Consider the following 72,089-nt stretch of genomic DNA (forward strand, 5'->3'; position numbering starts at 1 on the left):
GCGGCTCAGCGCCATAATTCTAATGAGCCCCCACACTTAATTTCATGGGGGGGTTCTGCGATGGCCGCTAAATGCAGGCACCCTGCTGAGTTGAAAGAGCGCTGCCGCGTAGTGCGGCGCTTGAATAAAATTCAGCCCACTATCTTGACTGGAAATGTATCATCATGCCTTTATCATTTCTGGGTCAAAATCCCTACCTAATTGCACTGTGGGTGTACCTTCACCACATAGACTGCAGCGGTTCAAAAAGGTACCTTACCACCACCTTCTTGGGTAAGTAAGGATGGGCCAAAAATAGCGGTCTTGCCAGTAATGCCCACATTCCATGAGAGAATAAATAAAAAAGTTTATGATAGGAATGAGTTTACTTGGTCTGTGTATGACCTATAACCCTTTCAGTGTTCTGTGTTCTTCTAATTCTGGCCTCTTGCGTATTGCTGATTTTCATCGGTCCACCATTGGCAGTTTCTGTCTTCAGCTACCTGGAGCCTAGAATTCCCTCCCCAAACTCTTTTTGTATTTCTACCTCGCTCTTCTTCTCTAAGATACTCCTTAAAACCTACCACTTCAACTAACCTTTTGGTCACATGTCCTAATATCTGCATATGTGGCTCGATGTCAAACATTGCTTGGTGACTATCAAGTGAAGTGATTTGGGGCATTTTACTCCCGATAGTATAAATGCAAGTTCTTATTGTGGTGCATATAGTGGTGGCTTGTCTCTTGTTCCATGCTTCATGATTTATTTAATGTAAAATAATGAAGGTATGTAAAGCATCTGGCCATAATTTCTGTTTTGAGAACATTCAACTCAGCTTGGAAACTGAGCAGAAATAAATTTTCCTAACATTTATCTCTATTATCCTGAGCTCTTTTCAACCAAATTTAAAAGGATGATCATTCATCAATCGAATCTGTAATTGTGTTTGTGAATCAGTAAATCAGGACTAACAAATGAGTGAAATGGGTGATCGAATTTCAGACAGGTTTGTTAAATTGTTCTTTACAGTGACAACCTTAAGAATGAAGGAAGCACCAAAAAAAAAAAGTTAGTGCAAAAGCTGCAGTCAAGGGTATTGATTCTCAAGCTTTTGTGGAAAAATTGAGAAATTCAACTCCCAAAATACTGGGCAAAATTCCAGAATCCCACGTATTCAATTAACAAAATCCAGTGGCACTGGTGATAAGGGATCACAGTTGTTCTGTATATTATTGGAACCATCGGTTTCCATTTCCATAGGGAAAAATGGATTGAAACATGAAATGCAACAACTTGCATTTTTATAGCACCAGCCAGTATCCCATAACAATGGAATTTTATTTGTTCAGTCACTGGTAAAATAATTTATTTATTTATTTATTGTATTTATATTGGGCCTTTCATGATCTCTGGACATCCCACAGCACTTTACAGCCAATGAAGAAATTTTGGTAGTCAGTGTTGTAGGAAATGCAGCAACCAATTTACAAAAAGCAAGATCCCTCAAACAGCACTGACCAGGTTTTAGTGACGTTGGTTGACAAATTAATATTGACAAGGACACCAAGAAAATCTTCCTTGCTTGCCTTCTAAATAATGTCATGGGATATTTTATGTCCTCCTGAGAGGGCAGAAGGGTGTCAGTTTTAAGGTCTCATCTGAAAGACAGCACCTCCGACAGTGCAGTATTCCCTTGGTACTGCATTGTGGTGTCAGCCTACATTTTGTGTTCAAGTCTCTGGTGTATTCCTGACTACTGTGCATAAATATTTCTGTATATTTCAGATGATTTACAAAAATTATTTAACAAAAGCACAAGAAAGTACATTAATAAATGCCAAATCAAAACATTTTTGGATATGCATTTGGCAACATTGCTAACTGACTTTTTATTCAGGGCCACAATCCCAAACAGTATTTTGATTAAATATCATGATTGCTGCAATGCATTGTCAAAACCAAGTGATGAGTGAGCTTTGCTGAATTCAGCATCAACAGGACAGTAATGGCCTGAAAATGGGGATGGTAGACTTACCAACCTGTTATCACTAATAATTAACTGGCTGCCACTTTTACCGGAGCTTACTGCTGGGCAACTGAAGCCCTTGTCTGTTTCAGGTGATGGATCTCTTTCAACACACAACTTGGGGTCCTATGCCATGCACTCAGACTTGGGACACACATTTGGCAATCACAGTTCTATTGACATCTAAGATGTAAGGAAACAAAATATTTTTTAAAAGTTGTGAGGCAATACAATAAAATACCACATTAACTAATATAGCAGTTACACCACTCATAATAAATCAAGGATCAGTGACATCTTGTATATAGATTTATTTGTCGACATTGTACAGTCTCTATCACAAAAGATATTAACCCTGGAACTGTTACGAGCATTTTACATGTTAATTACATTTTACAATGATGTTTCTGCTTTTAAAAAATTTATTCCTGAAATTATCAACTTTCTCGACAATCTTGCCATAAGGTGTCTGAATTGACAAAAACATTTAACCTTACTTAAAATTTCTACATGAAGTACATTTTATTAATGTCATGTATTAATAACATGTCATTGTTAATGCAGATATGTATTTTTAAAGATTAAGTACTGTAGGGCCCATCTTTCAACTCCATGGGGACAGCACAGAAATAGATATGTATACAGATATATGCAACCTGTAACCATGCACAAAATTATAACCTTGTTTGTTGCTCGGAGCCAAAACATTCATAAACAAATGTGTTATAACATACTCTTGCCATTATGGTGAGCTATACATGGAGACTGAGAACAGATGGCAGTCAAGCAGTAGATGCATTTCTTCCAGGTTTTGCCCACTTTTTATGCAATAAAACATTGGGAAGAGAAGAGCAACTAATAGACTGGGCTATTGTCTGCATTGGAACTGTAGTCCATAATACAAAGTTGAGACCTCCTTCAAGCACGTCGTGACTGTGTATTGACTTTTAGACTGCCTGATCTCTCCTAGGAGATCCATAAGTGGAAATTTTGAAGAGGGATGCACACATAATGTCAGTGTGCCCTCATTTTGACCAGTGTGAAATTTATGCAAGGACCAGGCATAACCTTTCTAGCACCATAGGGTAGGATGGAGGAGGGTAGGGCTGGAATGAAAATATTAAAAATATTTGGTGCAAAGCCAAACACAGAAAGAAGAAATGGGCCTTTTATGTTTTAATGAAGCTTCTGTCACCATTCTGAATGGACCATAGGTAAAGGGTTAAATTAGGTCAGAATGTTTAATTATATTCGCAGTATGGTGCATTTATTGTAATTAAGGAACAACTTTAACAGAGGTTCTTAGCTACCCTCAAAAAGGAGGAAGCCAGAAAATGTACAGTATCTTTGGTGGTCACCATGTAACGCTCCATTTCCCATCCGCAGCCAAACTTCATCTCCTGTTTCCAGCTTAAGCACTCCACTGTTTCCTGAAGTATCATGTTTGCCCTTGGATTCAGAACTGAAAGGTGACAAAACAAAATATCAAATATGTTATATTTTTCTTAGAGGTGGCCTCATCATCCATACCATCTGTTAATATTACCAGTCAAAATAGTTGAGATCAAACAACTTTTTTTTAATATTAATTGATTTAAAAATATACATATGTCTAGATGATAATGGCACAATTGGGAGAACTAGTTTGGATGAGATACTAAAATATTATCCCCAGAACTATGAGACTCTGTTCTGTGTCAAAGGTTGCAGATAGGTCGAGAAGGATGAGGAGCAATAGTGCACCATGGTCACAATCACACAGTATGTCATTTGTGACTTTGATTACATGACAACAGATCTGAGAATTTTGGAGATGTAAAGATAGTTGGAGATGGAATAGTAGTTTGTAAGAACAGAGAGGTCAAGGGTGGATTTTTTTGAGGATGGTATCTGAGGAGAGGGAACCGTTTCCAATATAAGAAAAAAAAATTAATAATTTATTATAGCAGCTTTCATGACCTCATGATGTCCTAAAGAATTTTACAGCCAATGAAGAAATTCTGCAGTGTAGACACTGTTGGAATGTAGGAAAAGTGCCAGCCAATATACACACAAGATCCCACAAATAGCAAAAGCAAAATACTGTGAATGCTGGAAATCTGAAAAAAAACCCCCATAAAATGCTGGAAACACTGAGCAGTCTGGCAGCATTTGTGGAAAGAGAAACAGAGTTAACATTTCAAATTAATGAACTTTTATCAGAACTTCTAAAGCAGGGCACCAGCTGGCTGGAATAGTGTTAATGTAATTTGGGATGTAAAAGGTTTTGAACTTTAGCTAGAAGCAAATCAGTTAAGAAAATTCTGAAACAGAGACCAAATAAATTTACAATTCAGCAGATCACCATCGAAAGATAAGGAACAGGATATTTTCAGTTTCTTTTACAAATACAATTGTGTCCTGAATGGTAGATAAAGGCAATAAGCAATTAGCATAACTACATTAAAAGTGGCTGTCTATTATCCCAGAATTGTTACAGTGCAGAAGGAGGCCATTCGACCTATTGTGTCCCGAAAGAGCAATTCACCTAATGCCATTCCCTCGCCTTCTCCCTGTAACCCTGCATGTTCTTCCTTTTCAGATAATGTTCTAATTCCCTTTTGAATGCCTCAATTGAACGTGTTTCCACCACACTCTCAGGCAGTGCATTCCAGATCCTTACCACATGCTGCATGAAAAAGTTTTTCCTCATGTCGCTTTTGTTTCTTTTGCAAATCACTTTAAATCTGTGCCCTTTCATTCTCAATCCTTTCATGAGTGAGAACAGTTTTTCCCTATCCACTCTGTCCAGACCCCTCATGAGTTTGAATATTTCTATCAAATCACCTCTCAGCCTTCTCTTTTCCAAGGAAAACAGTCCTAATTTCTCCAATCTATCTTCATAACTGAAGTTCCTCATCCCTGGAACCATTCTCGTGAATCTTTTCTGTACTCTCGCTAATGCAGGTTATTTCATGGTAATAATCTTTTGTGATTGTTGACAGCCTGAGTAAAGGTATTCTCATAATCAAGTGCTGACCTTGTAATGCTCTATTATGTATTTATGCAGTAAGGCTAAATAATGAAATGATAATTGCTGTGATGGTTTCAGGTCTGGTTAATCAGGAGCATTGTTTTAATACATCAATCATCTCTAAGTAATGTGAAGTAAATACAAATTACTCTGCAGTTATTTTGGCTATAAAGATTAATAGTTCATATCTGTCATAATTTTGCAAGAATTTCTATACTTCTGCTGGTAAGCCAGCAGAGACCTGCACACGGAGAATGTTATTTTTACTGTATCTCCTCCAGCAGCTGAAATTTTTGGGTCCTGGCCTCCATCTACGTAAACTTCAATGCTTCAATTATATTGCAGGACCGAATTCAGTAGAAGCAGATCTGCATCATGGTAAGGCCACAGATGTTACAAATTCACCCTGCTTAAACTATGGGGTAGATTCGGAGCATCATTAGCAACATCGGAGCAATTATGTATGTGTAAGATTGGCCATTCAAGAACTGTGACTGCATGTTTCTAATTCATAAAGTCATACAGCCAGTTACAGCACAGAAAGAGGCCATTCAAGCCATTGAGTCCATGCCGGCTCTCCAGTCAGTCCCACTACCCGCACTCAATCCCCATGGTCCTGCATGTTTATTTCCTTCAAGTGCCCATCCAACTTCCTTTTGAAATGATTGATTGTTCCTGCCTCCACCACCCTCTTGGGCAGCGGGTTCCAGATCATTACCACTTGCTGCGTAAAAAAGTTCTTCCTCACATTCCCCCTGCTTCTCTTGCCCAAAACCCTCAATTGTGTCCCCTAGACCTTGTACCATCAGTTAACAGGAACAGTTGTTCATTGTCTAACTTATCTAAGATTGTCGTAGTCTTGTACACGTCTATCAATCCCCCCCTCAATCTCCTCTGCTCCAAGAAGAACAACCCCATCTTTGCCAACCTAACCTTGTAACTAAAATCCCCCATCCCTGGTAAATCTCCTCTGCACCCTCTCAAGGACCCTCACATCCTTCCTAAAAGTATGGTAGCCAGAACTGGATGGAATACTCTAGTTGGGGTTTAACCAGAGCTTTATAAATGGTTCAGCATAACTTCCCTGCTTTTGCACTCAATGCCGCTATTTATGAAGCCCAACATCCCATATGCTTTGCTAACCACTCTCTCAATATGTTCTGCCACCTTCAACGATCAATGCAAATGCACCCCCAAGTCCCTCTGTTCCTGCACACTCTTTAGAATGGAGCCATTAAGTCTATATTACCTCACCCTATCCCTTCTGCCAAAATGGATCACCTCACACTTCTCTGAATTAAGTTCCATTTGCTACTTGTCTGCCCATTCTGTTAGCTTATCTGTATTCTGTTGCAGGCGATTTGCATATCATCCTCACTGTTTGCCATTCCTTCAAGCTTGTTATCACTGGAAAATTTTGAATTTCTACTCTGTATTCCAAGATCCAAGTCATTTATATATAGCAAAAAAAGCAGTGGTCCTAGCTTTGACCTTTGGGGAACACTACCGTCTACCATCCTCCAGTCTGAAAAACAACCATTCACTGTTTTCTGCCCTTAAGCCAATGTTTTTAACCAATTGGACACTGACCATTCCATGGGCCTCAATTTTGATAACCAGCCTTTTATGTGGTACTTTATCAAATGCTTTCTTAGAATCCATACAGACAACATGCAAAGCATTCCTTTCACCAACCTACTCTTTTACTTCCTCAAAAATTTAATCAGATTAGTCAAGCATGATCTGTCTTTTACAAATCCATGCTGGCTATCCTTAATTATATCAAATCTCTCCTAGTGCCCATTGCTTTTTCCCCTGATTATTGTTTCTAAAATCATAAGTACCACTGATGTTAAACTAAGTGGCCTGTAGATGCTAGGACTGTCCTTACACCCTTTCTTGAATAAGGGTGTCACATTTGCCACTCTCCAATCCTCTGGCACCTCCCCCATATCAAGGGGAGAATAGAAGTTTATGGCAAGCCCTTCCAATATTTCCATCCCCAATTCCTTTAGCAATCTGGTGTCTTCTTCCTGTAGCTGCTTCGAGCAAGCGTTTGGAGATCACACGGGTCTGTACATCACATCCTGTCTGGTGATGGACAGCAGTTTCCGATACACTCGTTAAAGCAAGACCACAACACTCCCTTCCAATCTTTACCCTATCCATTGTTTCTCTGCTTCCACAGATATTTTGTCAGTTTCCTTTTCCTTAGCAAACACCAAAACAAAGTCCTCGTTAAGTATTCTAGTCTTGCCCTGTGGTTCGAAGCATATTTTACCCCCTTTGTCCTTAATAGGCCCCACCCACCTCTTAACTACCTGCTTACTATTTACATACCAGTAGAAGATTTTTGGGTTCCCTTTTATGTTAACTGCCATTCTATTCTCATATTCTCTCTTTGCCAGTCTTATTTTCCCTTTCACTTCCCCTCTCAATTTATTGTACTTGACCTAGACTAGACAACTAGAGCATGATACAGAAAGATGCCAACAGCGTGGGTTCAATCTCCGTATTGGCTGTGTTAGTTCATGGAAGCCTGCCTCCTTGCCTTATCCCACACTTGAGGAGTGGTGACCCTCAAGCTATAGATCACCAAGTGTCACTCACTAATGGAGGGAGATGTTTATGGCCCTTTTGGAACATAGCTAAAACAGCTACTCTCCGCAGGCCCATTGGATGCTGCTATGAGACACAAATATTCACTTCAACATATGCATGCAAAGGATCATAATCATGGAAAGATATGCCTTAGATTACTAAAGTTCAGGATGGATCCTATCTGAGGCAAATATCAATGTAAAGCAAAATTTGTTCTTTCAGATGTCCCAATCCTTTGGAACACATGTCTCAGATTGTTTCTGTGTCTTGGTCCTTAGCTGACAAATGTCATTTGTTGTTAGCTCAGGAATTGTCACTTTGTCACTTTATTTTGACTTACTGGTCATATCACAGGCCATCAAGTAATCTTCCCTGAATTTGGTAGGTTACTGAATTATCATTCATTTAAACTGTAAGTCTAGAAACCCTCAAACAGATGTATTATCCAATAAATACAAGGCCTTGGTGAGACCACATCTGGAGTATTGTGTGCAGTTTTGGTCTCCTTATCTGAGGAAGGATGTTCTTGCTATGGAGGGAGTGCAGCAAAGGTTCACCAGACTGATTTCTGGAATGGCAGAACTGACGTAAGAAGAGAGATTGGGTCGATTAGGCTTGTATTCGTTAGCGTTTAGATGAATGAGAGGGGATCTCATAGAAACCCACAAAATTCTAACAGGACTGGACAGAATAGATGTAGGAAGGATGTTCCTGATGGCGGGTTGAGTCCAGGACCAGGGGTCACAATCTAAGGATAAGGGGTAAGCCATTTAGGACTGAGATGAGGAGGGATTTCTTCACCCAGAGAGTGGTGAACCTGTGGAATTCTCGACCAGAGAAAGCAGTTAAGGCCAAATCATTAAATATATTCAAGAAAGAGTTAGATATAGTTCTTAGGGCTAATGGGATCAAGGGATACGGGGAGAAAGCGGGAACAGGGTACTGAGTTTGGATGATCAGCCATGATTGTATTGAATGGCGGAGCAGGCTTGAAGGGCCGAATGGCCTACTTCTGCTCCTATTTTTCTATGTTTCTATACGTTTATTTATTTAGAGATACAGCACTGAAACAGGCCCTTTGGCCCACCGAGTCTGTGCCAACCATCAACCACCCATTTATACTAATACTACATTAATCCCATATTTTTACCACATCCCCACCTTCCCTCAATTCCCCTACCACCTACCTATACTAGGGGCAATTTATAACAGCCAATTTACCTATCAACCTGCAAGTCTTTGGCTGTGGGAGGAAACTGGAGCACCCGGCGAAAACCCACGCAGTCACAGGGAGAACATGCAAACTCCACACAGGCAGTACCCAGAATTGAACCTGGGGCACTGGAGCTGTGAGGCTGCGGTGCTAACCACTGCGCCAATTTTTTTAGAACATTAGAACATTAGAACATTACAGCGCAGTACAGGCCCTTCGGCCCTCGATGTTGCGCCGACCATCTGACCTACACTATTCCATTTTCATCCATATGTCTATCCAATGACCACTTAAATGCCCTTAAAGTTGGCGAGTCTACTACTGTTGCAGGCAGGGCGTTCCACGCCCCTACTACTCTCAACGTAAAGAAACTACCTCTGACATCTGTCCTATATCTTTCACCCCTCAACTTGAAGCTATGTCCCCTCGTGTTTGCCATCATCATCCGAGGAAAAAGACTCTCACTATCCACCCTATCTAACCCTCTGATTATCTTGTATGTCTCTATTAAGTCACCTCTCCTCCTCCTTCTCTCTAACGAAAACAACCCCAAGTCCCTCAGCCTTTCCTCGTAAGACCTTCCTTCCATACCAGGCAACATCCTAGTAAATCTCCTCTGCACCCTTTCCAAAGCTTCCACATCCTTCCTATAATGCAGTGACCAGAACTGCACGCAATACTCAAGGTGCGGCCTCACCAGAGTTTTGTACAGCTGCATCATGACCTCGTGGCTCCGAAACTCGATCCCCCTACTAATAAAAGCTAACACACCATATGCCTTCTTAACAGCCCTATTAACCTGGGTAGCAACTTTCAGGGATTTATGTACCTGGACACCAAGATCTCTCTGCTCATCTACACTACCAAGAATCTTCCCATTAGCCCAGTACTCTGCATTGCTGTTACTCCTTCCAAAGTGAATCACCTCACACTTCTCCGCATTAAACTCCATTTGCCATCTCTCAGCCCAGCTCTGCAGCCTATCTATGTCCCTCTTTACCCTACAACACCCTTCGACACTATCCACAACTCCACCGACCTTCGTGTCATCCGCAAGTTTACTAACCCACCCTTCTACACCCTCATCCAGGTCATTTATAAAAATGACAAACAGCAGTGGCCCCAAAACAGAACCTTGCGGTACACCACTAGTAACTAAACTCCAGGATGAACATTTGCCATCAACCACCACCCTCTGTCTTCTTTCAGCTAGCCAATTTCTGATCCAAAGCTCTAAATCACCTTCAACCCCATACTTCCGTATTTTCTGCAATAGCCTACCGTGGGGAACCTTATCAAACGCCTTACTGAAATCCATATACACCACATCCACGGCTTTACCCTCATCCACCTGTTTGGTCACCTTCTCGAAAAACTCAATAAGGTTTGTGAGGCACGACCTACCTTTCACAAAACCGTGCTGACTATCGCAAATGAACTTATTCTTTTCAAGATGATTATAAATCCTATCTCTTATAACCCTTTCCAACATTTTACCCACAACCGAAGTAAGGCTCACAGGTTTATAATTACCAGGGCTGTCTCTACTCCCCTTCTTGAACAAGGGGACAACATTTGCTATCCTCCAGTCCTCCGGCACTACTCCTGTCAATGACGACATAAAGATCAACAACAACGGCTCTGCAATCTCCTCCCTGGCTTCCCAGAGAATCCTAGGATAAATCCCATCTGGCCCAGGGGACTTATCTATTTTCACTCTTTCCAAAATTGCTAACACCTCCTCCTTGTGAATCTCAATCCCATCTAGCCTAGTAGGCTGTATCTCAGTAATCTCCTCGGCAACATTTTCTTTCTCTACTGTAAATACTGACGAAAAATATTCATTTAACGCTTCCCCTATCTCCTCTGATTCCGCACACAATTTGAACAGAAACATTGGCACACTGGTTTACAGTTATTACAGGATTGACTATAAGATAGAAATTAGAAAACAGAAGCATTTGATGCAGTAAACTGGAATGTGAACCAGTCCCAGACACAGCTCTCTGCAAATTAATTTTTACATGATGATTGCTGCCGGCGATCGATGGATTTTCTCTGGTTTATCTATCTCATGGCGACAGATACAAGCAGATTACTGAATTGGAATAAAACAGGATGAGAAATACTTTACAAAATGTGACTGGGAAAAGGATATTTTAAAGAGTCTTTTAAACTCAAGGAGAACTGCCAGTCAAATATAAGTTTAAAAAAACCCACAAGATGCTTGAATTTGAATAGAACAGCTTAGCCCTTTGCTGGGGCAGATATATCTATACTCTAAAGCAGTTGTGTATCAAAACGAGATGTGTCATTTTCTCTAATTGAACATAGTTTTTAACTCTACAAAAGGAGGAAGTCTATTATACATCATATGGAAATATGCTTGATTCTTATCACATTGTTCTGTGCATATTTGTTCAATTGTCTGCATAGAGTTTAGCTTATTGGCAACCACGGTTTTTGGTATTAGAAAAGAGTTGTTAGGTACCGTTAACATCTTATAGGCAGTCGAGCAGACCACCTGCAAAGCCTGTACACTTTGATTTTAAGATTGAAATGCTAAAATTCACTAGACTTAAGAGTTTTGGTTCATACCTGTACATGCTTATGATGGCATTTCCATTGTGCATTAGGTAGACAGAAGTTTCTTCTACATCTTCATGCTTCATCATGTTGAAAATAAAGAAATAAACTCCTGTAGTAAAATATAATACAATCAATTGTGCTACTGATATCTTTGCCATTTATCATTTATTCTGTTTATTGTCATTTTCACAAAGTTATAATTGTAACAATACCAAACGTATATTATCCAGATTCTGGCTGGATATTTTCATATGTCAGATTCTCATAACTAACCACCAATACAAGACTCTATGATACCACACAAAGAGGGTGAGAGTCCCATCATCTTCTATATAATCATATTCAATTCTAGTTACTTTATGATCCAAGGAGTAGCTGGTCAGATGTCCAAATCAGTTTGAATGCTGAAAATTTGGCTGCACATTGTTGTCAATTATCATAATGTTGCTCTTAAGAGACAGATATAACTTGTGCACTGTTCTGTGCCATTAACCTCAGAAGTCATTTTAATTTCTGGTGTTAGTGTAAATTGGTGATATTGAATTAGCTGTTACTTATGTGTAAATGGTGCATCAGACAAGGAGCAGAGGCACATTTAAATGCAGATATCCAAATGTTGTTGTCCGTGCTGTTAGCTACGCAAAAATGACATTTTGCTGCCTGCCTCACCTTTGAATTGGATAGAATGGCTGAAGTTGCGGAATTTGTGCTGTCAATATGAACTAGACATGCCCACAGAAAAGTTAAGTCTTGCCATTTCAAGTGTAAGTGCCCTTTTAATAACATAAGTATTAAGAACTACCAATCAACTTCTGTGACATCAAAAATTAATTATTACAAAAGTGGAGTCTTATTCCTTCAGGTAGTCATTGTTATTAGGGAATTTAAAATGTCTTTTAAAATTCTTGAGCAGTGTGAGGGCCTGGCACTGAGTCCAGGCACCTCACCACCCAGAAACCCCACCCCTCCCCCACAGCTTGCTCAGCTATTGCTGCACAAAGCTTGTGGAATTGGCGATGGCATGTCGATCTGTGCACATCTCCAGCATCAGTTGGGTGGTATGTTGTATATGGGTATCCATGAGGGTCACCAATCTCTTGATGGAGGAACCCAAACGTGCACATGCCAGAGATATGGGCTGCAATTTTACACTGGGGCAGAAGCCACCTCCCCCTCAGCTTAAAATCGGAAGCGAGCCCGTCTCCGCCAGGCCTGGGAGCCACACAGGGATTTTACATGGTCCAGACCCTTAGTTTGCCTCAGGTGGGACTTCTGCCTCCAGGAGCTGCCAGCCAATCAGCCAGACCAGCAGCTCCTCAGTCCCTGCAGTGCCACCAGGATTCAGGAGGATCGTGGAGATCGGTGCTGAAAGTGGTAATTGGGTTTTTGGGCCTCACCGGGGAGAATTGAATGGGCCCTGGCAAGGGGGGTAGAAGTCGATCATGAGGGCAGGGGAGGTGCAGCAGCAGGTGTGACAGGAGCAGTTGGGGGGCCCTACTTGGGGCACCAGCTCCATTGTCACTGACTGGGTTGGTAGTCCTTTTCTAGCAAGCTCAACCTAATGCACAGCCACATGTAAGCCCTAAGGAAAGCAATGTGTGGTGCATCCACCTTAGCGGGCTGCATGAGGTCATTCACCCACTTGCGGCACTGTAGCCAGGTTCTAGGGACAACCCCACAGCTGCTGACCAGTTCTGCAATCTCTGTCCAGACTTGCTTGGTCTGGCAGTCCAGCCTTCTCCTCCTGTCCTGGGGGAAGAGGACCTCCTGTCTTCTTGAGCAGCCTGCAGGAGAACCTGTGGGGTGATATTGCTAAACTGTGGGGCCACCCAGGATCTTGCCTCTGCCATTCTTTGAAAGGGCTTTCTATAGCAGGCCTCCCACTCAGGCTTCTTTATGAGTGAATCAATTGAAAACCAAGGTGGAAGCCCATTAAATATGGCAACATCACTTCCAAAGGCGTGACCTCACGCTGCCACCACTGCCTTACAGGACGCCTCCTTCACCTGCTGGCAGTTAATTGGCCTGCCACTGCAGAATACCGATCCCCAGACTGTCCCCGGCCCAAGTGTTAGTGGCTTCGGCTTCCAATCCCGGCGGTGGGACCTCAGGCATCACCGAAAAATTCAGCCCCATAATTTAAATGTCTTTATTCTGTGGAAATTTAAATGCATTAATGTCCCAATTACAGCAAGTTGAATGTCAGTAGGTACTTTCTGCTACATGTCATTCTTTCCAATATTCCCATTCTTTCCACTGCTCTGCTGCCAGCTCTGAACAAATTTTCTCCACATCTTTTCTGCCAAAAATCAAGACTGGGAAGTTTTGAAATAAGCTCTTCAGTCATTGCTTAATAAGCAAACCCAGCATTAACACATGGTCAGTACATTAAGATGTGTTGTACCTGCTGAGCGTGTTATTAGAAACTTGGAAAAAAGTTAGCAACCACTTAATTAGTGCTAATGGATCAAATTGCTATAGCAGGCAGAATAACTACCTCGCCCCAAACCAGGGTTTAACTTCCACCTTTGAAAAAGAGGTAAATTAATATATTGACAGCAGTCTGACAAAACGTAAGGACCAGGATAATTCTTGCAATTCCTAAGGACCCAGCCCAGTGTTTGCTGGGCCTAGCCACCGGCGAGTTAGGTTCTCCAACAGTAAGCAAGCAGATAGATGCTGCTAGCTGAAAGAAGTTGCATTCTCTTCCACGGCAAAGTGCAGCTCTCTCCACAATATGCATGTGGTTGAGACACAAGTGGAACAAATCCTAATAAGAAAGTGTGATAATTCACCTTCACTTGGACCTGGCAAAATACCAAGCAGTCTGGGGAGGTTCACTGAACACAAACAGCCCACATACTGTCTGTGAAATGAAACAATTCTTAACCGATATGAGAGATCTCTACCTTCCTCCTTCAGTCCCAGGCCTAACAAATTCTGAGAAAGGCAGATCAAATAAATTTCTGTGCTCTCTAGATCCACATTGTTCCTGGTCCAATACAGCAATGTCAAGAAGTCTCCTGCAAGTTTTGTGCAATCAAATGATACAATGGATTCATAAAATAGATCTGCAAATGTACATTTCTGAGATTTCAATTAAAAAGCAAAAGGCTGAGAGTTATAAGGACAAATGATGGAGGTCTATAAAATAATTAAAAGGCTGGATAGTGTGTCTATAAATAAAGTATTCAGTTTAACAGACTGGAGAGGACCAGGAGATATGAGTTTAAACTATGTGAGAGTAGCAATAGACAGGATGTTAGGCAGCTCTTCTCATCCCAAAGAGTAATGAGCGTCTGGAATACAATGCTGGCTGGTGAGGTGGGTGTTGACTCTCTATGCCTTTAAGAGGGGGGCTGTAACAGTTCCTTACTGGGACAAAAATCACATCATGTAGAAGGAAAGTATTTTTCTGGATAACACAAGGTCCACGTGATCTCTTGGACTGATTTATCATTTCAGGGCAGTCAGAGAGCAATTTTCCAGAATATTTTCCCCTTCTTGGGCCTGTATTTTTTTCCTCTGACATTTTGCCTCTCCCAGGGGATTACATGGCTGAGGGGGTTTTGGTGGCAGTAGGATGTGTCTAGTCATGGTGCTCCAGTCATTATGATGTGGTGCAGGCTGGATGGACCAGTCTTTTCCTGCCTGTCAATTTTATATGTAGATATAAGTAAATGCTGTGTGTAATATGATAACTCCTGACTGAGTCATGGCAACCGTGGAAACATTATGCAAAGAATGGCAATTGTGCATCAGCAAATTGCATACAGTTGGATAGATATTCTGGAATTCAGTTTCATTCATAGTTGGATCAAACTGGAAAGAAACTTTCAGAAGATTAAATGAGTTGAATGAAGTCCATGAATGAGCAGATTATACACTGATATGACAGCCTAAATGGCCTTTTCTTATTTTATGATTTCTGAGGTTCTTAAGTACTCTTAATTCTTTCCAGTTTCTTCAGAATCATAGAAAGTTTATGGCATAGAAAAAGAGGCCATTTGGCCCATCCTGTCTGCGCTGACCAGAAAAGAAAGCCACCCAGCCTAATCCCACTTTCCAGCATTTGATCTGTAGTCCTGCAGGTTACAGGGACTTCGGGTGCACATCCAGACACTTTTCAAATGAGATGAGGTTTTCTGCCTCTACCACCCTTTCAGGCAGTGAGTTCCAGACCATATCCATTCCCTGGGTGAAAAGGTTTGTCCTCATCTCCCTCTAATCCTTCTACCAATCACTTTAAATCTATGCTGTCTAGGCACTGACACTTCTGCCAAGGGAAATAGGCCCTTGCAATCACTATATCCAGGCCCCTCACAATTTTGCACATCTCAGTCAAATCTTCCCTCAGCCTCCTCTGTTCCAAGGAGAACCACCCCAGCCCATCCAATCTTTCCTCATAGCTGCATTTTTCCAGTCTTGGCAACATCCTCGTAAATCTCCAGTGCAATCACATACTTTCTGTAACGAGGTGACCAGAACTTCACAGTACTTACGTTGTAACCTAATTATATCATTCCAGCATAACCTCCCTACTCTGAAATTCTATGCCTTGGCTAATAAAGGAAAGGATTCCATATGCCTTCTTAACCATCTTATAGACCTTTTCTGTTACCTTCAGGGATCTGTGGACAAACACTCGAAGATCCCTCACTTCCTTTACACGTCTGAATATCCTCCCATTTACTGTGTATTCCTTTGCCTTGTTTGACCTCTCCAAATGCATCTCATCTTAAAGTTATTTGTTTGCAGGATGTGAGTGTCACTGGCCAGGCCAGCATTTGTTGCCCATCCCTAATTGCCCTTCAGAAAGTGTTGGTGAGCTGCCTTCTTGAACCATTGCAGTCAGTACACCCACAGTGTTGTTAGGAAGGGAGCTGACCCACCGACAGTGAAGGAATGGTGATATAGTTCCAAGTCAGGATGGTGTGTGGCTTGGAGGGGAACTTGCAGGTGGTAGAGTTCCCATGCATCCCGACAATAGTACTGAAGACTTGTGCTCCAGAACCAGTCATGCCCCTAGCCAAGCTGTTCCAGTCTACCCAGCAGACTGAGATTGGGAATTGACCGGTTTGGATTTGTCCTGCTTAATGTGCACAGGACATAACTGGACAATTTTCCACATTGCCAGATAGATGCCAGTGCTGTCGCTGTACTGGAATAGCTTGGCTAGGGGTGCGGCTAGTTCTGGAGAACAAGTCTTCAGTACTATTGCCAGAATGTTGTCAGTGTACATTGCCTTTGCAGTCTCAAGTGCCTTCAGCCGTTATTTGATATCACGTGGACTGAATTGGATTGGCTGAAGACCAGCATCTATGATGCTGGGGACGTCAGGAGGAGGCCCAGATGGATCATCCACTCGACACTTCTGCTGAAGTTGGATGCAAGTGCTTCAGCCTTGTCTTTTTCACTGATGTGCTGTGCTGCCCCATCATTGAGGATGGGGATATTTGTGGAGCCTCCCCCTCCTGTATGTTGTTTAATTGTCCACCATCATTCATGACTTGATGTAGCAGGACTGTAGAGCTTAGATCTGATCCATTGGTTGTGGGATTGCTTAGCCCTGTCTCTTGCATTCTGCTTCTGCTGTTTGGCAGGCAAGTAGTCCTATCTTGTGGCTTCACCAGGCTGATACCTCATTGAGGTATGACTGGTGCTGCTCCTGGCATGCCATCTTGCACTCTTCATTGAACCAGGGTTGGTTCCCCATCTTGATGGTAATGTTAGAGTGGAGGATATGCCGGGCCCTGAGGTTACAGATTGTGGTTGAGTACAATTCTGCTGCTGCTGATGGCCCACAGCCCCTCATGGATGCCCAGTTTTGAGTTGCTAGATCTGTTCGAAATCTATCCCATTGAGCACTGTGGTAGTGCCACACAACACAATGATGGGTATCCTCAATGTGAAGACAGGACTTTGCCTCCACAAGGATTGTGCGGTGGTCACTCCTACCAATACTGTCATGGACAAATGCATCTGCGACAGGTAGGTGGTGAGAATGAGGTCAAGTAGGCGTTTCCCTCTTGTTTGTTCCCTCACCACCTGCCACAGACCCAGTCTAGCAGCCATGTCCTTTAGGACTCAGCCAGCTCGGTCAGTAGTGGTGCTACCGAGCCACTTTTGGTGATGGACATTGAAGTCCCCCACCCAGAGTACATTTTGTGCCCCTTTCTATCCTCAGTGCTTCTTCGAATTGGTGTTCAACATGGAGAAACACTGATTTAGCAGCTGAGGGGTGGGGTGGGTGGGGGGTTGCCGGTAGGTGGTAATCAGCAGGAGGTTTCCTTGCCCATGTTTGACCTAATGCCATGAGACATCATGGGGTCCAGTGTCAGTGTTGAGGACTCCCAGGGCAACTCCCTCTCGACTGTATACCACTGTGCCACCACCTCTGGTGGGTCTGTCCTGCTGGAGGGATAGGACATACCCAGGGATGGTGATGATGGTTTCTGGGAAATAGTCTGCAAGGTATGAATCAGAGTATGATTATGTCAGGCTATTGGACAGCTCTCCCAAATTTGGCACAAGCCTCCAGATGTTAGTAAGGAGGATCTTGCAGGGTGGTCAGGGTTGGGTTTGCTGTTGACGTTTCCAGTGCCTAGGTTGATGCCTGGTGGTCCGTCCAGTTTCATTCCTTTTCTTAGACTTGGTAGCGGTTTGATAAGCTAAATGGTTTGCTAGGCCATTTCAGAGGGCCAAGAGTCAACCACATTGCTGTAGGTCTGGAGTCACAATTAGGCCAGACCAGGTAAGGACAGCAGATTTCCTCCCCTAAAAGGACATTAGTGAACCAGATGGGCTTTTACAACAATCCACAATGGTTTCATGGTCACCACTAGACTAGATTTTAATTTCAGATTTATTACTTGAATTAAAATTCAATCATCTGCCGTGGTGCAATTCAAAACCACATCCCCAGAGTATTAGCCTGGGGTTCTGGGTTACTAGTCTAGTGAAATTACCATACGCCACCGCCTCCCATACTTCACAAGGTTAAATTCCATTTGCCACTTTTCTGCCCACCTGACCAGTCCATTGATATCATCCTGCAGTTTACAGCTACCCTCTTTGCTACCAACCACGTGGCCAATTTGTGTGTGGTCTGCGAACTCTTGATCATTCCCTCTATATTTACATCCAAATTGTTAAAATATACCACAGGGGACCTAGTTCTGAGCTCTGTGGAACCCGACTGGAAACAGCCTTCCAGTCGCAAAAACACCCGTTAACAATTACCCCTTGTTTCCTGCCACTGAGCCAATTTTGCATCCAGCTTGCGATGTTCCCCTGGTTCCCATGGGCTTTTTTTTTTTAAAACCAGTCTGCCATGTGGGACCTTGTTAAAAGCCTTGCTAAAATTCATGTAGACCACATCAACTGGACTACCCGTATCAATCCTTCTTGTTACTTCCTCAAAAAATTCAGTCATTAGTCAGACATGACCTTCCCTCAATAAATATGAGCTGGCTATTCTTGATTAATCTGTGCCTTTCTACGTGACAGTTTATCCTGTCTCTCAGAATTGATCCCAATAATTTTCCCACTACCGAGGTTAGACTGACTGCCTGTAATTATTTGGTCTGTCCCTCGCTCCCTCCCTTTTTACACAAAGGTAAAACGTTTTTAGACCTCCAATCCTGTGGAAAATGATAGCCAAACCTTCTGCTATTTCCTCCCTGGTTACTTTTAAAAGCCTGGGGTACATTTCATCCATTCCTGGTGATTTATCAACTTTCAAGGATGCTAATTCCCTTAATACTTCTTCTCTCCCTATGTTTATCACATCCAATACTTCACACTCCTCCTCCTTAACTAAAATGTCTGCATGCCCCCCCTCCCCTGCCCCTTGCTCTTTTGTGAAGACAGAGGAAAAGTATTCATTAAAAACCATACCCACTTCTTCCACCTACACACATAGGTCACCTTTTTGGACTTTTATGGACCCTACTCTTTCCTTAGTTATCCTCTTACTCTTAATGTATTGATAAAACACCGTTGGGTTCTCCTTGATTTTGCTTGCCAATATTCTTTCATGCTCTCTCTTTGCTCTCCTAATTTCCTTTTTGATTTTACCCCTCCACTTTCTATACTTCTCTCCGCTTTCTGTAGCATTGAGTTCTCAATATCTGACATAAGCTTTCCTTTTCAGCCTTACTATACCCTGTAAGTCATTGGCATCCAGGGAACTCTAGACTTGGCCGTTTTTCTTACCCTTTTTCTTACCTTTAAGTAGCTGTTTCTAGTCCACTTTTGCTAAATCATTTCTCAGCTTCGTAAAATTGGCCTTGCCCCAAATTTGAACTTTAACTCCTGTCTCTGTCCTTTTCCATATTTATGTTAAAACTAACTGAATTAGGATCACTACCACCAAAATGCTCTCCCACTGCCACGCCTTCCACCTGCCCACTTTCTGTCACTTAATTCCCTGCCTCTCTGCTTTAATGGAATTTTATTTCATAGAGTTTATTAGTTTTAAGAATTTACTGAAAGTTCGATGTTAATAAAATTGATTTATTCAAATCATCTGTTCACTTAACATTCAGCATCAGTGTTTTGTCTCAAATGAACAGATTCATTTTTGATTGGTTACACGTTGTAATTTAACATACTCTCCAGAATGTTGAAAATGTCTCATTACTAAAAAACGACTAGATATCAAGTTAAATGATTCAGATATGAAAATGTCATCACACCATTGACAGTTTCAATTAGTAAGAAGGTAAATAATTAATAGCTACATTTAAAACTGATCTGCTAATTATTTTACAAAACAATATGGAGTGCAAAAAGTAAAGAACCCAGGAGAAATGTTTGTCCTAATAATTTATGATCACAACTGCCAGAACAGTTTTCAAACATGCAGATTCAGAAAATGGGATTTTATCAGCAACAAAGAATAAAAGAAGCAAGGTGCCTGTAAAAATAATCTAACACTACCCCAGCAGCCAATGAGGCATGTAATCAGTATAAATATATACTGTAATATAATATATAATATCCACCACTGGTGAGCACAATTATGAAGGCGAATAACTCAACAAAATTTGAATAAAAAGCTCTTTTAGTTGCATAAACATTGTTGTGGAGAAAATGCGAACATTTTTGGTAGGTGAAGATGGCTCCTAATTGTGAAGGTGAGATGAGCAACATTACCATATCATTACTGGAGCATGAATGCAGTGTGAACATAGATGATGTGGGAAAATGTTGAAAGGTTGCACGACGAATAGAAGAGCACAAAAGTAAAGCATGAATGTTTCTGTAAAGTTGCAGGGACATGAAAGAAATTAATATTTGCTAAAGATATATGCGAAAAAACATTGTACTGACACAAAGGAGTGAATTTTAACTCATAGCACGTTGCCGTGCTGGCGAGTTAATTTCTCACCCACTTTGCAGCAGGATGAGGTCATGGCAGTTTCAACATGCTGGGCCTTATTAACATGTTGCTGTTTGACTTCCTGCTTGCCTGCCAAATCTGTTGGGGTGTATAATAGGTATTGCCTGACTTGCTCCGTCATCAAAATTGAATTTAACCCCCAAAACATCTTAGAGTAAAAGTCTGTTTGAGAGGAAAAGCTTGGAGATTGGATGAAAGCACAAACTTGTGGTATGCATCATATTCTTGATATATTCTACGATTTCCACAGACAGTGGTTATTCACAAGTGCATAATGGTGCATTTGATAACCTTGCAATACCCAAATGAATAAGTATGCATATGGACTCATTCTCTACTATCTGCACAGATCAAGAACAACCAGTCATCATTTAGCAGAACCCAAAGAGAATCACTGGAGCATGAACCATCACCACCTCACTTGAAGCAGGCAGTTCGAAAGGTGCATATATTATAGAACAATTAGTGGATTCAAGGAAGAAGCAGAGAGCACAGCACTTGGTAGTGAAAGGGGTAAATAGCAGTAGCATTTGAAAAGGGGACAGGACAGAGATTCCTTTCTGAGTTGGACCTGGATACAGACTCTAGTGGACCAACTTCCCAGTGAAGGCTGGTATAGAACCAAAACAATATTAATGAGTCACTTGCAGACTCTAATAAACCTGGTCTCCAGAAATGTGCTGTCATCTCCCACATGAGAGATGTCATGCAGCAATGACTGTCCTCACTACAGTCTGTACTTGAGCACATGACAACCCCAGTGGCATCTATGGAGGCTTCAGCTGTGCAGGTCATTAGACACAATAGGAATATCTCTCATGAATGCTCATACTGTTATAGAATCTTTGGGTTTCAAATTCCAAAATCCAATCATGGATGGTCTTTAGGTTGCTTGGAGAACAGTTACAAAGAACCATGAGGGAGGGATTCCAAGATCTCATAATCAACCATTATTTATCCTCTGACAGATTGGTGAGTCTTATCTAGAGATGTTATCCAGTCATGGCATATGTGGAGTTGCACAGCTAGTTGTCACTCATGTCTACAGCAGTTCTTGCCATCAAACAGCAATGCACAAGAAACAGAAAGCAATGCTTCTGAAATAGAGTAGCCGACAGCAAACCAAGCCTCTTGGTACTGCTTGTTGTGCGTCATGTTGCCTTTTAGATACAAGTAGTGAGATTTCTGATTTACCCTCATAGCCAACCACTAGGCTCCTTCTTTAAGTCCAGGAGCACTTTATTGAGAACACATGCACAGTGCGGAGAGTTTCAAGAAAAACAATGGGCAGTTGCTTCGAAACACAAATGCTATCTGCACTACACAGTTGAATAAAACAAATTGACTTACCTTCCGGAAGCAGAGCGGAGAGGAGCGGACCTGTGGGTAGAATGCCGAGAGCGGAGCCAATAAATTGAGCCTGAGGCTCGAGGCCCAGTCACTTACCTTTCGGGAGTGAAGAGAAGTGGACCTGTGGGGAGAACGCCGAGAGTGGAGCTAATAAATTGAGCCAGAGGATCGCGCCGCAGTCACTTACTTTCCAGGAGCAGACCTGTGTGAGAGGAGTCCAGACGTGCTGGAATTTGAAACCAAAATGAGCAGTGATGTCACAGGAAAGCTGCAAGGTGATTGGTTGGTGAGTAACTGCTGTTTGGGAATAACTCTAAATAGCTGGGTAAGTGACTAAAATTAAAGGGAAAGGCCTACAATTTTTAAAAATTCATTCATGGGATGTAGGCGTCGCTGGCCAGGCCAGAATTTATTGCCCATCCCTAATTGCCCTTGAGAAGGTGGTGGTGGGCTGACTTCTTGAACCGCTGCAGTCCATGTGGGGTAGGTATACCCACAGTGCTGTTAGGAAGGGAGTTCCAGGATTTTGACCCAGCGACAGAGAAGGAACGGCGATATAGTTCCAAGTCAGGATGGTGTGTGACTTGGAGGGGAACTTGCAGGTGGTGGTGTTCCCATGCATTTGCTGCCCTTGTGCTTCTAGTTGGTAGAGGTCGTGGATTTGGAAGGTGCTGTCTAAGCAGCCTTGGTGCATTGCTGCAGTGCATCTTGTAGATGGTACACTGTGCGTTGGTGGTGGAGGGAGTGAATGTTTGTGGATGGTGTGCCAATCAAGCGGGCTGCTTTGTCCTGGATGGTGTCGAGCTTCTTGAGTGTTGTTGGAGCTGCACCCATCCAGACAAGTGCAGAGTATTCCATCACACTCCTGACTTGTGCCTTGTAGATGGTGGACAGGCTTTGGGGAGTCAGGAGGATAGTTACTCGCCGCAGGATTCCTAGCCTTTTTTAATATAGTAGGTAGCTTTTTTGAGGGAATCAAGGTCCCTTGATTCCCTTGATGTAAATAATCTAATTTTTGTGTAACGTAAGGGGATAAATTAAGGGTAAGTCATGGCAGGGGAGCTCGGCAACGTGGAGTGCTCCTCCTGTGCAATGTGGGAAGTCAGGGGCACTTCCAGTGTCCAGAGCGAACATGTGTGCAGGAAGTGTCTCCAGCTGCAGCTACTCGAAATCCGCGTTTCGGATCTGGAGTGGCGGTTGGAGACACTGTGGAGCATCCGTGAGGCTGAGATTATCGTGGATAGCACGTTTAGGGAGGTGGTCACACCGCAGGTAAAGACTGCTCAGACAGAAAGGGAATGGGTGACTGCCAGGCAGAGTAGAAGAACTAGGCAGGTAGTGCAGGAGTCTCCTGGGTCCATCTCCCTTTCTAACAGATCTTCCACTTTGAATACTGTTGGGGGAGATAGCTTCTCAGGGGAATGCAGCAAGAGCCAAGTCTGTGGCACCACGGGTGTCTCAGCTGCACAGGAGAGGAGGAAAAGGAGTGGAAGAGCTATAGTGATAGAGGATTCTATTGTATGGGGTACAGATAGGCATTTCTGTGGACGCAAACGTGACTCCAGGATGGTATGTTGCCTCCCTGGTGCTGGGGTCAAGGATGTCATGGAGCGGATCCAGGACATTCTGAAGGGGGAGGTGAACAGCCAGAGGTCATGGTACACATTGGTTCTAAAACATAGGTAGAAAGAGGGATGAGGTCCTGCAATCTGGGTACTGCCTGTGCGGAGTTAGCAAGTTCTCCCTGTGTCTGCGTGGGTTTCCTCCGGGTGCTCTGGTTTCCTCCCACATGCCAAAGACTTGCAGTTTGATAGGTTAATTGGCCATCATAAATTGCCCCTAGTATAGGTAGGTGGTAGGGAAATATATAGGGACAGGTGGGGATGTGATAGGAATACGGGATTAGTGTAGGATTTGTATAAATGGGTGGTTGATGGTCGGCACAGACTCGGTGGGCCAAAGGGCCTGTTAAAGTGCTGTATCTCTAAAACTAAAACTAAACTAAACAAGAATTTAGGTAGCAGATTAAAAAGCAGGACCTCAAAGGTTGTAATATCTGGATTACTCTCGGTGCCATGCGCTCGTGAGTATAGAAAATAGGAGGATAGAGTAGATGAATGCGTGGCTGAGGTGATGGTGCAGGAGAGAGGGCTTTAGTTTCTTGGATCACTGGGTCTGCTTCTGGCAAAGGTGGAACTTGTACAAGTTGGACGGGTTGCATCTGAATCGGAACGGGACCAACATCCTTGCTGAGAGGTTTACTAGTGCTGTTGGGGGGAGCTTTAAAATAATTTGGCAAGGGGATGGGATACAGACTGGAGGTACAGTAGGGGGTGATGCACACTCAAATATAGAAGAGAAAATGAGTCAGTCTGGAAGGCAGAGCAAATATAGACCTGTTAAGGCACGAGTAAAAAATGCAAGGCTGGATTGCATCTATTTTAATACAAGGAGTCTTACTAGTAAGGCAGATGAATTGAGGGATAAAAGCAAAATACTGTGGATGCTGGAAATCTGAAACAAAAACAAGAAATGCTGGAATCACTCAGCAGGTCTGGCAGCATCTGTGGAAAGAGAAGCAGAGTTAACGTTTCGGGTCAGTGACCCTTCTTCGGAACTGATGAATTGAGGGCATTGATTAGCACATGGGATTATGATATTATTGCTATCACAGACATATGGTTGAGGGAGGGGCAGGACTGGCAGCTCAATAATCCAGGGTATAGAATTTACAGGCGAGTTAGGAGAAGGGGTAAAAGGGGAGGTGGCGTTGCACTGTTGATCAAGGAGTCAATTACTGCAGTAAGGAGGGATATCTTAGAAGGTTCCTCAAATGAGGCCATATAGGTAGAACATAAAAACAAAAAGGGTGCAATCACTTGGCTGGGAGTGTACCACAGGCCTCCAAATAGTCAGGGAGAGATAGAGGAGCAGATATGTAGGCAAATCTCTGAGAGGTGTAAAAATTATAGGGTAATAATAGTAGGGGATTTCAACTTCCCCAATATCAAGAGGGATAGTCTTAGTGCAAAAGGCCTAAAGGGGGCGGAAATCTTAAAGTGCATACAGGAGAGCTTTTTGAGCCAGTACGTAGAAAGTCCTGCAAGAGATGGAGGCGGTACTGGACCTAATCCGAGGGAATGAAGCCTAACAAGTGGTAGAAGTGTCAGTGGGGGAACATTTTGGGGACAATGACCATAACTTCATAAGATTTCAGGTAGTTATGGAAAAGGACAAAGAGGGACCGGAAATAAAATTACCGAATTGGGGGAAGGCCGATTTCAATATAATAAAACAGGAGCTGGCCAAAGTGGACTGGGAGCAGCTACTTGTAGGAAAGTCTACATCAGACTAGTGGGAGTTATTCAAAGAGGAAATAATGAGAGTTCAGAGCCAACATGTACCCGTTAAGGTGAAGGGTAGGACCAACAAGTCCAGAGAACCCTGGATGTCAATGGATATAGAGGATTGGATCAGGAAAAAAGGAGGCTTATGGCAGATGCAGAGTGCTGAAAACAGCAGAAGCACTAGAGGAGTATAGAAAGTGTGTGTGTGTGTGTGTGTGTGGGGGGGGGGGGTACTTAAAAAAGTAATTAGGAGAGCAAAGAGGGGACATGAAAAAACACTGACGGGCAGATAAACGAAAATCCCAAGGCATTTTATAAGTATATTAAAGGCAAGAGGATAACCAGGAAAAGAGTAGGGCCCATTAGGGACCAAAGTGGCAATCTGAAATGAGGAATTAAGAGGGCTAAAAGGGGTCATGAAATATCTATAGCAAACAGGGTTAAAGAAAATCCCAAAGCCTTTTATTCATATATAAGGAGAAAGAGGGTAACTAGAGAAAGGATTGGCCCACTAAAGGACAAAGGAGAAATGTTATGCTTGGAGTCAGAGAAAATGGGTGAGATTCTAAACGAGTACTTTGCATCGGTATTCACCGAGGAGAGGGACATGACGGATGTTGAGGTTAGGAACAGATGTTTGATTACTCTAGGTCAAGTCGGCATAAGGAGGGAGGAAGTGTTGGGTATTCTAAAGGGCATTAAGGTGGACAAGTCCCCAGGTCCGGATGGGATCTATCCCAGGTTACTGAGGGAAGCGAGAGAGGAAATAGCTGGGGCCTTAACAGATATCTTTGCAGCATCCTTAAACACGGGTGAGGTCCCGGAGGACTGGAGAATTGCTACTGTTGTCCCCTTGTTTAAGAAGGGTAGCAGGGATAATCCAGGTAATTATAGACCGGTGAGCCTGACGTCAGTGGTAGGGAAGCTGCTGGAGAAGATACTGAGGGATAGGATCTATTCCCATTTGGAAGAAAATGGGCTTATCAGTGATAGGCAACATGGTTTTGTGCAGGGAAGGTCATGTCTTACCAACTTAATAGAATTCTTTGAGGAAGTGACAAAGTTGATTGATGAGGGAAGGGCTGTAGATGTCATATACATGGACTTCAGTAAGGCGTTTGATAAGGTTCCCCATGGCAGGCTGCTGGAGAAAGTGAAGGCGCATGGGGTCCAAGGTGTACTAGCTAGATGGATAAAGAACTGGCTGGGCAACAGGAAACAGAGAGTAGCAGTGGAAGGGAGTTTCTCAAAATGGAGACGTGCGACCAGTGGTGTTCCACAGGGATCCGTGCTGGAACCACTGTTGTTTGTGATATACATTAATGATTTGGAGGAAAGCATAGGTGGACTGATTAGCAAGTTTGCAGACGACACTAAGATTGGTGGAGTAGCAGATAGCGAAGGGGACTGTCAGAGAATACAGCAGAATATAGATAGATTGGAGAGTTGGGCAGAGAAATGGCAGATGGAGTTCAATCAGGGAAAATGCGAGGTGATGCATTTTGGAAGATCCAATTCAAGAGTGAACTATACAGTAAATGGAAAAATCCTGGGGAAAATTGATGTCCAGAGAGATTTGGGTGTTCAGGTCCATTGTTCCCTGAAGGTGGCAACGCAGGTAAATAGAGTGGTCAAGAAGGCATACGGCATGCTTTCCTTCATCGGACGGGGTATTGAGTACAAGAGTTGGCAGGTCATGTTACAGTTGTATAGGACTTTGGTTCGGCCACATTTGGAATACTGCGTGCAGTTCTGGTCGCCACATTACCAAAAGGATGGGGATGCTTTGGAGAGGGTGCAGAGGAGGTTCACCAGGATGTTGCCTGGTATGGAGGGCGCTAGCTATGAAGTGAGGTTGAGTAGATTAGGATTATTTTCATTAGAAAGACGGAGGTTGAGGGGGGACCTGATTGAGGTGTACAAAATCATGAGAGGTATAGACAGGGTGGATAGCAAGAGGCTTTTTCCCAGAGTGGGGGATTCAATTACTAGAGGACACGAGTTCAAAGTGAAAGGGGAAAAGTTTAGGGGGGATATGCGTGGAAAGTTCTTTACGCAGAGGGTGGTGGGTGCCTGGAACGCGTTGCCAGCGGAGGTGGTAGATGCGGGCACGATGGCGTCTTTTAAGATGTATCTAGACAGATACATGAATGGGCAGGAAGAAAAGAGATACAGACCCTTAGAAAATAGGCGACATGTTTAGATAGAGGATCTGGATCGGCGCAGGCTTGGAGGGCCGAAGGGCCTGTTCCTGTGCTGTAATTTTCTTTGTTCTTTGTTCTGTGTGAGGAGCTGGAGGACATAGGTGAGGGGGTTTTAAATGATTACTTTTCATCTGTGTTCACTAGAGAGAAGGACGATGTAGGTGTTGAGATCAGGGAGGGGGATTGTGATATACCTGGATATGTTAGCATTGAAAGGAAGGAAGTATTAGTTGTTTTAGCGGGCTTAAAAGTAGATAAATCCCAGACCCAGATGAGATGTATCCCAGGCTGTTAAGTGAGGCAAGGGAGGAGATAGAAGGGGCTCTGACACATATTTTCAAATCCTCTCTGGCCACAGGAGAGGTCCCAGAGGATTGGAGGACAGCAAATGTGGTACCTTTATTCAAGAAGGGTAGCAGGGATAAACCAGGTAATTGCAGGCCAGTGAGTCTAACATCAGTGTTAGGGAAACTGTTGGAAAAAATTATGAGGGACAGGATTAATCTCCACTTGGAGAGTCAGGGATTAATCAGGGATCGTCAGCATGGCTTTGTCAGGGGAAGATCGTGTCTAACTAACTTGATTGAATTTTTTGAGGTGGTGACTAGATGTGTAGATGAGGGTAAAGCAGTTGATGTCGTCTACATCGACTTCAGTAAGGCTTTTGATAAGGTCCCGCATGGGAGATTGGTTAAGGTGGTAAGAGCCCATGGGATCCAGGGCAATTTGGCAAATTGGATCCAAAATTGGCTTAGTGGCAGGAGGCATAGGGTGATGGTCGAGGGTTGTTTTTGCGAGTGGATGCCTGTGACCAGTGGTGTACCAGAGGGATCGGTGCTGGGACCCTTGCTATTAGTAGTAAACATTAATGATTTAGACATGAATATAGGAGGTACGATCAGTAAGTTCGCAGATGACACCAAAATTGGTGGTGTCATTAATAGTGTGGAGGAAAGCCTTAGGTTACAGGATGATATAGATGGGCGGAGCAGTGGCAAATGGAATTTAATCCTGAGAAGTATGAGGTGATGCATTTTGGGAAGACTAACAAAGCAAGGGAATATGCAATGGATGGTAGGACCCTAGGAAGTACAGAGGGTCAGAGGGACCTTGGTGTACTTGTCCATAGATCACTGAAGGCAGCAGCACAGGTAGATAAGGTAATTAGGAAGGCATATGGGATATTTGCCTTTATTAGCCAAGGCATAGAATGTAAGGGCAGGGAGGTTATGATGGAGCTGCATAAACCGTTAGTTAGTCCACAGCTGGAGTACTGTGTACAGTTCTGAGCACCACACTATAGGAAGGATGTGATTGCAGTGGAGAGGGTGCAGAGGAGATTCACCAGGATGTTGCCTGGGCTGGAGCATTTCAGCTATGAAGAGAGACTGGATAGACTAGGGTTGTTTTCCCTGGAGCAGAGAAGGCTGAGGGGGGACATGATTGAGGTATACAAAATTATGAGGGGCATTGATAGGTTAGATAGGAATAAACTTTTTCCCTTAGCAGAGGGGTCAATAACCAGGGGGCATAGATTTAAGGTAAGGGGCAGGAGGTTTAGAGGGGATTTGAGGAAAAATACTTTCACTCAGAAGTTGGTTGGAATCTGGAACGCACTGCCTGAAGGGGTGGTAGAGACAGAAACCCTCAACATTTAAGAAGTATTTAGATGAGCACTTGAAATGCCACAGCATACAAGGCTACGGGCCAAGTGCTGGAAAATGGGATTAGAGTAGTTAGGTGCTTGATGGCCAGCACAGACACGATGGGCCGAAGGGCCTGTTTCTGTGCTGTATAACTCTATGACTCTATGAGGGAGAATTTCTCATCTCCTGCTTTGGTGGAAGATCATTGAAAACTTTTGCGAAGTGAGTAAAAGACTAACAATGGCCATTAATGCTGCATCTACAGCTTCTGCTGAAGTTAGGGCAGGAGATTGGGACAGATTCCACATAAATTTCAAACAACTAACTTATTATTTCTGCAGTTTGTAATTTTTTCACTATGCAGGAAAGAAAATATCAGTTGTCCAAAAAAGAAACAAAGTGGCTCATTACTGAGAGGTCCCTGTGGGTGCTGGGAAGGACCCTGTTGCATTGAAATTTAGCACAATCATGGCCTTGACCACCATTGGTAGTGATACTGTATCTGCACCCGAGGCACTGTGTGCTTTGTAAGGAGATTGGTGTTCCCCTGCTCAGGCATCGAGTAGTTACACAGGAATATCATCAGCCAGATCTGCAGGCGTGTCCCTTGTCCCCTAGCAGCCACCATTTAACACATTCCTCATTGTGTTAAATAGGGCTGGTGATGGTGAGTATAAAAGCATTGTGGTAGCTCCCTAGGTACCTTGCACAGACCTGCTGTTCCTGTGATCAGCCACTAGCTGTAGAATGGTAGGAGTGTTACCCTTTTCTGTTGATGAATGTTGATGATACATGTTCCAATGCCCTAATGGATAAATGTAAACATTTAATCACATTTATGTGAGGGAAACCAGCCGCTGCTAAAAGCCACAAGCGCTCTCATGTTGATTGCTAAGGCCAATGAAGAAGATGATATATTTCTTGATCTTGGCAAGGAGGACATCAATCACCAGTGACCTGCAGACTTGGACGTGTGGTTGATGTCCTGTGTAGCAGACTGAAAGGACCTGGTGGTGTAAAATTTCAGGGTTGCAGTTACTCTGGTATGGCATGCTCCATTGGTCCAACAGAGAGCAGGTCCTTTTGCAGAAGGTCCGTAACAGTCTGGCTGAAGAAGTGCAGCCCTGTCCTGCAATGCTCAGATAGATCAATGAGGGTGAGTCCTGGTCTGTAGACCCTTGTTTGGTGGGTATGTCCTCCGACAGGCTTCCCTCACCTGTTGCAAACTGAGTGGCACAGGTGCTGGTGATCGTGGTTGCTGAACCTGCTGAAGTTCCTCATCCTCCAACCAGAACAAAGAAGAAAAAATGGCACCCATAGTAAGTGGAGTAAGCTTACTAAAAGATTGTAAGGCAACAAAAGTATAGAGGTAGTGACCTGGAAGCTGGAAACTCTCCCAGCTTATGATTCTTAGATCTAGTGAACTACATCTGAGAGACCTCTTTTTGTTGTGCTTCTGGAGCTGTTAGATGCCAATCCTGGCAGGTTTTGCTGATGGGCCCAGGACTGGGCATGGCATCTGCTGTAGGGCAGGTAAGATGACATTGGAGCGTGAAATTGTCCTTTTAATTTGGACCCTGCTTGCCTGGGTTGGGTGCCAGACCCAGAGGCAGAAACTGATGAGCTAGATTGTGGAGGGGTGGGAATGATATGGGATTAGTGTGGCGAGCTCCAAAATACAATTTTAACCCCTACCCTAACTCATTCTTGTCATACGGGCTGGGTTAAAATCCATACTCTAATTTTTAAATTGAGTCAAAAATGCAAAATACTAAAGTTGTTGGTAATACTCAGCATCTGTGGAGAAATAGAAGTCAATCAGTTGAAGCTTCAGGTCTTAGACCCTTCCTCAGGGTTGACAGGAAGGCTTCTGATGGAGGGTTTTAAACCTGAAACGTCGACTGACTGACATGTTTCTGCAGAGACATGCTGCTTGACCTGTTGAGTATTGCCAGTTTTTACTTGTTTTTGTTTTTTAAATTGTGTGCCCTGGTATTTGAATACATTGCCATAGTGCACCATTTAACTGGATCAGCTTCAGGATCTAGAAAACTTCAGCAAGGTCATCCGGACATCTCTTTTCCGAGTGTTTTAATTTGGAATTAATTGATAAGAGATTAAAATTTCTTGCCAACTTATTTGTTGATGAATGTTTTAAAATAATGAATAGAACTGCAAATGCACACACTTGTTTTACAAACACTGCTGAGAGCATGATCTCTTAAAGTGGAAACCTCACAGAAAGAAACCACATGAAAGCTGGTGTGAGAAATGGGAAACCATCATTGTGGGCACAAGATTCTAAGTCATGCTTGGTGGAAGATGACGCTTCAGTTGATTTGACCTCATCTTTCCAGAATCCCTACCATTTCCCTAATAAACTTATAGCTATTTTATACAAGTGTCTTGCTGCAATTGGAGAAATTCTTCAGACATTGGGGGATGAATTTTCAACACAGGGTCGGGAACCTGATGCCTGGATGATTTCCAGGTCCCAACTCTGCACCTCAGCTGCATCGCAAATGCAAAACAATCTTTAAATATAAATGCCCTAATTGGACAGAAGGCAAGCTCGGTGCCCAATTAGTGGCACCGAACAGCTGCCTGCAGAGAGGAAGCAACAAAGTTAGGCAGGAGCCAGGATGGGGCCTGCCGCTGCCTTGCCAAGGAGAGCAGGTAGCAAAGTGAAAGTGTCCTGTGCTTGGCCCAGTGCAAGAACCCCGTGAACCCAAAACTTTTAATCTTACATTTACCCTCTGCCCGCTGTGAGCCCGACAGCTGTTCACTATCGTGCACCAGACTGGTTGGGCTCGCGGGAATCCTAATTGAAAATTACACTGCCGACCCCCTCTTCTCCACCCCTCAGACCCGTAATGAGCTCCTTCATGAGCTTAATGGACCCTTAATTGGAGCGGAGCAGCTTTCCTGTTCCCTCCCCCTGCCCTCACATTGAAAATTGCGGACTGCCCCAGAGGCATCGGATTCCTGAGACAACCTCCGGGTCGCACCAGGTCCCAACTCACCTGCATTTGAAAATCCGGCCCAGGAGCTCTAGGATATTGCCGATGTAGAATAGCAGGAGTTTTATTATGTATCTAATCATGCTGTGCCTGACCTGAGAGAGCTTGATGCATTCACTGGTCTCCCAAAATGATCAGTTTTCTGTTCCACAGTGCTTGCATTCCTTGCTTTGATGAGTGTTAATATTCACACAAAAAGTTCATAGATATAATTATTTATAGCCATTAACTGGTAGCTACGAATTAATTGCTCTCAGGTTTTTAACTTTACTATCTTTTTTGTAAATAGGAGCAAAGGAATATGAGGAACAGAAGTAGGCCATTCAGCCCCTCAATCCTGCTCTACAATTCAATTAGATTATGGCTGATCTGCAGCTTAACTCCATTTTTGTGCCTTTGATCAATCTCCCTTGATATCATTATCTGAGAAAAATCTATCCATCTCAGACTTGAAAGCTTCAATTGTCCGAGCATCTACAGCCTTTTGAGGGAGATAATTTCAGATTTCTATTACCCTTTCCCTGAAAAAGTGAAAGTGCATACTTTTTTGCAAGTCAACCAACTGTAATGGTTAATTAATTAATTACTTACCTGCTATAGGTGCAGTAAATCTTCCAGTCATAACATCAAAATAGCTCCCAACATTGGTCTCCACACTGCTGAAAATAATACCACTATTCTGGTTTGTGAAATGTGTTGCCATGGAAGCCATAAAAGCAACCTGTTAATTGAAATGAGAACAACAAATTAAGTGAGGTCATACTTGATTTGTGCATAATTGCCAATATCATTAAAGTTGTTGCCACACTATAGCTAAGGTTTTGAGCTACCAGTTACTTTCAGGCAGGTGATTATGGATCTCAGTGCATGCTTCCTTGAACAGTTGGAACTCTATGTGATTGACCTGAAAATGCTGCTTAAATATTAATGCTGGCAGAGAGCCAATTTTGTGAATAACTGCAAAATTAAAAAGATTAAAAGTGAATTTCAGAAAGATCCCAGCTTGGTGACTATGCCATTGGGGAACTGTAATATTACTTGTGAACTATTGTAAGATTCACAGAACTGCAAGTAATACCAAAGACAACATGGATTTTTATTATACTTTATCTTGAACACATATATACAAACAGTTACTGCACGAGCCACATCTAAACACATCTCATTCTGTCGGGCTACACCCACAATTCCCTGCTCATGTGTGATGCAACATCACTTCCTCCGGTGACCTTCACTTTCAGCTCTCAAGGTGGTCTTCTTTAGGTCATCCCACAACAGGAACTTTTTAAAGCTTTGCACTGGACCATTTCTACATATTGCAGGACATAGTGGGGTAATGGTAATGTCACTGAACTGGTCAATCCTAAACCCTGGGGACATAGGTTCAAATCCCATCACCACAGTAGCTGGTGGAATTTAAATTTAATCAATAATAAAAAATCTGGAATTGAAAGCTAGTCTCAGTAATGGTGCCATGACTGTTGTAAAAGCCCACCTGGTTCACTAATGTCCTTTAGGAAAGCCAGCGACGCCCACATCCCATGAATAAATAAAAAAAAAATCTGCCAATCTGGTGTTTAGATGTGGCTCATTCAGTAACTGTTTGTATATATGTGTTGAAGATAAGTATAACAAAACCCCATGTTGTCTTTGGTATTACTTGCAGTTCTGTGAATCTTACACTAGTTCTTACCTGGTCTGGCTTACATGTGACTCCAGACCTACAGCAATGTGGTTGACTGTGAAATGGCATAGCAAGGGCAATTAGGGATGGCAACTGCTGGCCTTGCCTGTTATGCCCACATCCCATGAAAGCATAAATAAAAATGCTGCAGCTGAAATGAAGGCCAAGCAAGGTCACCGCATTATAGGAAGGATGTGGAAGCTTTGGAAAGGGTGCAGAGGAGATTTACTAGGATGTTGCCTGGTATGGAGGGAAGGTCTTACGAGGAAAGGCTGAGGGACTTCAGGTTTTTTTTCGTTGGAGAGAAGGAGGAGGAGAGGTGACTTAATAGAGACATATAAGATAATCAGAGGGTTAGATAGGGTGGATAGTGAGAGTCTTTTTCCTCGGATGGTGATGGCAAACACGAGGGGACATAGCTTTAAGTTGAGGGGTGATAGATATAGGACAGATGTTAGAGGTAGTTTCTTTACTCAGAGAGTAGTAGGGGCGTGGAACGCCCTGCCTGCAACAGTAGTAGACTTGCCAACTTTAAGGGCATTTAAGTGGTCATTGGATAGACATATGGATGAAAATGGAATAGTGTAGGTCAGATGGTTTCACAGGTCGGCGCAACATCGAGGGCCGAAGGGCCTGTACTGCGCTGTAATGTTCTAAAAAAAAAATATGAGACAATCTCCTGGACATGGTCTTTCATTGCTTGATTAAATGTGATTCAGTGAAGTCTATTTTAACTCGAAGCATGGTTGGAGGGAAATTCCCATAAACAGTCCTGTACAAGGCCTAAGCAATTTTAACACCCAGACCCATTAGTTCATGGCTGATCTGTACCTCAGTTCCATGTGCCTGATTTTGATCCATAATCCCTTAATACTCTTAACTAATACCTAAAAGCAGAGGCCCAAAACAGATCCCTTGGAATCATCACTTTTCACATTCCCCCAATCAGTGTAGATTTCTTTTATTGCTACCATGTCTTCTAGCTCCCGACCAATTACCAACCCATGTCACAAGGTCATCTCAAATTTCATGTGCTCTATTTTCATCAGTTCTGATGAAAGGTCCCAGACTTGAAATGTTAACTCTGTTTTTCTCTACACCGAGATTATCATCTTCTCTATATTGGGGAGACTAAACGCAGACTGGGTGATCGCTTTGCAGAACACTTCCTTTCAGTCCGTTAGTGTGACCCTGAGCTTCCTGTTGCTTATCATTTCAATTCTCCAGCTTGCCCCCACTGTGACCTTTCTGTCCTTGGCCTCCAACTGTGTTCCAATGAAGCGCAACGTAAGCTCGAGGAACAGAACTTCATCTTTCGACTCGGCACTTTACAGCCTGCCAGACTCAATATTGAGTTCAATAGTTTCAGATCATAACCTCGTCCCCCATTTTTTTCTCGTTTGTTTTTCCCCCCTCCTCTTGTTTCTTTCTAAATCCCTTTACTTTGTGTTTGGCTGCTATCCTGCCATTTACATGCCATCCAGATACATCCTTTGTTTCTTTACTTGTCCCATTACCACTCCCTTTGGTTTTGTACCATGAAATATTTTGTCATTTAATTTCTCCTGCCCTCCACCCTATCACAGACCTTCTCTTTTGTTCTTCTTCCCCCGCCCCCACCACCCCCTTTCTCTTGCTCAAAACCTTCACATTTCTAACTTTTGGCAGTTTTTGTTTGTGTTAGAGAGTATTGTATATTACAAAGTAATATTATCACAGTCAGGATAACACGAAACTTCATGCTTTGATTTCTCAATGAGAAAACTGTTATTGTAACAATTTAGCAATGATATAAAATAACACATTTATTGCACAGCATTTCAGAAGTAACATGGATTTGGTTACCATTTTATTTCTTGTATTATTTTTAAAAATCTGGTGTCAAATTCCTAACAGTCACACCGTGGGAGTAATAATGTGTGAACAAAGATTGCCAATAGCTGTTCTAAAAATTCCCATTCTCAGTATTGGACAAATTTTGAGTGCAGGAGAAAATTGTGTGCACATTGTGGTTAAAGGTCAAATAATAACAGTGGCATTATGCAAAATGGCATTATAAATTAGTATCGCTAATTTGTAATCTGTGTGAATTGCATGGTGACATAGTAATATACAGCAACTCTTGAGAAATAAGATTCATTTTATATTAGGCCATCATTTTGCTCCTTAATTAGTAATTTGCGTATGTTAATGAATTATTTTCCATTAGTTTTACACTATATTGGACTGTAAAATGTTATGCGTACTGTGACAGAATAGTATCATTCTTACTTTGAGTTCTGATGGGATCCCGGCTTGTCCCTTCTCTCCTTTAATGCCTTGAATTCCACGTTCTCCTCGGGGTCCCAAGTCCCCTTTTAGGCCTTGCTCACCCTTCACCCCCTCATGTCCTGGGAGACCATTATTTCCATTGTTTCCATGGTTTCCTATGAAATTACAGAAATTCATGCTCTAGGAATCAATTGGTATTTGATTGTTCGCAGTTGCATTTAGACAGTAGCTGCTTGGATAAATATCCCCCAAGGCCAAAATTTAAAAAAAATCTAAAGTTCTCCAATGGTTCAGATAATCGAATAGGTTGTGGTATTAAGCCAAATGAACCAAGAAGGGTCCAGATTCTTTGTTACATTAGTTGAAGTGGAAGGCAGGGATACGGCATAGAACTTAATACCCCTGCTTTCTTGAGTTCATGTGCTTTGCCGAGAAGGTGGGACCAATTTTCCTGGCCCCTTTTGTTGAAAAGGAGTTCTGTACCCAAAGTGCACTGAAACTGTCCAGGCCCAGGTGTATCTGAATTTATTTACCCAGGACATTACAAGGCCCAAAGACAGCCGCAATCCATGTCCACATCCCCCAAGCTGCGCCTAACACCAGAAAATAGGGCAAGAAAAAGGAGCAGCAGCCAACTCAACAATCACATATCTGGTGGATAGTTTTTAAAATTGCTTTTTAAACATGCTTTGGGCTCCTCCTCTGTTTTCTACCAGAACCTTCAAAAGCATTTTATGGGAAGTACCTTTGTTTGAGTGTCCCATGCCCACAAATACAGGAGGAAAGCTAGGAGGCTGTGAATGGTCCCATTTTATTGGCATGACAGTAAAAGGCCTGTAACACACAGCCTCATCTCATCCCCTCTTCCTGGGCATCATAAAACAGCGGAGAACCAGCATTATGGATCTTCATCCCCTTTTCCTGAAATTTTCACTCAGTGGGTGTTTCCCAGAACATTTCAGTGTTTTGAAACCTCGGAGACGAATGGATGAGTTATCTCATCTGACTGCAATCAGGCTTATAAAATACAACAAACATTGACCTGTGATGTTTGCTGTATGATAAAATCAGACTTGTTGTGTGGAACTTTACAACTACTGCTGCGTTCCTGATCGCGGGACCGGAAGTTGTCGTAACTTCCGCTTCCAGCACAATTCCTGTTTCCCATGCAATTTTGTATGCAAATGAGTCATGTGGATACAGACACGGGGGACAAGTGGGATCATGTGGTGGGAGCGACCTTTCACTGGTGGAACCTCCCGTCATTGTCCCAAGCACCATGACCGCCACAGATATAAAACATTCTGTGCTCGCAGCCACAACGATCAGCAGCCTTCCTTTCATGCAAGTATCTTCAGACTAACTTAAAATGACGCTTTTGCTTAAATCAAATGCTTTTGCCTCCCTTATTTTGTGAAAGTCACCAGCAACTTCACATTTATTTTACCTGCAGACAAAGTGAATCACATGACAGTCATTAGGTAGTGTCCCGCCCCATGGTTCAGTGATGCCTCTCTGTAGGTTCTCCTCCAGGCAGTCAGGGAAAGACAGAAGGTCCTCTTCCCTGCAGATGGCATTTGAAGATGCTCCTGACTCACCAAGGCAGCCTGGATAGAGGTAGCAGAGGAGGTCTCAAATCGTGGGCTCACTCGTAGAACAGGAGCGCAGTACCACAAGCGCATCAATAACTTGCTCAGATCGGAGAGGGTAAGAGGTCCTGGCAAAACTGCTGCATTGTTTTCTTCCATTGCTCAGTGTATTTCAGGCAGAGGGTATGCAAGCAATTCAGTGGAATACATGAGCAACTTGGTACCATTCACTAAATTATGTTGTGCCAAGATGAAGCTTGGCATTGTTTGTGCTTGGAAAGCCACTGCAGAGTGAATAATGTTGTTACGACCAGGTGAAAAAGAGGTCTAGGGTTCCCTTTCAGCCTTTATATAACAGGGTTTAATTTTAAAAACACCGTGTTTTTTTTAGCTCCACCTTGGTGAATCCTTGTTCACCGCTTTCCAATTATAAGGCAAAGAAACCAACACAAGCAGGCTTTCTCAGGTTTAAAGAAAAGTTGAAATTGAATAAACTTAAACTTTAAATCGGTTAACGCCTACGGATACATGACGCGCCCACGGTAGCATGCATACATGATACACACATACAAATAGAGACAGAAAGGAGAAGAAAAATAAAGTGAAAGGTTTGAGACAATATCTGAAGAATGTTTGTTACCGTTCTTTGAGCTCACTGTAGAGGCCTTGATTGTAGGTAAATCTTGCATTTTGTTGGGGCCCACTGTTCTTCTTAAACCTTGGTCACTGTAGGAGACTTTTTTCTCTCATGAACATGGGATTCATGTGTTTTCAGTGGATTCAGAGGCTTGTGAGAAAGAGATGGGAGCATACAGGTGAGAGATCTTTTCAGTCCAGGAGCAAACAGCTTTCTGCCCAAACTGTTTGTACAAATTCAAAAAACTCAGGTTGTCCAGGTTAGTCATGTGACTAGCTAGTTTGCCCATGTCTGTTTGTGTATTCGGCCATCTTAGCAGTCAACCTGGAATGCAAGCTGCCCCACATTCAATGTCTGATGATCAAAAGTCCAGTGCAGATTTGGCTGCTTTGTCCTTCCAAGCACGGTCTGTTAATATGCAAATGTATTTTCCAGCTATGGCTCATCTGTTCAACAAGTACTCCTCTCACTCCAGTAACAGCTTAAAATCAATGTTCATGACAAAATTAATGTGCCTCATTCTTGGCAGGTGGGAGCCTAGCATGACAATGTTGATGCATGTATGCAATGGTTGTAATACATCATTTGCCGTGTCATTAAATCTGCACTGTCTGCTGCAGGATAAACAAAGTCACAACCAGCATGAGCTTGCTAGAACGGGATGAGGGGTCCCTGCCATAAGGCTGCTGACTGCAGCTGTGGAGGAGTTCACGAGAGAGGAGGGAGGCAGGACGAGTGGAGATGGATAGACAGGAGCCACAAGGCGTAAGGATGAAGTGTCATTTCTGCTCTTGCAGCCATATGTGGAAACTGAAGGAAATTGTGTAAACTCATGTTAAGCACATGTTTAAAGTGCCTCTGTCTCCACTGCAGGTGCCTGCACTTGAGTCACAGAGCACTGCATGGCCCAAGGATCTTCCTCTGGAGAGGAAGAAGCCAATGTCCCAGAGGGTGCACTGTCACCTGCCATTTCTTCCACCTCCGCCAGCAGAGATACATCCACATGGTCCACGGGGGGTTTAAGATTAGAATCTGGGTTACAATCTGACAATCACGACACAGACACTTCCCAGCAGCTGAGGGAGCATGTGCCACCCGGGGTCCCCTGACAATTGAAGGACTGCTGAGGACCAGGCCCCTGCTCTGCCCCATGCTCATGATTGTCCTGTTTGTTGCTATGAGAAGTCTATGGCTGTGCAGCAAAACCATGTGGAAAATATATGTCGGAGATGCCGGAGGTCATTTGTGGCTTGTGCCATGGAGGAGTCCATGCAAGCCATGACATCTGTCATGTCACAGGCATTTGAGCATATGGCTTCCTCAGTAGAGAGTTTGGCGAGCTCTGTAGTGAGTCTGGTTGAACACTTGAGCCATATGCGATCTGACCTGTACTCCATTGCTGTTGCCATGGACTCCATGCAGCAGAGGGGGATGAGAAAGCTGGACCTCCCTCCAGGTGCTCCTTTCCCTCAGGGAGACAGGCAGGTGCCACCGTGCACACAGATAGAGGAGGAGCACGTGCCACCTGCTTCCTCTCAGGACACCCCCAGGGTGAGAAGCAACTCATCCTCCTCCCTGACATTGACCCCCTTACCTCCAGCAGGTGAGTATCCGGGGGATACTCAAGTCCCATTGCCGCAGACCCCCAGTAGGATGGAGCGATCAAGGCCCTGTTCCTTCAGTGGACGCCCGCCATGGTCATCCACAGCACTGGGGCAGTGCACTGAGCAGACTGCCTCCATCGCAGCTGCTAATGTCAGGAGAGTACCTAGATGTGGTGGGAAAAAAGGAAATTGAAACAGTTTTGAGCACGAAGGTGGCATGGGTAATGTACATATTGTGAGAATAGAAAAGATTTATTAATACATTTTTATTTCATGCAAAACTTGATCCACTCTCTAATGTTTTGTTTGGTTACAGATAGATACAAAAAATGTTTTATGGAGGCTTACAGCAGGAATGCAATGATGTTTGCAAAGCATCTCAGGAAATATCCAGTGTCTGTTTGTCATAGGAATTTGAGCCTTCACTCTTCAATGATGGCCGTTTTCCTATTGATGATTATTAACTTTTTCCAATACTATCATGCCTTATTTTTGTTTTCTACTGTCATAATTTAATGCTGTTTGCAGTGGTGTGTAGTGTATTCATCGTAGCCCATAGATAATTTCAAATGCCAATCGCATGAAAGTGCAGCAACACTTCGTTAAGATTGCAGAGATGAATAAGATCTCATGCGAAAGGGAATTTTGTGGGGAATTATTATGTTTCTCCTCCCAATGTTCCTTGATGTTGCGGCTTATTGTTGCATTAGTTAGGTTATCCCTGATGTCCCTCTCATATCGATGATGGCATCATTGTCATTGTTGTCCTCCTTCTCACCTTGTTCATAGTCATCCTCATCTGAGGAGGACTGGTGATCCTCCTGTTGCTCCACCTGCAGAATGTTGCCGCGCCTAATTGCAAGGTCATGGAAGGCACAGCAGACAATGATTATTCGTGACACCATCTGTGGCACATACTGAAGAGCCCCTCCAGACTGTTCAAGGCAACAGAATCGCATTTTCAGCATGCCAATGGTGTGTTCAATGATGGCTCTGGTGGATGCAAGTGCAGCATTGTACCTCTCTTCAGCCATGATTTGGGGATGACGTACTGGTGTCATCAATCATGTACAAAAGGGGATAGATCTTGTCACCCAGGATCCATACATCCATTTCGGCTGGTTCCTCGAAAACTGCCGGCAGCTGGGAGTTCCTCAAAATGTAGGCGTCATGCCAGCTCTCTGGGAAACATGCACAAACATGCATGATTCTCCTCCTGTACTCACAAACCAATTGCATGTTTAAAGAGTGGAAGCCTTTGCGATTGACAATGATAGCAGGCTGGTCCCAGGGAGCTCTAATGGCCACATGAGTAAAGTCATTCTTGCACTCTAGGGAAAGCAGCGATGGTGCCAAATGCCACAAACCTTGCTGCCTGGCCATCCTTGTCTACTGCTAAGCAGATGAAATCATTGGCATATCGAGAAAGGACATTGGTCACCTCTTCGATGCACCTGTGGGTTGCAGACTATGAGATGCCACATATGTCACCCATGGATCACTGCAAGGAGGTGCTGGAAAAAGAAATTGAGTGCACAGTCACCTTAAGGGCAACGAGCAGGGGATTTCCACTGAACCCAAGTGGCTGCAGGTCATGCTGCAGCATCCTACAAATTTCTGTGATCATTTCACGTGACATCCATGGGTGTCTCTGGCATTGCCTCTGACATTTGAAGGTCATTTGTCCTTGTCCTGAGGATGCGATGGCGTGCCAGTACCCATCTTCGATAAGGCCGTTCCTGGATGTTATCATTCTGAGCATCCTGACCTTCCTGTTCTGTCTGTTGCTGGTGCTCAGGCATCATGAGTTGAGGGAAAATAGCCCTCCTTAGTCTCTTTCTTTGTTCTTCTTCCCTTGGTACCAGACAAATTGAGTGTCGCTGTGGCTTTTCTGAACAATGAATGAGCAGAGTATGGTGATTCAGCCCTCTGTTGACACTGGCCAGAATGTTTCTGTGGGAGGGAGGCCCCACCCAGAGGCTGAAAAGTCAGTGGCAAGACCGCCTCTGCGGACCTAGGTAGCCAGGCTGGGATTTTTCGCCCCCCAGGCCCTTAATTGGTCTTGGGTGGGATATCAAGCTCTTTGAGGCAGGAAGCCCCGCCTAATGCAGCTGCCAGCTAATCAGCGTGCCGGCAGCTCTTAGACCCAGCAGTGCTATTGGGAGCAGTGGCCACTGCTGGGACTACACCCAGCCATCACAAGCGAGGTGAAGAACAGCCCCGGAAGACAGGTAAGTTTTTAGGGTCTTGCTGGGGACAATCGGCCAGGACCCGGCAAGGCAAGTGGGGGCAGTTGGGGGTGGGGGTGTGGGAGAGTGTTGTGCGTTGAGGATCAGGAATGAGCCTCCCTTGCCTCCCACTCAATTTTACGGCATCCACCCCTACCCCTGGCCACCAGTCTGCTAGTTTGGGGGCTGTAAAATTCCGGCTACTGAGCTGAAACATCGAGGCAATGAACAGCTCCGTTACATCTGCCTTCAAATTGGAGCCAGGTAGAAAACACACCCACTGTTGTTTGCCTCCGCCTCTTCCCCCTCTCCTTGAGTGTCCACATGGTTTTCATTATTGTTGGAGAAAATGGTGTGAGTGGAATTCAGGGCAAGTCTCTCCACCTTCCAACCTTGAGCCCAACACCTTTCACCCACCTAATGTTACCATTATCCTTCCCTCCATAACCATTGAGCATCCCCCGCCCCCCCCCCCCCCCCCCATTACCATGCACAGTGTAATCAGCAATGTATTTATGCCATCCCTTTGTTCCGACTCCCATTAATATAAACATGCTGACTAAAACACTTGACCGTCCTCACAAACTGTCCATTGTTGCCGAGTCCTGTTCCCCTTCATATGAAGCTGTTGAATACCCCCTCATTAGTCTTGACCTTCCCCAGCTACAGAATCCATTTGTCCCCATTGACTGTGACCGTTCCCTCTGTTACCCAGTACCCTCAATTTGCCCCACAGCTCCCTGATGTCGACAGCACTCACTGTTTAGGCCCTTGACAAATATCTTCACACTGTATTGATCTAATCCACCCACCACCCCAACAGCCAACAAAATGCATCCTCACCGTCAACATCAACCATTCAACGATGTAGACGCTCTCCTCCACCCTCCCCTGCTCCTCCATGCACCCAATTGCCCCATCCTTCCCTCCCCGACTGCACTGCCATGCTTCTCCATGTAGTCCCCGCCCATGCCTTTGCCGCCATCCCGAGATGATTCACCCTTGCTGGTGCCGAGCCTGGAGACAAACATCCATTCCAATGTTGGTGCTAGTTTAGCGGATAAGTTAAAGAGAGAAGAGCGCAGACCTGAGACTCAACTGCACAAATCTGACTGCTGCACTTCATGTTGAAACGATCATGAACCTGGTGGCATGGGAATATCAGTCGCCGTTCACTTAATTTGACAGGTAGGACTAAATTGTAACTATGTGTATGGTAATGAGTATTCATATTAGTTAAATGAATGCAAGGCTGCAATCTACCACCATGCTGGGGGATCCCTGGAACATGAAAACCCACTGCCGACTTAATTCCTCTAAATATCCTGCTGTCAGGAATTCAAAAAAACACCACACTGCCGCCAGAAAATCTGCTACAGCAGAGAGCATAAAATTCCCCCGTTGTATTTCATTGGTAGAAAAACTGACCATTCAAATACGTTTTGAAGCAATCAGAGGTCAGGTTTTTCCATGTAGGGATAATGGGGCCACATATAAGTAAAGTATTTTCAGCTCGTAATTATTTTAACAAGGTTTTTTGTAAAACTCATTTCTGGGTTGTGGGCATTGCTGGCAAGCCCAGCATTTGGTGCCCATCCCCATTTGCCCTTGAGAAGGTGGTGGTGAGCTGCCTTCTTGAACTGCTACAGTTCATGTGGTGTAGGTACACCCACAGTGCTGTTAGGAAGGGAGTTCCAGGATTTTGACCCAGTGACAGTGAAGGATCAGTGATATAGTTCCAAGTCAGGATGGTGTGTGGCTTGGAGGGGAACTTGCAGGTGGTGTTCCCATGTGTCTGCTGCACTTCTAGGTGGAAGAGGTCACAGGTTAGGAAGGTGCTGTCGAAGGAGCCTTGATGAGTTGCTGCAGTGCATCTTGTAGATGGTACACACTGCTGTCACTGTGCGCCAGCAGTGGAGGGAGTGAATATTTAAGGTGGTAGATGGGGTGCCGATCAAGCGAGCTGCTTTCACCTGTATGGTGCCAAGCTTCTTGAGTGTTGTTGGAGCTGCACCCATCCAGGCAAGTGGAGAGTATTCCATCACGATCCTGACTTGTGCCTTGTAGATGGTGGACAGGCTTTGGGGAGACACTCACCACAGAATTCCCAACATCTGACCTGATCTTGTAGCCACAGTATTTATATGGCGGGTCCGATTAAGTTTCTGGTCAATGGTAGGCCCCAGGATGTTGATGTGGTTAGAACAGATTATATTAGTGATAAAGTAGAAGTTCCATTCTTGGGAATGAGAGTTTTGATGGAAAGGCTGCCATTTATTGCCCATCCCTCTTTGCCCATAGAAGGTGGTGGTGGGCCTTCTTCTTGAACTGAAGCAGTTTGATACAACTGAATAACTTGCTAGGCCACTTCAAAGGGCAGTTAAGAATCAAAAGCATTTGGTATGGATATATATCACACTGGGAGAGGTTGGGAGGTTTGCTTCCTAAATTTGGGCTTTCATGACAACTTGACAGGTTCATGGTCACTTTTTTTGATACCAACACTTAATTCTAGATCTGGTGAACTGAACTAAAATTCTGAAACTGCTATGGTCGTGATTTGCAATCATGTTCTTCTGGACTATTAGTGCAGGTTTCTGGATTACTAGTTCAGTCACATAACCACTACACTACCATACCTGCAGTCTTTGCTTTTTACAGATGTTGAAGGACCTAGTGTGTTTTTTCAGTACTTTTTGTATTAAGTGAATTGAATGTCAATATTGAGCAAAATGTGTAATTAATTGTAAGGACATTGTTCACTTTCTTTAATTTGCAGAAAAGGAATATGTTGCACACTAATATTTACCATTATTGCCTTTGAATCCCTTTGACAGTCAACTTGCAGATATTGTACCTGCATAAGGCACAATGGGCCACATGCCACATTCTGTGCTTTATGATTCTATGATAAGAAACATAAGAAAATTTAGAAGGAAAAAGATCACTAGACCTTCTCAGCTGCAGAGGAGAAAGAAATTAGGCAGGATTCTTGCTCTGCATCCTGTGAACAACCCTCAGCCTGTCCCATGAGCTGAAAAATGCAAGTGATAGGATAATTCCCACAGCTGAATAGCCGACTAAGACTTACTGTGCTGATTCACATGAAGAATCGTCTTTTAGGCAAGGTACTGGAGGGCATAATGGTCTCTTAGGAATGATGCCCCCACAATAATCAGCTTCAGGAGAGAAGGATGGGATAAAATTGGAAGAGACAAAGGAAACATTGAAAAAACACAATTAACATACCTGGAATACCAGCTTGGCCAGGAGGACCAGGCCATCCACGGGGACCAGGCTCTGCTCGTTGACAACACGGGCTACATTCGAAATGGGCAGGCCTATCCACAACCTCATGTTGTTCCTCAAAAAGAAAATTAATTCTTAATTTGCAAGTTTACTTCAGCAACAATCTAAATTGGCAAGCTAAAAAAAAGTCACTCAAGGCAACTGATATGATTTTAGGATAACAAGTTCTCTTTTTGTCTTTATTTCTTGGACAGAAAAATAGAGTATATCCCATGGTTACTGAAATCATCAGATAAGCTACTGCGTGTCCTTGATAAGTATGTACCTGTCAGGCAGGGAGGAAGTTGTCGAGCGAGGGAGCCGTGGTTTACTAAAGAAGTTGAAGAGCTTGTCAAGAGGAAGAAGAAGGCTTATGTTAGGATGAGACGTGAAGGCTCAGTTAGGGCGCTTGAGAGTTACAAGCTAGCCAGGAAGGATCTAAAGGGAGAGATAAGAAGAGCAAGGAGAGGACACGAGAAGTCATTGGCGGATAGGATCAAAGAAAACCCTAAGGCTTTCCATAGGTATATCAGGAATAAAAGAATGACTAGAGATAGGTTAGGGCCAATCAAGGATAGTAGTGGGAAGTTGTGTGTGGAATCGGAGGAGATAGGGGAAGTGTTAAATGAATATTTTTCGTCAGTATTTACAGTGGAGAAAGAAAATGTTGTCGAGGAGAATACTGAGCTACAGACTACTAGGCTAGATGGGATTGAGGTTCACAAGGAGGAGGTGTTATCAATTTTGGAAAGTGTGAAAATAGATAAGTCCCCTGGGCCAGATGGGATTTATCCTAGGATTCTCTGGGAAGCCAGGGAGGAGATTGCAGAGCCTTTGTCCTTGATTTTTTATGTCGTCATTGTCGACAGGAATAATGCCGGAAGACTGGAGGATAGCAAATGTTGTCCCCTTGTTCAAGAAGGGGAGTAGAGACAGCCCTGGTAATTATAGACCTGTGAGCCTTACTTCGGTTGTGGGTAAACTGTTGGAAAAGGTTATAAGAGATAGGATTTATAATCATCTTGAAAAGAATAAGTTCATTAGAGATAGTCAGCACGGTTTTGTGAAGGGTAGGTCGTGCCTCACAAACCTTATTGAGTTTTTTGACAAGGTGACCAAACAGGTGGATGAGGGTAAAGCCGTGGATGTGGTCTATATGGATTTCAGTAAGGCGTTTGATAATGTTCCCCACGGTAGGCTATTGCAGAAAATACAGAAGTATGGGATTGAAGGTGAATTAGTGCTTTGGATCAGAAATTGGCTAGCTGAAAGAAGACAGAGGGTGGTGGTTGATGGTAAATGTTCATCCTGGAGTATAGTTTCTAGTGGTGTACCGCAAGGATCTGTTTTGGGGCCACTGCTGTTTGTCATTTTTATAAATGACCTGGATGAGGGTGTAGAAGGGTGGGTTAGTAAATTTGCGGATGACACGAAGGTCGGTGGAGTTGTGGATAGTGCCGAAGGATGTTGTAGGTTACAGAGGGACATAGGTAGGCTGCAGAGCTGGGCTGAGAGATGGCAAATGGAGTTTAATGCGGAAAAGTGCGAGGTGATTCACTTCGGAAGGAGTAACAGGATTGCAGAATACTGGGCTAATGGGAAGATTCTTGGTAGTGTAGATGAGCAGAGAGATCTTGGGGTCCAGGTACATAAATCCCTGAAAGTTGCCACCCAGGTTAATAGAGCTGTTAAGAAGGCATATGGTGTGTTAGCTTTTATTAGTAGGGGGATCGAGTTTAGGAGCCACGAGGTCATGCTGCAGCTGTACAGAACTCTGGTGCAGCCGCACCTGGAGTATTGCGTGCAGTTCTGGTCACCGCATTATAGGAAGGATGTGGAAGCTTTGGAAAAGGTGCAGAGGAGATTTACTAGGATGTTGCCTGGTATGGAGGGAAGGTCTTACGAGGAAAGGCTGAGGGACTTGAGGTTGTTTTCGTTGGAGAGAAGGAGGAGGAGAGGTGACTTAATAGAGACATATAAGATAATCAGAGGGTTGGACAGGGTGGATAGTGAGAGCCTTTTTCCTCGGATGGTGATGGCAAACACGAGGGGACATAGCTTTAAGTTGAGGGGTGATAGATATAGGACAGATGTCACAGGTAGTTTCTTTACACAGAGAGTAGTAGGGGCGTGGAACGCCCTGCCTGCAACAGTAGTAGACTCGCCAACTTTAAGGGCATTTAAGTGGTCATTGGATAGACATATGGATGAAAATGGAATAGTGTAGGTCAGATGGTTTCACAGATCGGCGCATCATCGAGGGCTGAAGGGCCTGTACTGCACTGTAATGTTCTATGTTCTATGTTCTAATTGGCCTCGGGTGGGTAGGCCATCCTCAGCCTTCCCCGCCCCAGACAAAATTGCAGGGGGCCCGGGCAATGTTGGAAACGGCGCCCCTTGCCATTTTGTTTGCCCCCTGTCCGCCTCCATTCCCATCAAGGGCAGGATAAAATTCCCTCTGTTTTGAAAAGGTAAAATTACTGACCATTTATGCGCTTGTAGCAAAAATGGAGGCCATAACAATCAAATAACCAAGGGGGCATATATTTAATTTAAGGGGCAGGAGGTTTAAAGAGGGGTTGAGGTGAAATTTTTCATCCAGAGGGTGGTTGGAATCTGGAACACACTGCAGGGGTGGTAGAGGCAGGAACACTCAACATTTAAGTAGTATTTGGAGGAGCACTTGAAACACCATAGCATACAAGGCTACAGGCCAAGTGTGGGAAAATGGGATTAGTTTGGACGGGTGCTTGATGGTTGGTGCAGGCGTGTTGGACCGCAAGGCCTGTTTCTGTGCTGTAAAACTCTGACTCTAAAAATAACCAAAATACTTCACATATCATAATACAGCTTTTAAGATACATCTGATGAACTATCTTGCATATATTTCCATTAGGTGATGTAAAGGAATGTTTAAATATATAATTCAAAATATCAAAGCAAAAGTATTTGAAACATAGATTCAATACAATCTGAACATAATACAGCAACAAAGATGTATCTATTACCATAATTGACATCTGAAAAATCAACTGCAGAATAAAACATTGCATTAAAGATCCATAAGCATGACTGTTTCACACCTTTGTATCTTCATCTTGTACATACGTCAAGCTTTTGGCAGTGTTTTGACACTGCTTTTACTTACTAATTAAGTTTTTTCAAATATTTATTTTCGGGTTGTGGACGATACTGGAAAGGGCACCATTTATTGCAATCCCAATTGCCCTGAGAATATGGTGGGGGTCCTTCTGATGATGGTACTCCCACTATTGTGTTAGTCAATAGAGTAAGCACCAATGCAGACACGATGGGCTGCAGGAGCTACTGTAGTGCTGAAATTCCTAGGACACACAGCTGAAGTGTTCATTTTATTTATGTTATTTTCTCTATTCTGACATGCCTCAGCAACACCAGTTACTTTTTGACTATTGTTTTATTTGAAGCCTCAGGTTGAAGATCATGTTTTGTTAACGATATTATTAAATTGGCCACAATGCTACACTTACTGAGAAAAGTAGCAAATGGGAATATATCAGTATAATTTAATGGCTGCTATGAAATTTGTAAAACATTTTCCACTTTGGCTGAGTTAAATATCTCAATTTTATGAACAAGAACATTTACATTACTGCTCAATGCAGATTTGAGAGACAAATCACTGCTGTACAATCAGAGAAAAAAATGCTGTTATGCAGTACAGAATTTAGACTTTAGCCTAGCTGAAACCATTCAGAATCTATATCATCTATTTCTTCTGCAAGTACTTTGTCAAATTTGATATTTTCAAAATAATTGATTCTGTCTTACCCTACCACCTACAAACCTTTACAAATTAGGCTGACAATAGATAACTATAACTAATTCAAAAATTACAATGGTGAATTTTCAACTTATTAACATTTCCAATAAGGTTATAACATTTAAAATTTTAATTAATTTTCATTCATTTTCTTTAATTAAATTTAGGGGGAAAATAATGAGAAAATTAATTTATACATTTCTACTGTCCCATTATTTAGGAAATAGGAATGAAAATGTGTTTTAAATTGTGCTTTTTTAATGAGTTAATTATAAAGTCCCTGGTTATTCAATTTGAGAAGCATTTACTCCCGTTTCAATGGTTGCTTTTGTTTAATTTTAGAAGCAATATAACAAATTAAATAAACATATAACATACTGTTTCTTTTTCAACAATAAACTTAACTGGAATTTCAGGATACAGAAGGCATTAACTGAAAATCAACTAAACTTTGTTATCCTAAAATTCAAACTCTTCCAGTTTTATCCAGACGAAGCCAAACTGCCTCGGGACTATTACCATCTTTGTGTATAAAATCAGTTCGGAGTACCTGGATGCTATTAGGAGTTGGCTGTTCTATCACCTTAGTTTCAAATTTGTTTCTTTTCGGCTTTTTTTGTACTTTTCCTGTCTTGTCAGCTGCAGCCGGCCTCGAATTTACCCCACCGGTACGGTTTGCAGCTTCAGTCTGTTCGCTCTTTAAATACCTGGAAGCTTCATAGTTTTCAACTACTTTTGTCAAGTTTGCAATATCTTTCACGCTCACCTCCGAGTACTCTTCCTGACATAGACAAAATGGTAGGAAGAGGAAAATGAGCAGCAACCAGTGTTCACAAGCCTTCAGTGCCATAGTCTATGGGATGGGGCCAGCAGCAATGTTATCCTCCAGTCAAATGCAATCCCTATGAAGCTTGCACCAAGCCTACAGTTTTATAGGGCTGTCAGTCCCTGGTACAAGAACTCTGGGCAGCCCAGTGATATAATCTCTCAGCTGTGATAGGTCAAACCTATCGAGCAAAATGGTTCATATTACTGAAATGAGGTGTGACTTTTTCATCAGTTAACCACAGTCAGGCATGGAGAAGAATGTTCATGGATTAAGTCTACCCATATTGATAGCTGCTTTGCTTCTCTTATTTTGGTGGCAGTTATTCATTTAACATTCGGAGTTGGTCTGTTTTTGTTCAAGTGTGAAAAACTTTGTTGAAAGTGAGAACCTATGACTAATGCAGAACTTTCCTAAATGGAACCATGTGGTAATCTCGTTATACTGATATCCCTGACCGAATAAATGCATGACTTGTTTTTTTAAATAAAAGACCTGACATTTGGAGCGTTTGTTAAACCCTACCAGATATTAAATATGTAGCAACGTTCACAACAAACTTATTTCAAAGGGAATAAATAATGCTTGTAATAACTTTCACAATGTTCAATTCTGTTAATGATTATATGTGATCCAGATACATTGTCTCACAATTTGTTGCATAAATTTGCTGTGTATAACAGTGAGGCAACAGGCAAACTTCTTTCATTTCACTCAATGTGATTAATGATACTGCACTAAGAATAATGTTGTTGAAGATTGAGACTTATGCCAATGGGTGACTCATTACAAAACCAGACATTATGTTATATATAAAAATGCACAGATTTTCAGTCAGTAGGAATTAAATTGCGATGTGAATTCCTTACATGTCTTAATGAATCTTTGAAAATATCGAGGAGTTCTCTCATTCTGTTTGTAAGTGATCTGAAACAAGGAAACTATATCTGATTAAGCAATTACTTCGCATTTAAAAATGAAGGAAGAGAAGAATGTTTGAGGAATTATAATCTAAGACATCCTGAATATGATGGGGTAGATTTTGACTTGTATTAGCAGGTGGAAAACTGATGAAAATGGATCAGCCAGCCATTAAACATCCCACCCATTTTTTTCCCCATTGACTTCAAAGGAAAGAAAAGCCCAGCAGAGTGTATAAAGGGGAATTGATCCGCTACGTGGTGAAACCTAAAGTCTACCTCAATAATTCGACATTTACACATATCTTGCAGTCACCTCTTAATACAATGTTCTGTGCTTTAGAACTGCTGGCTATTGGCAGTCAGGAGCAGGTATATGTGTGGCAGTACTTACAAAAGTAATATCATGAAGTTTATGATTTCACTGGAGCTAAATTTTCTGATGTCACAGGAGCCGAGGAAACACCATACGACATGTCAGCTCCCAGACTGCCTCTATTCAGCATTTCTAGACCAGCACCAGTGGGTGACTGAAAAAACACTGGTAACTGTAAAGATAGCTTATCTGTAACATTTTGGATTAAGGGGCTATTTTGTAGAAGCATTTCTCTTTTAAATCTTTGAAATAACATCTCGTGACACTTGCCCAAAACTGGACAAATTTGAGTTCTGAAGAAGCAGAAATCAAACAAGCATGAAAAAATTGACCTAAATTATTGATTCACATATTTAAAAAAAACATAGTCACAGTTTTGTGTGGATACATGTCAAAAGTTTTTAGCTACTGCTTAAAAGTGGTTTGTGGTGCTTGAGATTTTTCTACCATAATATTCCCAAAAGTCTTTCCCTTCATAGCTGTAGTTCACAGCATTCATCCAAAGGCACTATTTTATATACTTGCGTAGTTTCAGATGAACCTATGCTGAGGACAATGATAAGAACTATTTTAATTGCTAGAAAAATATGCAAATAGAGAAACAAATGACTTGCATACGAGTATAAGAAATAGGCACAGGAGCAGGCCATAAGGCCACTCCCTGCTCCACTATTCTATAAGCTCATGGCTGATCTTCTAACTCAACTCTATATTTTCCTATCCTATCCATAGTTCCCTTGATTCCCTTGATCTATTGATCTCCATATTGAATATGCTCAACGACTGAGCATCCACAGCTTTCAGGTAGACAATTCAAAGAATCGCAACTCTCTGAGTGAAGAAATTTCTCCTCATCTCAGTCCTAAGTGACCAACCCCCTATCCTGAGCCTATCATCCCTAGTTTTAGACTCTCCAGCCAGGGGAACCAACCTCTCAGCATTTACCCTATCAAGTCCTCTAAGAATTTTACATGTTTCAAAGAGATCTCTCATTCTTCTAAATGCAGGAGTATATAGGCCCATTCTACTCAATCTCACCTCATAGGACAACCTCTCATCCCAGGAATCAATCTAGTAAACCTTTATTGCATCCTCTCTAAGACAAGTATATCTTTCTTTCAAATAGGAAGCCAAAGCTGTACACTGTATCTCAGGTGTGTTCTCACCAAAGCCATATATGTTTTCAGGGAGGCTTCCTTACTCTCATATTCTAACCCATGTGCAGTAAAGACGAGCATAACATTTGCCTTCCTAATTGCTTGTTAACTTTCTGTAATTCCTGTACAAGGACACCCAGATCCCTCTGCATACCAACATTTATTAGTCTCTCACCTTTTAAAACATATTCTGCTTTTCTATTCTTCCTACCAAAGTGGATAATTTTACATTTCCCCACATTATACCCCATCTGTCACCTTATTGGCCACTCACTTAACCAGTCAATATCGCTTTGCAGCCTCTTTGTGTCCTCACAGCTTAATTTCCTACCTAGCTCTGTATCATCAGAAAATTTGGATACAATATACTCTAAGTCATTAATATAGATTGTAAATAGTTGCGGCTGTAGCACTGATCCTTCCGGCACTCCAGGAGTTACAGCCTACCAACCTGAAATGTCCCATTTATTTTTACCCTCTGTTTTCTATCTGTTTGCCAATCCGCTATCCGTTCTAATATATTACCCCCAATCCCATGAGCCCTAACCTTGTACAATAACCTTTTGTGTGACGCCTTATCGAATGTTTTTTGAAAATCCAAATATATTACATCCACTGGCTCCCCTTTGTCTACCCTGCTAGTTGCACCTCAAAAATCTCTAAACGATTTGTCAAACATAATTTGCCTTTCATATAACCATGTTGATTCTTTCTAATCATATTTTGCTTTATCATTTACCATATCCCTGATAATACATTCCAGCATTTTCCATACTACTGCTGTCAGACTAACTGGTCTATAGTTCCCTGTTTTAGCTCTCTTTCCTTTCTTGAACAGCCAGATCTGGCTGGACCATTTGAAACACAATTGGGTCCTGCTTGCATCTGCTAAAACTGTTCACGATTCCAGGATGATCTTGGAATGCAAAGGTAACCCCAACTTCTTTTCTCTACTGCAAACCATCTTTCTAAATCCCTCTCCCCTGTTCCCTCCACCCTCACCTTCACCAATAAGTGCAGCAGCTCATGGACATCTTTGTCACTAAGTTTGAAATCATATGATCTGTTGCCTCTGCCGCATCGCTCCCTTTTACTAACCCACCTGGCCAAACTTCCTATAATGCACCCCCTGCCCTAACCCTGAATTCACATCTTTCTCTAGATTCGCTCCTGCCTGCCCTCATACCCTCTCTGAGCTAATTTTGTCAATGAGACCCACATTCTGTTCCCTTGCTCCTATTGCCACCAAACTGCTGATCACCCAACATGGGCCCCCATGTGAGCCAATATTGTAAACGGTTCTCTCTCTTCAGGGATATAAAAGCAAAATACTGCAGATCCTGGAAATCTAAAATAAACCCGGAGGCGAAGGTGATGGAAGAAGAGCTCAACATCATGCCGAGAGTGAAATTCATTGAGGTGGAGGTGTAAGGTGATAAAATGGAGTCCTTTGCTGAGTACAGATCATTCAGCATCAGAGAGAAGTACAGAGGGTATGGTGAATATATGGAAAGGGGTGATATCAAAAGAAGGGATGGGGTCAGAGGGAAGTGAAGGGGAAGAAGGATCTGGAAGGAATAAAAACAAGAAATGCTGGAACCACTCAGCAGGTCTGGCAGCATCTGTGGAAAGAGAAGCAGAGTTAACATTTCGGGTCGGTGACCCTTCTTCGGAACTGACAAATATTAGAAATGTCAAAGGTTATAAGCAAGTGAGGCGGAGGTGGGGCAAGAGATAACAAAGGAGAAGGTGTAGATTGGACAAGGCCACATAGCTGACCAAAAGGTCATGGTGCAAAGGCAAACAATATGTTAATGGTGTGTTGAAAGACAAAGCATTAGTACAGATAGGGTGTTAACGGACCGAAGATTGAACAGCAGCAAGTACAAACATGAAAAAAAACAGTGGGTAAGCAAACTGAACAAACTAAGATGAAATGAAATAAACATTTTTTAAAAATTGTAAAAAAGGTAAAAAAGAAAAAAAGAAAAAATAACCAAAAATAAAAGTAAAATGGGGGGCCCGTCATGCTCTGAAATTATTGAACTCAATGTTCAGTCCGGCAGGCTGTATTGTGCCTAATCGGTAAATGAGATGCTGTTCCTCGAGCTTGCGTTGATGTTCACTGGAACACTGCAGCAAGCCCAGGATAGAGATGTCAGCATGAGAGCAAGGGGGAGTGTTGAAATGGCAAGCAACCGGAAGCTCAGGGTCCTGCTTGCAGACTGAGCGGAGGTGTTCCGCAAAGCAGTCACCCAGTCTGCGTTTGGTCTCCCCTATGTAGAGGAGACCACATTGTGAGCAGCGAATACAGTATACTACATTGAAAGAAGTACAAGTAAATCACTCCTTCACCTGAAAGGAGTGGTTGGGGCCTGGGATAGTGAGGAGAGAGGAGGTAAATGGGCAGGTATTACACCTCCTGCAATTGCATGGGAAGGTGCCATGGGACGGGGACGAGGTGGTGGGGGTAATGGAGGAGTGGACCAGGGTGTCGCGGAGGGAACGATACCTTCGGAATGCTGACAGGGGAAGGGAGGGGAAGATGTGTTTGGTCGTGGCATCACGCTGGAGGTGACGGAAATGGCGGAGGATGATCCTTTGGATATGGAGGCTGATGGGGTGGAAAGTGAGGACAAGGGGAACCCTGTCACAGTTCTGGGAGGGAGGGGAAGGGGTGTGGGTAGAGCTGCGGGAAATGGGCCGGACACGGTTGAGGGCCCTGTCAACAACAGTGGGGGAGAATCCTCGGTTGAGGAAAAAGGAGGTCATATCAGAAGCACCGTCATGGAAGGTAGCATCATCAGAGCAGATGTGTCGGAGACGGAGAAACTGGGAGAATGGAATGGAGTCCTTACAGGGGGTAGGGTGTGAAGAAGTGTAGTCGAGGTAGCTGTGGGAGTCGGTGGGCTTATAATGGATATTAGTAGACAACCTATCCCCAGAGATGGAGAAAAAGAAGTCGAGGAAGGGAAGGGACGTGTCAGAGATGGACCATGTAAAGGTGAGAGAAGGGTGGAAATTGGAAGCAAAGTTGATAAAGTTTTCCATTTCGGGGCGGGAGCAGGAAACGGCACCGATACAGTCATCAATGTACCGGAAAAAGAGTTGGGGGAGGGGGCCTGAGTAGGACTGGAACAAAGAATGCGCGACATATCCCACAAAAAGACAGGCATAACTAGGACCCATAGCAACACCTTTTACTTGAAGGAAGTGAGTGGAGTTGAAGGAGAAGTTGTTCAATGTGAGAACAAGTTCAGCCAGGCGGAGGAGGGTGATGGTGGATGAGGACTGGTTTGGGCCTCTGTTCAAGGAAGAAGCAGAGAGCCCTTAAACCATCCTGGTGGGGGATGGAGGTGTAGAGCGATTGGACGTCCATAGTGAAGAGGAGGCGGTTGGGACCAGGAAACTGGAAATTGTCAAAATGATGTAGGGTGTCAGAAGAGTCACGGATGTAAGTGGGAAGAGACTGGACCAGTGGAGAAAAGATAGAGTCAAGATAGGAAGAAATATGTTCAGTGGGGCAGGAGCAGGCTGACACAATGGGTCTGCCGGGACAGTCCCATTTGTGGATTTTGCGAAGGAGGTAGAGGCGGGCTGTCCGGGTTTGCGGGACTATGAGGTTGGAAGCTGTAGAGGGAAGATCTCCAGAGGAGATGAGGTCAGTGACAGTCCTTTGGACGGTGGCTTGATGTTCGGTGTTGGGGTCATGGTCCAGAGGGAGGTAGGAAGAAGAATCTGTGAGTTGGCATTTAGCTTCTGCAAGTTAGAGGTCGGTACGCCATACAACAACAGCACCACCCTTGTCTGCAGGTTTGATGCCCATGTTGGGGTTAGACCTGAGAGAACGGAGTGCCTCAAGTTCAGAGGGGGACAGGTTAGAGTGAGTGAGGGGGGCAGAGAAATTGAGATGACCAATGTCTCGCCGACAGTTTTCAATGAAGAGATCAAGAGCGGGTAAGAGGCCAGGGGGAGGGGTCCAGGTAGAGGGGGAATGCTGGAGGCGGGTAAATGGGTCTGCTGGTCGGGGGGAGGACTCCTGGTCAAAGAAGTGAGCCCGGAGGCGGAGCTCAACGTCATGCCGAGTGCGAAATTCATTGAGATGGGAACGTAAGGGGACAAAAGGATCTGGAAGGGCATTGATACCCATGAATTACTGAAGTTTACATTCCTTAACACCTGAAAGGGAGAGAAAAAGTTTTTGTTAAAGCATCGGATAAGAGGAAGGATGAAATGAAACTGCAGAACAGGACAGCTTTGAACTAGGTTGAGTCAGCACTGCTGGAGATACAGGTCGGGTGTGTACACGTGCCGGCGCATGGCACTGAGTGTGGATCGCAGGAAGCGGTGAGAACAGCAATCCGAGGAACGTTGTATATCTCGGAGATACATGTAATCCTGGGTGGATTCGAAACATGAAGGATGGAATTTCACTTGGAATCCATTTGGAATAAATCGGAGCTGGAGACAGTCACCGAGGAAGGAGATGTGACCGTGAAAATGAGTTTTGGTAGACACCTTATCAAACAGCAGGAGGGAAATGGAAAGCAATGAAGATGATCAAGGTAAAAGAGACAAACGGATTCCACCCCCACCCCCTCTGAACTGCAGTTGACAGGGCCCTCAACTGTGTCTGACCCATTTCCTGCACTTCTGCCCTCACCCCTTTCCCTCCCTCCAGAACCACGACAGGGTTCCCCTTGTTCTCACTTTCCACCCCACCAGCCTCCACATCCAAAGGATCATCCTCCGCCATTTCTGCCACCTCCAGCATCATGCCACCACCAAACACATCTTCCCCTTCCCTCCCCTGTCAGTATTCCAAAGGGATCATTCCCTCTGTGACACCCTAATCCACTCTTCCATCACCCCTGACACCTCATCCCCTTCCCATGTCACCTTCCCATGCAATCGCAGGAGGTGCAACACCTGCCCTTTTACCTCCTCTCTCCTCATGATCCAAGGCTCCAAACACTCCTTCCAGGTGAAGAAGTGATTTATTTGTACTTCTTTCAGTTTAGTATATTGTATTCACTGCTCACAATGCGGTCTCCTCTACGTTAGGGAGGCCAAGTACAGATTGGGTGACTGCTTTGCGGAACACCTCTGCTCAGTCCGCAAGCATGACCCCGAGCTTCCGGTTGCTTGCCACTTTAATTCACCACACTGCTCTCACGCCCTTGGCCTACTGCAACGTTCCAGTGAACATCAACGGAACTCGAGAAACAGTACCTCATCTTCCGATTAAGCACTCTGGACTCAACATTGAGTTCAACAACTTCAGACCATGACTGCCATTTTGATTGTTCTTTTTTACCATGTACCAGTCTTAAACTTGTTTTTCATGTTTTTGCTTTAGGACAGAGCTGTTTGTTATTCTGCCATGAACACTCTGGACAAATGCTTTGTCTTTTACTATGGCCATTACTACTCCCTTAGCCTTTTATTCCATGACATCTTTGTCATTTAATCTCTCCTGCCCTTCTGCCCTATCACAGACCTTCCCTTTCCTTCCCTCCTTTCATTTGCTCAAAGCCTATTACATTTCCAATCTTTGCCAGTTCTGATGAAAAGCCACAGACCTGAAACATTAACTCTGTTTCTATCTCCACAGATGCTGCCAGACCTGCTGTGTATTTCCAGCACTTTCTGTTTTTATCTTCATGTGTTGTCCCTTTCTCCTTTAAATCTACCGTCATCACCCCACTCCCCAAAAAAACCCTTTACCCCACCCACCTTGCAAACTATTGTCCTAACTCCAACTCTAACCTCCCTTTCCTCTCCAAAGTCCTTGAACATGTCGTTGCCTTCCAAATCCATTCTCATCTTTTCCAGAACTCAATGTTTGAATTCCTCCAATCAGGTTTCCGCCACTACCACAGGACTGAAACAGCTCTTAGCAAAGTCACAAATGACATCCTATGTGACTGTGACTAAAGTAAACTTTCCTTCCTTATCCATCCGACTTGTCTGCAGTCTTTGACACAGCTATCCATACCATCCTCCTCCAATGCCTCTCCACTGTCATCTCCCTAGGTGGGACTGCTCTCACCTAGTTCCATTCTTATCTATCTAATCATAGCCAGAGAATCACTTGCAATGGCTTCTTTTCTTGTTCCCTCACTGTTACCTCTGGTGTCCCCCGAGGATCTATTCTTGGCCCCCTCCTTTTTCTCATCTACATGCTGCCACACGGCGACATCATCTGAAAGTACATCATTAGTTTTCACATGTATGCTCACGATATTCAATTCTACCTCACCACCACTTCTCTCAACTCCTCCATTTTTGCTACATTCTCAGACAGCTTAGCTGACATCCAGTATTGGATAAGCAAAAATTTCCTCCAATTAAATATTGGGAAGACTGAAGCCAAATTATTTTCGGTCGCAGTTCCAAACTCCATTCCCTAGCTATTGACTCTCCCTGGCAACAATCTGAGATTCAGCCAGTCTGTTTGCAACCTTAGTGCCACATTTGAGCCCGAGATGAGCTTCCGACATATTCATGCCATCACTAAGACCACCTATTTCCAGCTCTGTAACATCACCCCAATTAGCCCCATTTCAGTTCATCTGTTGCTGAAACCCTCACTGATGCCCTCATTACCTCTGGACTTGACAATTACAATGCACTCCTGACTGGTCTTCCATACTGTACTCATCCAAAACTCTGCTGCCAGTGTCTTAACTCGCACCAAGTCCCATTCCCCTATCACCCCTCTGCTCGCTAACCTACATTGGCTCCTGGTCAAGTAACGTCTTGATTTTAAAATTTTCGTCCTTGCTTTCAAATTCCTCCATGGCCTTGCTCCTCCCTACCTCTGTAATCTCCACCAGCCCCACAACTCCCCAAGATATCTGCACTCCTCTAATTTTGGTCTCTTGTGCATCCCTGATTTTAGTCACTCCACCATTGGTGGCTGTGCCTTGAGTTGCCTAGGCCCCAAGCTCTGGATACTCTTCCTACACCTCTTCACCTCTCCATCTCACTTTCCTCATTTAAGACAGTCCTTTGACCAAGCTTTTGGTCATCTGACCTAATATCTCCTTTTGTGGCTTGGTGTCTTACTTTGTTTTATAATGCTGCTGTAATGGCACTATATAAATATTAGTTGTTGTTTTTGTAGCTGGGTTACATTTGCTCCCTTCCAATTCATGGGGATCATCCTAGAATCTAGGAAGTTTTGAAAAATCAAAACCAATGCATCCACTATCTTTGCAATCACCTCTTTTAGAACCCTAGGAAGTAAGCCATTCACTCCAGGGAATTTGTTGACTTTTAGTCCCATTAATTTCTCCAGTACTTTTTCTTTACTAATATTAATTACTTTAAATTCCCCACTCTCATTACAACCTTGTTTCATCACTATTTCCGATCTGCTTTTTTGTATCTTCCACAATGAAGACAAATACAACATGTTTGCTTAGCGTCTCTGCCATTTCCTTATTCCTCATTATTTCTCCCAACTCTGCCCGTAACAAACCCACATTTACTTTTGCTAATCTCTTCCTCTTCACATACTTGTAGAGGATCTTCCAATCTGTTTTTATATTTCTTGCTAATTTACTCTCATATTCTATTTTTTCCCTCTTTATCAATTTCTTGGCTATCCTTTGCTGATTTCTAAATCCCTCCCAATCCTGAGCCTTGCTACTCTTTTTGGCAACATTGTAATCCTGCTCTTTTAATCTAACACTGTCCTTGCATTTATGCAGTGCCTTCCTTGACCTCAGGACCTCCCAAAGCATTTTGGAGCCCATTAAGTATTTTGGAAGTGTAGTCACTGCTGTAATATAAGAAAACATATAAATAGAACCAAATAAAGTAAGCAAGTTAAAGAGATGGATAGATAAAAGCATAATAGAAGAGACAGGATTAAAGGAGGAGGGGTTGAGTATAATGTGTTGAGGTAAGATGAACTTGACATGTTATTCACAATATCTTCCCAATGACCTTTGGTCAAGGAGCACAATGGAAGATGGCGTAAGATGCAAGAATTGTACCACTGTCTGACCTGACAAAAACCATTTGTGCTTTTCTAGTTTTTACATGACTTGTGTGGCATTATTGTGGAAACTATGTTTTGGTGGAAAGTAAAGAACATTGTACAGGAGGTAATGTTTCAGAATGCTTATTGCTTTAGGAATCGTTCCTCCCACCTTTGTAGCCCCACCCCCACCCACACCACTACCACTACCACCACTTTAAGACAATACTTCCAGTTTCGCTCTGGGGAGAAATTGCTGGAATTTAGGTGGCATGATCACTCCGCCAATGCCCATCTGTTGTGCATCCAACCCAAAATTTGTCCCTTCCTCTCCAATATTCCCCTCTGCTACCCTTGCTGGGAGGAAAATGTAATTTTTAAAAATTTATTTTGATGAGGAGGAATGTGTTTGTGTATGTTTCCCACTCTTTTTTAGTTCACTTCTGAATCCTACAGTCAAGATAGGGGATGCAAAACTTGTTCCCAGCAGCTGCCAATATTCGTTGCAGCCAGCTGTCAGGAGGTGCCAGGAATCACTGAGTCATTTCTCTCCTCTGCAATTTTCCCTTCCCCCTGCAGGGATATGCTGAGGTCTCCATTCGGTACCTCCCTGCTTCCAGATCAGGAACTGAGTGGAACAGGACTTGAACCTGCATCTTCTCTAATCTTTTGCTTTCAGTTTGTTTGCTAAGCACAGCACATAGCCAGCAGTATAAAAAATCTACTTTCAAATTAGTAGATCCAAGTACTTTTAGTTTCTGTTTTTATCCTTCTCTGCTAATGGTTGGGGGATATGGGACAGCTCTGGCGCAAATATCTCCAGAAATATCACCAATGTTTTTTTGTTGGTCAATGAGTCAAAATGCAAGCCTGTTGATAAAGGGACGACCATCTATCCCTTATGTCAGGCAAACCCACCCCCCCCCACCCCCACCACCTGCCAAGACTGATGCACACATGATTTTGCCACATAAACATTAAAACTTAAAATTGCAAGCCCCTGACTGGAAATACATTTGCATAGTAACTGACAGTTTTGGAATAAAGGGGACGCAGTTGTTGCTTCCCCAACACACTGAAGAAATGGTCAACCCAGTTTTGGCCACATGACTGACTGACTATTGGAGGTTTTGAATTTTAACTTCCAACAGAGGATTTGAACTGAGAAGGCTCCTGGCTCCTGGTTTGAGAATTTCTCTCTCCCATCTGCTCTCATCTGGGAAATCTTGTGAAAACACGTGAACCTCAAAGAGAGAAAAATCTCCTACATGGACAAGGTTTAAGAAGAACAGTGGGTCCTGACGAACAGCAAGACTACTTACAATCAAGTGAGCTCAAAGCACAGTAAACAAGAAACTCTTCTGATATTGCCTCAAACCCCTCTCTACTATATTTTCCTCCTCTTTTCTGTCCCTATTTGCATGTGTGTATCACACGTGCATGCTAGCGTGGGCGCATCGTATATCCGTAGGTGTTAACCGTATTAGAGTTTAAGTAAGTTAATAAATTTCACTTTTCTCTTTTAAACTGAAGAAAGCCTGTTTATGCTAATTTCTTTGTCTTATAGTTGGAAAGCTGTGAACAAGATTCATGAAGGGGGAGCTCAAAACACAGTGTGTTTAAAATTAAACCCTGTTACAATAAGATCAGGTGAAGACAGCAAAAGACCCCTAGACACCTTTCTCACCTGGTCGTAACACTTAGTTTGTCCCTATCATCTAGAGCACCTACTCATGACGGCAAAAGTACTGACTTCAACAACCATATCCAGGAACTGTAAATACAAGATATATTAATAATGGGATCGATAACAGGGTTGAAATATGATACAACCACGAGTACAGTGGTGTAGTGATAATGTCGCTGAACTAGTAATCCAGAGGCCCAGGCTAATGCCCTGGAGACACCAATTCAAATCCCACCATGTAAGCTGGTAGAATTTAAATTCAATGAATTAATAAATTCAATTAATCAATAAATCTGCAATTGAAAGCCAGTCTCAGTAATGGTGTCATGAAACTACCATCGCTTGCCGTAAATGTCCTTTAGGGAAATAAATTTGCCGTCCTTACCTGGTCTGGCCTACATATGACACCAGGCCCACAGCAATATGACTGACTCTTAACTACCCTCTGAAATGGCCTAGCATGACAGTCAGTTGTCAAGGGCAATTAGGGTTGGGCAACAAATGGTGGTCTTGCCAGCGATGCCTACATCCCATGAAAAAATAAATGAAAATCATCTGACTCGTGGAACAAAGCTCTCCTTACCCTGGTCAGCAACACTTTGATTTTGGTCAAAGTGTGTAACGTGACTGCACACATGGGCTAAACTTTATGGGTCCTCTAGGGACAGGAACGGAGGTGAGAGGCCCATAAAATTGCGAGGGAAGGCAGGGTATAAAGTTCCTGTCACCTTCCCGATGCCTTAGAATTTAGTCTGGGGTGGGAAAGGCCAATTAATAGCCACTCAAGGGTCTCTTCCCACTGCCGCTGGTATTTTACTAATGGCATGTGGGAGCCCCGTCATGGGGAGGTCGCCCAGTAAAGCAAGGGCGACACAGTGGCGCAGTGGTTAGCACTGCAGCCTCACAGCTCCAGCGACCCGGGTTCAATTCTGGGTACTGCCTGTGTGGAGTTTGCAAGTTCTCCCTGTGTCTGCGTGGGTTTCCTCCGGGTGCTCCGGTTTCCTCCCACATGCCAAAGACTTGCAGGTTGATAGGTAAATTGGCCATTATAAATTGCCCCTAGTATAGGTAGGTGGTAGGGAAATATAGGGACAGGTGGGGATGTGGTAGGAATATAGAATTAGTGTAGGATTAGTATAAATGGGTGGTTGATGGTCGGCACAGACTTGGTGGGCCGAAGGGCCTGTTTCAGTGCTGTACCTCTAAAACTAAAACTAAAAAACTAATATGTGTGGGCTTGTTGGTGGGATGGGACCTCCTCTGTGGGCAATCTGCAGCCCTTGGCAGTAAAGGCCATCTCTCCACTAACAACCCCTCCTCCTGACCTCAATGACTATCCTCTCCCCCACCCCTGGCACGCTCGCCAGGGCCAACTGGACTGCTCCCAGCGACCCCACCGCGCTTATCTGAGGTTTGGGACTCCAGCAATGGTCCCGGTCCCGGGCCTTTTGTAGTACCAGCTGTAGCCACCACTCCTGGTGACTCTGTCGATACTTCAGGCCCTCTTTTTGGCTGGCAGCTCTTGGAGGTGGGATCCTGTCCTTAAAGGAATGGGACCCACACTGGCAGGCAGGGAATTGCCCGTGCACCATTAAATACAGCTGGGGAGCTCACCTTTGGACCAAGCGTTGGGACACCCACTGGCTCCATAAAATCTAGCCCATGCAGATATGTACGCAGGATGTATATGTGCAATAGCTCTATGTGTAGTTCACTTTACTCAGCCGCATGTATTTAAATTACTTACTTATTTTGTAGCACTGCAGATAGTCTATATGCATCCATTTTAGATTCAATTGTACGAAGCAAAATACTGCAGATGCTGAAAATCTGGAATAAAAACATAAAATGCTGGAAATACTCAGCAGGTCAGTCAGCATCCATGGAGAGAAAAACAGAGTTAATGCTTCAGCTCGATGAAACTTCCCCAGCAGCGAGAATGCATCACTGCTATTTTACCAGCCCTACCGGGAAAATTCAGCCCCTGAACTCTGTCAGATTCAGGTGTGGTATACCATGTGCCTAAAATTTTAGGAAGGGTGCTCTACTGGCAGAACCCTGCCTACTCCAACCCCAAGGCAGAGATCCCATCCCAAATCCCAGGGACTGAACCTCTGCTTGGTCAAGCTAGGCCATCAATGCTTGCAAGGGCACAACAGCAATACCTATCTTAAACTAGCAGAATGCCAGTACAGTGCCATGCCACTCTGACAATGAAGGCTTCAGAGAAAAGCATTCTCTTTCATTCTTTTGCTTCAAATAGAGCCTGTAGGCCTTTTGTGGGAGGTAATTTACTGCAGTTGTGTAGGATCATGGTGAGACCACACCTAGAATACTGTGTACAGTTTTGGACTCCTTACCCAAGGAAGGGAGTTCAACTGAGGTTCACTAAACTAATTCCTGGAATGAGAGAATTGTCCAATAATGAGAAATTGAGTAGACTAGGCCCATATTCCCTAGATTTTAGAAGAATCAGAGGCGATCGCATTGAAACATATAAAATTCTTTAAGTGTTTGACAGGGTGGCTGCTGGGAGGATGCTTCCCCTGGCTGGGGAGTCTAGAACTAGAGGGTCACAGACTCAGAATAAGTGGTCAGCCATTTAGGACTGAGGTTTCTTAATTCAAAGGATTGTGAACGTTTGGAAATCTCTACCACAGAGGGCTGTGTATGCTCAGTCATTGAGTATATTCTAGTCAGAGGTCAACAGATTGTTGGATACTAAGGGAATCAAGGGATATGGGTATAGTGCAGAAAGGTGTAGCTGAGGTAGAAGATCAACCATGATTTTATTCAATGGCAGAGCAGGGGAAAATGGCCTGCAGCTGCTTTCATTTCTTATGTTCTTTACCCAAGGAAGAATATACTTGCTTTAGAGGGAGTGCAATGAAGATTCATTAGACTGATTCCTGGGATGAGAGGGTTGCCCTATGAGGAAAGATTGACTAGGTCTATATTCCCTAGAATTAAGAAGGATGATCTCATTGAAACATCTAAAATTCTTGAAGGACTTGACAGGGTGGATGTAGATAGGATGTTTCCAATGTCTGATGAGTCTAAAACCAGGGGACATAATCTCAGAATAAGGGGTAGGCCATTTAAGACTGAGATAAGGAGGAATTTCTTCACTCAGAGGGTGGTGAATCTTTGGAATTTTCTACCCCAGAGGGCTGTGGAAGCTCAATCATTGATCATGTTCAAGACAGAAATTGATAGATTTCTGGAGACAAATTATATCAAGGGATATGGAGACAGCACGAGAAAGTGGCGTTGAGGTAGAAGATCAGCAATGATCTAATTGAATGGCGGAGCAGGCTCGGCAGGCTGAATGGCCTACTCCTGTTCCTATGTTCCAATGTGTGCTGGGAGGATGTTCCCCCTGGTTGGAGAGTCGAGAACTAAAGGTGATAGTCTTAGAATAAGTTCTCGTCCATTTAGGGCTGAAATCAGAAGATATTTCTTAACTCAAATGGTTGTGAATGTTTAGAATTTTCTACCCAAGCAGGCTGCTGATACTCCGTCACTGATATATTCAAGACACATACTAAGGGAATTAAGGGATCTTGGGATTGTCCGGAAAGGTGGAATTGAGTTGGAAGATTAGCCATGATCAAGTTGAATGGAAGAGCAGGCTCTAAAGGCCGAATGGCCTTCCCTGCTCCTATTTCTTATGCCCTTATGTTCTGCTTAATGTTAGAAGTGGGATTTTAAACATGCAAGTTATTAAAGAGCTATCATAAAGGTCAATCAAATTAACACAATATGTTACAGAAAGACAAAGAAAGGCTTGCATTTATATAACACCTATCACATCCCTTGAGAGCAAAGAGCTTTACACCCAATGAAGTACATAATGAAGTGTTGTAATGTAGGAAAGGCAACAGTCAATTTGCACACAGCAATGTCCCTCAAACAGCAATGGGTTAATGATCAGATAATCTGTTTAGTGATGTTGCTAAAGAGATAAATATTTTCAGGGCACTGTGAGAACTCCCTGACACTTCTTCAAAATAGTGCCAAGGAATCATTTGCATTCACAGAAGTCAGACAGAACCTTGGTTTACTATCTCGTCCAATAGATGACACCTCCAACAAAGCAATGCTTCCTCAGTTCTGCACTGAACTGTCAGCCTAGATTTTGTGTTCAAGTGTTTGGAGTTAGACTGAAACCCACAATTTTCTGACTCAGAGGTGAGAATGCTACCACCAAGCCACACCTTACACATAAAGGATGTAAATAGGGCATTCGAGAAGGCAATTAATGAGTGACAACAGTTTTTTTTTAATGAGTGTATTGTATTTTGTTTTTTCAGTGAGGACTTTTATTTTAAATTTAACATTTGTATGGCAAAATGAATTTAATTCTTCTATAGCTGTGCTGGTGCTGCCTTCTGGGTCAGGGGGCATACAATTTGCAGCAATAATCAAATTACCTCAGATGCTGTCTTACTGCCATCAGCTGCAGCAGACTGCAGGTTGGCAGGTGAATGCTGCTAGTCCACTCAGTGTGTCCACAACAAAAGTAGAAAACTTGAAATTATTTTGGGGGAAAAACAAAATGGTAATCAACAGACTATTGTTGGTCGATTGTTCGCCTTTCTTCCACCAACAACAGCAGTCGAGGTAAATAAAAGCAAAATACTGTGGCTGCTGGAAATCTGAAATAAAAACAGAACGTGCTGGAAATACTCAGCAGGTCTGGCAACATCTTTGGAGAGAGAAGCAGAGTTAACATTTCAGGTCTGTGACCTTTCAGCAGAACTGGCAAAGGTAAGAAATATAATAGGTTTCAAGCAAGTGAAGCGGGGATGGGGGGAAGAGAACTGAAGGGAAGGTGTGTAAATATGCTGCCCCTTCAATTTTTGAGGGAATCTATGTGAGCAGCTATTACCTGGCCCCTTCAAAGTAGAAGACTGGTTAGTTGACCTTGCAGCACTGCCACATCGCCATCACCATCAAAGACACGGGTCCACATTTCCTTTATTTTAATGCTCTGGTTTGGCAGTTTGGAATATGGATTTCTGTGTACATGGCCTGCATAGTGTACAGAAAGTTTTCATTATTTGCTTGTAATTCTCCCTTTAGGTCCAAAAGGTCATTTTTTCATGTCATATTTTTGTAGCCCATTGCAAGGGACCGTAATATGTCACTTTAGTCATTGTTTCAGAGTGTACTGTTTTCGGGAGTGCAGGATATGATCTTCCATTGGGGTTCCTATTGCTGTTAGGCTGGGTGGAAGTATGAAGGAGAAGCCTTTGCATCCTGACATGGAATGCAAAGTACAGAGGCAGGGGTAGGGGGCAGGTGCATCAGGTGACAATAAAAGCAAAATACTGCGGATGCTGGAAATCTGAAACAAAAACAAGAAATGCTGGAGTCACTCAGCAGGTCTGGCAGCATCTGTGGAAAGAGAAGCAGAGGTAACGTTTCGGGTCAGTGACCCTTCTTCGGTCAGTTCCGAAGAAGGGTCACTGACCCGAAACGTTAACTCTGCTTCTCTTTCCACAGATGCTGCCAGACCTGCTGAGTGACTCCAGCATTTCTTGTTTTTGCATCAGGTGACAACTTGGTTTAGGACCTTGTTCTTCTTCTTTGCCCTCTCTGAGTGTGATTGACATTTTTATGACACTCTAGAACACTTAGTAAAATTTGATTATATGACAGCTCAGCAGACCAGCATGCTGGATCAATACAGTTCTGTGGAGAGGCAGGTACGTTTTTGTGTCGAAAGTGAAAATCACTAACAACCTGCTGTTCTGTGCCTCCCAGTTCATTGAAAAGCAGTATCTGGGATCACCTGGGTGTTGATTGCCCAGCTAGAAAACTGCATAGACAGAAAATAAATAAGTGTAAAAAGTGAGCATTTCATACCATCAAAAACTAATTTGCGTTAGGGCAGCTGCTATGTAGATCTAGATTGGTTGCCAATGTCTGTTGCAGTTTGTTTTGTTTTTTGACCCTTGGTTGACATTTATTTCACAGGAAGTAAGTAGCTCTTCTCTCACTAACTAAAACTAGGAATGGCAAACCATTTCATAATGCAAAATTGAATGTGATTACAGGAATTCAACTTGCGCATGGTATTTTCTTTATGGCATTACATCACTTTTTATTTTGTTCGGGTCCTGAAGGAGATCTGCAGGATTATAATCTTTGTATCCATTTGGTTCACTGTTTTGTTCTCTTTTTTTAATTCGTTCGTGGGATATGGGTGTCGTTGGCCAGGCCAGTATTTATTGCCCACCCCTAATTGCCCTTGAGAAGGTGGTGGTAAGCTGCATTCTTGAATCATTGCAGTCCTTGGGGTGTTGGTACACCAACAGTGCTGTTAAGAAGGGAGTTCCAGGATTTTGACCCAGCAACAGTGAAGGAACAGTGGTTTCAGTTCCAAGTCAGGATGGTGTGTGGCTTGGAGGGGAATTTACAGGTGGTGGTGTTCCCATGCATCTGCTGCCCTTGTCCTTCTAGGAGGTAGAGGTCGCGGGTATGGAAGGTGCTGTCTAAGGAGCCTACGTGAGTTGCTGCAATGCATCTTGTAGATGGTACACACTACTGCTACTGTGCGTCGGTGGTGAAGGGAGTGAATGTTGAGGTTGGTGGATGGGGTGCCAATCAAGCGGCTGCTTTGTTTTGGATAGTGTCGAGCTTCTTGAGTGTTGTTGGAGATTTATTCCAGATTTATTAATTGAATTCAAATTCCACCCTCTGCTGTGGTGGGATTCAAATCCATTTCTCCAGAGCATTAGCCTGGGGCTCTGGGTTACTAGTCTAGTGACATTACCACTACGCCACCGCCTCCCCTCTCCAACTATGAAAGCTTGAGCTCCTCCATATATCATTTATTCATGAAGTACCTTAAACCATGCAATGGGATTATTATTTGCTTGGCATATGGTCAATTATTTTTTGCACATGACACAGATCATTCCCCTACTTGCATGGCGTAACTATTAGATTGATTTTCTGTCACAAAAATGTACTTTTACAGAAATCTAAATGGAAAATGCCACAGGTGAAATTGACTCATGCAGAACTAAAAGTTTTCAAAAAATTACATCTGGCACTACGTTCGGAGAGAGCAGACGAGTTGGATTTGTAAATGATTTGCAATTGTTCTGACTCACACTGAAGAAAGCCTTACAAAATGAAATCCATGCATGTGAGAAAATTGTATTTTCCAACCAACTACAATGTGCACCATTACTTGCTCAAGTGTTTTATTTTGATTCTAGTGAATGTAAAATAATATAATGTGCATCATTAATATAGAGACATGTTTTATTACATTCATTGGGTTACTGATATAACTGTCTTGGTCATGTGGGAAAAAAATCAAGCAGATATAAAAATGAACTGATTTTGTGCCTTTCCAGATCCTTCTTCCCCTTCACATTCCTCTGACCCCATCCTTTCTTTCAATCTCACCCGATATGTGTTTTCACTATGCCCTCTGACCTTCTCCTGTCTGACCCCAAATAATCAGTTCTCAACAAATTCCTCAGCTTTATTCCCTTAAGTTCCTACCTCAATGTATTTCAAGCTTGGCATGATGCTGAGCATCTCTGCCCCCAATTCTTTGACCAAGGATCTTTGCTCCTCACAATGAACCCTTTCTCAAATCTTAAGCCTTCTCGTTCTTGGGCCCCCACCCTGCCCCCTCCAACCTCTTATCCTCTCCAGATCTTTTCACTGGGAACTGCCAGTGTGACATTGGCAATCTCAGTTTCTCTGATCTCCTCACTCACTCTATCCTATCTCCTGCTAAACTTGCAGCACTCTGTTCTCTCAGGTTCAACCCTAATATTGTTATCAAACCTGCGGACAAGGCTGACACTGTTGTTTGGCAAACCGACCACTACCTAACAAAGGATGAACGCCTTCTCTGACACCTCATCCCCTACCTTCCCTTGGACCATGACCGCATCATCGAACATCAAGCCATCATTTCCAGGACTGTCACAGACGCCATCTCCTCTGGAGATCTTCCCTCCACAATTTCCAACCTCATAGTCTCCAACCCCAAACAGACCACTTCCAAGATCCACAAACAGGACTGCCCTGGTAGACCCATTGTTTCAGCCTGTTCCTGCCCCACAGAACTGATTTCTTACTATTGCCTCTTTTTTCTTCCCTGGCCCAGTCTGTCCCCATCTACATCTACGACTCTTCCAACACCTTTTGCCACTTTAACAGTTTCCAGTTTCCTGGCCCTAACCATTTCCTTTTCCCTATGGACGTCCAATCCCTCTACACCTCCACCTCCCACCAAGACAGTCTGAGGGCTGCCCGCTTCTTCATTGAGCGGAGGCCTCTCCAGTCCCCATTCACCACCACTCTCCTCCGCCTGGCTGAACTTGTTCTCCCATTGAACAACTTCTCCTTCAACTCTACTCACTTCCTCCAAATAAAAGGTTATGCTATAGGTACCCACGAGTCCCAGCTATGCCTCCCTTTTGGTGGGATATATGGAACACTCCTTGTTCCAGTCCTACTCAGACCCCCTCCCTCACCTCTTTTTCTGTACATTGATGGCTGTGTAGGTGTCATTCCCTATTCTCACACAGAATCAAAACATTTCATCAACTTTGCTTCCAATTTCCACCCTTTCCTCACCTTCACCTGGTCCATCGCCAATTCTTCCCTTCCTTTCCTCGACTTCTCTGTCTCCATTTCTGGGGATAGGCTATCAACCAATATTCATATAAGCTCACAAATTCCCACATCCACAGAAAATGCTGGAAATACTCAACAATCAGGCAGCATCCATGGAGAGAAAAACAGAGGCCAGGGATTTCACAAGGAGGCAATAGTCCCGCCCACTGGCTGAAAATTAAGGGGAGAGCCGGCCTTTGCCTGCCTGGAAGCAGGCCACCCTCCCAATTTCCCACTTGATTTTATGGCCCTCCCCCCACAACCCCCAGCCCACTCCTTGGGGGGCTGTAAAACACTGGCCACAGTTAACGTTTCAGGATTTTTCTGATGAAAGGTTACAGACCTGAAATTTTAACTCTGTTTCACTCTCCACAGTTGCTGCCTGAGCTGCTGAGTATTTCCAGCATTTTCTGTTTTTGTTTCAGATTTCCAGCATCAGCAGTATTTTGGTTTTGTGACTCCCACATATACCTTGCCAACACTTGCTTCCTGTAAGGACTCTATTCCATTCTCCGTCTCTGTTGCATCTGCTCTGGCGATGCCACATTCCATGCAAGTGCTTCTGATATATCTTTCTTTTTCTTCAACCAAGGACTCTCTTCCCACATGGTTAACAGCTCTCTCAACCTTGTTGTCCTGTTTCCTGCACTACTGCTTTCACTACTTCTCCTCCCTCCCATAACTATGATAGGGTTCCCCTTGTCCTCACCTTCCATCCTGCCCCAGCCTCCACAGATAGAGAAGGGAATAATTAGATGGGAGTGGACTGAGAAGGACTGTGAGGAATGCAAAGAAAGGATTACAATGCATGTGTATAAACACACAAAGTGTGGTGAATAACGTTGGTGAACTACAAGCACAAATAGTAGTACGGGAATATGATGTAGTGGCAATAATGGAAATGTGGCTTAAAAATGATGAGGACTGGGCGCTTAATATACAAGGTTTTAAAGTGTTCAGAAAATATAGAGAAGGATAAAAGG

At 43.4% G+C, this 72,089-nt stretch overlaps 1 protein-coding gene across 1 annotated transcript; it reads right to left on the reverse strand.

The window, feature by feature from the left end:
• Positions 1-3,308: 3,308 nt before the first annotated feature.
• Positions 3,309-50,348, reverse strand: LOC137378228 (complement C1q tumor necrosis factor-related protein 3-like). Its single transcript, XM_068048483.1, has 6 exons — positions 50,049-50,348; positions 45,658-45,772; positions 36,351-36,505; positions 32,987-33,116; positions 11,432-11,531; positions 3,309-3,468 (listed from the first exon to the last, which is right to left on the reverse strand). Exons 1-6 carry the CDS (start codon positions 50,346-50,348, stop codon positions 3,309-3,311), a joined length of 960 nt encoding a protein of 319 aa, XP_067904584.1.
• Between the last annotated feature and the right edge of the window lie 21,741 nt (positions 50,349-72,089).

This window comes from Heterodontus francisci, chromosome 1 (assembly GCF_036365525.1).
Source record: "Heterodontus francisci isolate sHetFra1 chromosome 1, sHetFra1.hap1, whole genome shotgun sequence".
Lineage (NCBI taxonomy): Eukaryota > Metazoa > Chordata > Chondrichthyes > Heterodontiformes > Heterodontidae > Heterodontus > Heterodontus francisci.

Excerpts from the sequence above, each read along its gene's own strand:
- LOC137378228 (XM_068048483.1), bottom strand. The coding sequence starts at position 50,348 with ATGGCACTGAAGGCTTGTGAACACTGGTTGCTGCTCATTTTCCTCTTC. Across the intron at positions 36,506-45,657 it reads TGGCCAAGCTGGTATTCCAG|GAAACCATGGAAACAATGGA; the intron begins GTATGTTAATTG and ends GTAATTTCATAG. Across the intron at positions 3,469-11,431 it reads GCCATCATAAGCATGTACAG|TTCTGAATCCAAGGGCAAAC; the intron begins GTATGAACCAAA and ends GTCACCTTTCAG.